The sequence below is a fragment of the Benincasa hispida genome, chromosome 2 (genome assembly GCF_027475165.1).
Source record: "Benincasa hispida cultivar pf3 chromosome 2, pf3_genome.v1.1, whole genome shotgun sequence".
Lineage (NCBI taxonomy): Eukaryota > Viridiplantae > Streptophyta > Magnoliopsida > Cucurbitales > Cucurbitaceae > Benincasa > Benincasa hispida.
The window spans coordinates 32,037,115-32,109,203 of NC_143479.1; the positions used below are offsets into that span (position 1 = coordinate 32,037,115).

Sequence of the window (72,089 nt, forward strand, 5' to 3'; positions counted from 1 at the left end):
TATAATTACTAATTCTCTTAATTCTTATTCGAACATTTCAAATCAACTTATCACACTACTCCAAGGCTAATCCATTTACGAACTAGTAGGGAGACCTCATTGACCTACAGATCATGAGCTCCAACGATCCAAGATTAATTGGCTAAACTCTTTATACCAAATTAACCCTCATTCATTAACTATTGGGTCACTCCACTAAAGCCCATAGTTGCACTCCCTTCACTGTAAATATATTATGTCCACTCAATATAACCATGATGAGTAAGTTAACCCTTCACAAGTTGTTCGTAATAACGGCTGGGTCAAATGTCTATTTTACCCCCGAGATTACCTCTTGTTCCTTAAGTCCCACTGATCCTATAATAAACAATTGATTTGTGATCCGATCAACAAACTGAGTCCCTCTTGGGCCAATGAGAGGGTGGGGCCCCTTGTTTAAGACCCAGAGTTAGCACTTAAGGGAACAACCTCTCTACTATCCCTAAAAACGGGTAGGAGTGAATTCCATCTTGCACTCTATGTCCCCAACTATGTACCCGGTCTTACCCTTGAAATAGAGGTTTATTGAGCCAGCGTTGTTAAGTCAACCCTCATCTATGCAAATCTAAGGATAATCCCGTATAAACAAGAGTTCATAGTTAGCTCAGGATTATGGTCAAGTTATGTAGGTCATCACTTTGTAATAGTCAATCTTAAACAGTAAACAGTGTTAGAAAGTAAGAATGACTGATTTCGCGGTCCAATCTTGTACAAACCCATAGCACAGGACGAATTTAGGATCACATCGTCTGTTGAACTTTACAACTTGTTGTAACAACTACAGAGTGGGCCGCATCCAATAGTGTTATCAGAATAAGGCACCCAACCTCATTCATATACTATAGATTATTTTGATTATTTACTCGAACCTCATCCATTTTTATGTCTCCACATAAAGTTCAAGTACTCATGTAATAGTTATGGATCTTTTTAGTTTATTGGATTTATTTCTAAAACGAAATAAGCAAAGTATTTTCAATAACAACTTATTGAATTTTTAGAAATAAGTTTTATTGTTTACTAACCACGAGTTTTAGGACATAGAACCCAACAAAGATTCTCATACTTAAACGTTTCCTTCTTCACTTCCTTATCCTTAAACATACTTAAGTGAGGTAATTAAAATTCGGGTTTTACATTGAGAATCTTCAAAGGTAAAAATGGTTCTCTCTTAGTTTTCCTTCTCCAAAGCATGTTATTTCATATGTTTATCCTTCACATGTTTTGTTTTAGAACACTTTTTTTGTTTCTTCAAAAATTTATTTTCAAGATGCAAGGCATTCACATGCTTCTACTCGGGATTCGATCCCAACATAAAGAAATTAAAGGCTAAAAAGAAGTAGAGATTAGGAGATATGATGCTTGATTTTGTGGAATAATCCATGGATTTTAAGTTCTGATGGGGGTTAGTTATGTTTAGTTTGAAGTTGATGTTTTAATAATTGAAGATAAAATACTTGAAGGAATTATATTATCAGGGATGTTTAGTTGTGGTATAGAAGTAAGATAGAAAGAGTGGAAGAGAAAAGGTTGATGAAGATGAACATTGATGGTAGAAAAAAAATATTATTAAGTGGTAAAATTACAATCAAACTTAATAAAGAGAGAAGAAAGCATTATGAAAATGGGAAAATGTTGGATTTTGGAAGTGAGTTGGAGATAGAATGAAGCTTACTTAATTGAATCAAGGACAAGGTTTATAGATTTAAAGAGAGTTTATAACTGACTTTTGGGGAATATTTTTATAATTTGATTCAAGTGGTTATTGGAATATCAGGATGAATGAAGTTGGAACTGTGAATGAGTCGAAGCATGGCCGATAATAATTAGGTGAGTGGTGTATTTTCAAAAATTTTGAGCTATGATCTATATATACGTGGTATTATAGGTAGTATGATTGTCGAAACCCTGGCATGATCTGTTTTATGTATGGCTTATGCAAGTTTGAACTGCTTGATTTTGATAAATATGTTTTATCTATGGTTTACAAAGAAACATGTTTTGTGATAGATTTTATTCATTGTTTCTATATGATTTCTATGAACATGACCTATTTTTATTGAAATCTCTAAGCTTTGGTTTTGATTATGAAAAATCATATTTAAGGTGGTTTTGGTGAAAATAAGGTCTTGTGATTGATGGAAATAGATTTCAAACCACTAAATTATGTACCCGAAAAATGTTAGCATGCCTCGTGTGTGTCTGACGAAAAATGTCGTCATGTGCACATAAGATAGGATATCTTAACGTTGTGCACATCTATACCAGTGAGGTAATGGGGTACAAGGTTTGGTGTGGCTTTCTGGAGTATATATGCATGTTCATAGGGATTGGTTAGAGTTTATGGAACTTGGAGGTAATCTATGTACTTTTTAGTTTTGGATATATTTGAGGAAACTATGATCATTCATTCCATTGTTTTTATATGTTGTTTGGTTGGAGAATCGATGTTGTTGATTTGACTCCAAACTGAAATAAAATAAAATTTGTATACACTGAACTACTTCTATTACTACTGAAACGCAGTGACAGTGGTAAGTGCGGGGTCGAACCACAGAGAAACGAAGAATTAATTTCTTTTAAATTAAATTTGACTTTGGGAAAAACAGTAAAAATGGGATGTTGGTTTTTAGTTGAGAATGTAAAAATGCAAGAAAGATAAATTACAAAGGATAAATGAAACAGTAATTGGTTCATCTATTTCTCGGATCAAGTAGCCATTCAATTTAATTTAAATCATCTATTTTCACCAATGAATCATGTCATTGAATTATGCGCGCATAGCTATCCAATTGATGTGAATTAACTAATCTCTACTGAGGCCGACAATCAATTATTTCGAAACCAATCAAGCATTCTAATTAATGATTAAGGTTGGAAAGATCGTGCCCTAACTAATCTACATGCTTCTAAATTCAATTGGGTTCTTAGCGGCCATAAAGAACTAGAAACACAAGCATTAAATTTTATGATTCAACTATGTCGATTAACTGTCAGGAAAAGTCATGTTCAATTAACTAAATATTCTTCAAATCTAAATTAAACATACAATGCAAAGATTCAAGGCCAGCCTATAAACCTAAACATTCACATTTAATCGATGCTATCGGGGTAAACTCAAAGCATGGACAAACTACTAGGATACGTGCAAGCTCGAATTAACTAGTGATAGAATTGCAATCATTATAGGGGCGTTGATGCGTAGTTAATGCGATGAAATAATGGTGTAGAATGTGATGGTGGAAAATGCGTTGTTCATGCAAGTTTTCTTAGCAAGATCCAAGTATAACCCCTACTAAGTTGCCTGGTAAGCCCAGGGTCGAACAAAGGGACTAAGGAAACAGTATGTGACGGTGATTTCTAATAACTTTGCAATGATAAATAAATCAATGTGTTGGTTGGTATGTTTGTTTAATGTATAGATTCTATTCGGCGGAATTGAGAAAAGAGTCAATAACACGAAAGTATAATGAGTATGCAAGGGAACGGGTTGAGAAGGTTTTTAGCTAACACTTCCTAAGATTGTGTTCATGTTATGCGATCATGCTACACACATACAACAACAAGTCATCTCTCAATGCAAATGTTATAGCTCTAGTTTTAGAACGCATGTGATGTATACGATGATGTCTATAGGACTTATGTCTAAGCCTCTATTCTTGTCTATGCGATGATGAATGACACATACATACACAAGGCGATCGCATACTATCATAACCTATTTCTAGGGTGCATGCGATGCATGTTAGCAAACAGAGCTTATCTCTAAGTCTCTATCTCTTGCTTATGCAGATCTAATCTTGTTTTCTCAAGTCTAGATTCTAACCTAGCTCTTTCAAGTCTTAGGTTCTTTCTTTAGACTCTCTCTCGAGTAGCTCTAAAGGGGTGATGGATGCAACATAAGACAAGATGATTGCATGCAATGAAGATCTTAGGTCATGCTAGCTAAGTGCTTCTCAACCCATTCAAAAGTTTAGTTACTCATGCATACTGTACAGAGAGTGAACAGATGTAGAAATGCAAGTTCCATTCTATAAATGAAATCAAAAGACAGAATGACAATGGGAAATAAAGATAGAGAGCCTGGTAGCAATTTCTTGCTTCCCAAGGCTTTTACATTGTTTTCTCTACTCTGCTCAAAGAATAATCTTACTTTCATAAGATTTGGCCCTCTCTCTGTTTTCCACGCTCCCTGGCACTCTCTCGAGCTGACCAGGACGATCTTTCAGTGTATTCTCCCTTCGCTCACCTCCGCCTCCTAAGTATATAAAATTACAGACTAAAGCTATTTAAGTATATGGTAAAGAAGACTCTAAATTCTAAATAGTGGAACCGAACTCCTTTAACGAAGGTGGCCTTCGGTATTTATAGAGCTTCAGGGTGAAGAGCTTTTTCTCTCAAATGATTGCACTGATGAGATGTCATAAATTCTCTATTTGATGCGCCGATAATTGTCATCGAAAAGTTGAGTGTACTTGCTACAGTATGTCGTTAACGGCTTGTCAACTAAATTTGGATTCGACCATCATCAGCTTTCTGTCCCATCAAAATTTATTAAGCTTTCACCTTGATGCGTCGGCTCTATGCGGCTACCTTCTTGAGCAGATCTTCGCGAACGCATATGATCGCATATTCTTGCGGTCTCAATTTCTTAATGTGCTCAGATGCTAAATTCCTTGGATCGCAGTTCCGCCTTGCGCGAACGCATTTTCTGCACAAAATATATAAGTTAGCTGCTTTAATGCGATGGACGCATGCGCTCGCAATATTATAAACTTAATGCTTTTGGACGCAATTTTATATATTTTTATCGTCGCAATCCTTCATTGTTTTATATCTTTGCACTATAATGACATGTATTTCTGCCCGTTATCAGGCATCAATCCAACGCACAAAGACAATTCAAAATCAAGCAAGATTCAAAGAAAACACAATTCTGAATTAAAGCACAAAGTTGGGTAGAAAACTCAATAATTTACATGAATGCTCGATCCAATAACTAAATAAAAGAATTACCTCATTGATTCATAGACAAACCAATGAGGTATAATCCAATACACGTTCATCATACAAAATTAAACTAAAAACTATCCTAATGATACTGAAAATAAAGAGAGCAAGGAAGAAAATGGGGCCTCTCCTCAGCCTCCATCGAAATTCAGCCTATCCTTATTAATTTTTGGCATCCGTTCTAACCTAAATTAGAAGAATATATTTATAGAAAAAGGGACAGCGTCGCAAAGCTATATGGAGCATTGCAACGTTGATATGGCTAGTCTCAAGCATCAGGTACAAAAGTCTAATGCTAGGCTGACGCTCATTTCCGCGCGCATGAGGGTTTCTTCATTTTCAACATCATGGCATTGCAACACTGTGGGTGAGTGTTGCAACACTACCCATTCTGTCTTACAACATTGGGCAAGCGTCAAGCCAATACAAATCATGAGCGTTGCGACGCTGAAATAAGGGCATTTTGGTCTTTTTGACTCCTTTGAAGCCCGAATGCTCAAATCATCTCCAAATTGCTTCAAATTAACCTTGTTCAACTCCAACTCACCAATCCTACCTCTTGGTTGCTTAGTATCTACAAAAATAGGAAAATAAACACAAAAAGTCTAATAACGGGCCCGAATTAAGCTAGAAATAATAGCTCTTTTTTAGAGTTATCAAACACACTCAATTTAATTCTTGCTCATCCTGAGCAAGACAGAAACACACAATAAAACAAAACATAAGACAATCAAAGATATGCTAGCTCTAGATGCAAAGTTGTTACTCCAGTCTCAACAGTCAATTAGAATGAAATTTGTAATCAAGAATGAAAATCAATTATGATCAATCAATGAAGTACAAAGTTAAGAATAGTTCTTAATCTATTCATGCGTGAGTGGGCCTAGAGTTTTGCTAGTTAAGCTTGCATAGCCTGAAAAAGTTTTAAAGGGTCCTCATCCCATTTTCCCCCTACTCTGGTTCAGTTATCAACCTCAGACATACCACACTTGCAAAAAAGAAGGCAACACTTAGACAAGGGTGCCTAAACACACAAAAAAAAAACATAAAGGGCATTTATTTTACCTAGAGGGCTAGCTTTCACACCCAACTTTCGGGAACCTATCCACTCTTTTCTCGCGAGGCCCTAACTAGACACAGCGAGGGTAGCACTTTTCACCTTTATCCATGCACACACAGACACACACACTATTTTTTTCAGGCATGTCAACAAATGCATCTTTTTTTCCTTCTTCTTTTTATTTATTTATTTATTTTTATTTTTTTCAACCGACTTTCTCTTTTTTTTTTTTTTTTTTCTTTATTCATCATAGGTTCTATTTTATCCATTTTGTCTAGCTTTGCTCTAAAACAAGTGTAGTTACTTCTAAGTCAAAGGTGGACCTTTCGGGGTGACAATAAAAGTATAAACCAGGTAACCCAATTCTAAGCATGCAAGACATTAATTTCGCAAAAACAATGACTTAAAGATGCAATATCACCCACATGTACAGGTACTACATCGCAAAGAACCTCATCCTTATATCTTCCCAAAGTAAAAGAAATAAGAACTTGGGAGTTTACCTTCAATTCTTCTTTGTTTGTCAACCATTGAAGTTTATATGGTTTTAGACGTGGATGAGTAGGGAGTTGAAGTCTTTTTACAAGAAAAATACTTACTATATATGTGCAACTTCCACTATCAATCACCAAGCTACGTGGTATTCCTTGAATCAAGCATCTTGTGTGAAACAAGTTCTCCCTTTGATCTTCGACTTTCTCTTCTTTGATTTTTCACATTAAGTACTCGTCTCACAAGTAAGGATATGGAGTGACCTTCTTCAATGTACTCATCATCATATGCTTCGGATTCTTCCTCAAGTTGGGCATCTTATTTATCACATCCATTTTCTTAATCAAGAATTTCATTTCTTATGACCATGACTTTTTTATTGACACAATCTTTGCTCATGTGTCCAAATCCTTTACACTTCCAACATTGAATAGAACTAGATTTCTCTCTTACTTCCTTTAAAGCTTCTTTTTTTTTAGTATTGGTGCTCTTGGCCTCCACTCTTTTGGGAGCCACAAACTTCCCTTTTGCTTCACTCTTGTTCACAAAACCATCATTGCTCCGAACACTAGAATTTGAAAATGTATTATCTTTAGAAGTATACCTCTTGGAATGTTCCTTTTCTTCTTTCAATTGTTCTTTAATTTTGATTGCATAATGATACATATCTTCCAAGTAAAGATGTAGATACCTATCAACAGGATCAACAATTTCTCGATTCAAACCTCTAAGGAATCTAGACGTGGTGTCTTCTTCTTCTTCTTGAATGTTTGTTATTTCCATCAAAGTTTCCATCTCTTGATAATATTCAGACACGTTAACAATTTCCCACGGTACAATCCCAGTTTCCAATGCAAATAACAACAAGTAAAATAACAAGAACCAATAAAATCCAAAAAACACATTTCCCGATCATGCCAATTTTCCAAATTTTATACACATATATATAATAACACACACACACACATATATATATATATATATGAAACATACGAAAATAATTGAAACCCACTCACAATCCTCTTGGTAACTCCTCAAGAATTCTCCTAGAACAGCTCCTGATCCGGATTCCTTGAATTTCACTTCTTTTCAAAGAAATCCAAAATTAGTCAAAAGTTCCTCCATTAATTCCATTTTAGTCTTAAAAAAATCTTAAATTAGAATAACCAGCTTACCCCATTCAAAATACCCAAAAATAGGTTAAAAAAACACAGCTTTTGAGGTTATTTGGGCAATTTAGTGGGTGTGGGCAGCTATCTGTGCAATAGGTTGGGCGTTGCAGCGTACAGATGGCATTGTTGGGCATTAGGTCTCACACAGGGTGGGTGTGACACGGCGTTGGGCGTGGCACGGTGTTGGGCGATTACGCGCACGAGGGTTGGGCAGTGGGATGCTAGGGCACTCAGTCGCACGGTTGTGCTTGCTGACGAGCGTCCGCACGTCTGGCGTTGGACATCTGTGCGTGCCTAGCATTGGGCGTCTGCGTACACCTGACATTAGGTGTCTGCGTGCGCCTGGCCTATGCGATCAGCTGGGCCTCCTATCTTCTAACACAAATTCCTCCCTCCTCACAACTCCAAACTTAATGGCAACCCAGGGTCTTTCTGTACACTCAATTTTTAACATTCTCACACTTATTTCTCCTGATCTGCTTGAATGAATTGTGAGAACTATCAGCCCCAAGTTTCCCTATTTATAGGCATTCAAAGGCCACCAAATCTTGACACATTACCTTCTTTGCATGTCTAGATGCCCTCAGCCCGCCTATGCCAACACCTCATTCTCGATACTACCTCATTGCATGCATTTGAAGTGTTCTCATCTCCTTAAACCAATGAATAGACTCTTTTTACATGTTCTGAGGTGCACCCATCTCATCCTTACTTCAACTTAGACTTCACCAATATCAACCACTTGTCCCAACTTGTTGTCATCTTGAACTTGCTCCCCAAGCCACTCTTTGTCAATGCATAACCCATCTTAAAGTCACATATCCCACTCGATCGCATGGCCTCTTCATCGCATGCCAACATAATCCAATGCCAAGTCTCCTCACCTAGGTCATCCTTGTCGCATGCGTCCATAAGGCTTCCCCAACCTCAAGATGGCTTAGTGATAACTTGTAGAAATACAAGTTATTTATACCGTTTTATTTAGATTATGTGGCAAAAAGAAGAAAAAGTTGCGTCGACAGTATAGAAAATCACTTAGAAACGCAAAAATTGTAAAGTGTCGCAAGCACACCCGCTAATCCCATTGCGATGGCAAAAATGAAATGTCCAAGTCTTTGTTTTGTAGGAAACAGGTCACCGGATACGACAATCGCTCCAAGCACAAAAAAAACAATGCAATTGCAACGCATGCGACGATCGATCATGGACTCAAACGATCAACACATTTCCATCGCATGCGGCAGTTGATAAGAGATCAAAACAATTACACTGCATGCGGTGATCGATCGAAGATATGAAGAGCAACGCATTCGCAAGGACTTCTAACATTGTACAGCTTTTCTGTTGTACGATTCTGACAAATTGAACGTGGAGCAGAGCGGACGTTTCCACTATGCCATGGCAGGAATTATCAGAGCAGAACCACTAATGTAGAAGGAGCCAAGGTCTATAAATAGCTTCATCAAATTCAAAGAAAGGAGGCTGGTCTGAAGTTATAATTTAGAGAAAATCCGGGAGAAAGATGAGACAAGACCGAGAGGTAAGTCTCTAGAGCAAACAATCATTTCCATTCCCAAAGAAGAAGCTCTGTGCAAGAGGTCACTTCTACCTGGAAATCAAGCCTGAAAGGGAAGCTTTCCACTCCATTTCTACCACACACTGGTAAACAAATTGTCTCCGATCGGGATCCGTGTCAAGACATGACACTCTTTCCGTATTTGTTCTTATTTTTCTATTCATCTACTGTGTTCATCTCTAATCTTTCATTCACTATCCGTAACAAACGCTTATCTTTAGATTTCAATGGCATTATCGTATTCATCATCATTTCTTTGTTCTTCACCATACATTCATCATCCATTTCTTTCACCATGTGTAACTCATGCCCTAGGGTAAAAGGGAAGGATTAACCGAGTAAGTTAATCTTTGCTAAGGAAATCGGCTAAGTTTGGCTAAAGCATGCTCAACGGCATCTTCACCTATGAGAGCAGAAGTGAAGATGTTATTCCGCCTCTCGAAAGAAGGTTGGAAGAATGCGTTAACTAAAGCGAGAAGTATTTTCAGAAATGGAAACAACCTTGCGTTCATCACGTTCATCCCTGTTTCACCATAGACATATGGGAACGCAGCCGATCACTGAAAGGTGTAAGCCAAGGGAAAGCAGAACCTTAGTTGCGTCCTCAACAAGATTGACGAACTTGCGATGTCCTTTCTCTCAACCCATTCTTTTTTTATTCATTTCACAAGACTTGCCACCGCATTCATCCGATACTCGTGCATAACTTCACAGCCAGTCCTCAACTTGTATATTTAATTGTTTATTCATTTACTTTATTACCGCAACTTTACTTATTACCGCAATTTATTTCACCACATTTTATTTACTATCGCATTTTATTCTTTACCGCATTTTACGTTTCTGCAAACCCAATTCATTATTCTTTATTTTAATCGGTTGCATATACCACATTAGTATCGCATTAATCATAACAATCCCCGTGTTCGACCTCAGTTCACTCTGAGAAACTTGCGTGGGAATTATACTTGGTTCCAGCGTAAGAAAACTTGTGACACGCACTACACGAACACATACTACGAAGCATATCATTATCATCGCATATACTTAGAACGTAGTATCACATATTTACCATTATCGCAAAGCAACTTGAGTGCATAGAGCATCAACATAGATCAATCAACATCTATTCATTCATTTTAAATCATTACACTTAGCCAATGCATATCTTTCCACCAATGCATGAAAAGCTATTGGCCATCGCACATCAATCAAGCTAGCGCTCGTGTCAACGCCTAAGACACCCTTTCAACTCATGTGCCTTTGCCATCGCTTAGCCATGCCCACGCCTAGCTTAAGGCCAATGCCTCATAGCCCATTGCCTAAGGCCTTGCCTTGCAGCATGCACAATCTAGCCCAACTAACCTCTTATGATCTTTGACTAGTGCATCATCCATGCTAACACATGACACCCTACTCGGCCAACACTTAGTCTAACAATCAAGTTTTTTTTCCACTCCTACATGTGATCTACTAACCTCCATTGAGCATGGCTTCTGCCTACAAAGCCCTATGCACCAACGCATCAAGATCCTAACACATGACCACTTTGGCTTCAACACTTAGCCAATTTTCTTTCACCAAGTGCTTCCTAACCCAACTTAACCACAACTTATGTTTTAGCCCTTAAAGTTTAGTTTTCAACACTTAGTATTTTCCTCCTCTTTTATTCTTTTTCAAGCTTCCTTATTAACCAAGTTCTAACCTAATTCACTAAGGTGAAATTTCGGGGTTTACAACAGTTATTCAAATTTTTAAATTAAAAAAAAAACTAAAAGAAAATTGATTATAAATCTATTTTAGTTATTATATCTAAAATAAGATGTTTTTTGTATTTATTTACCAAATGCTCTCACCTACTTTTTCAAAGTTTAATCTAAATTTTACCAAACACTATTCACAGCTGATTTTTCTAAAAGCGTAGTTGCAAACGATAATTTTAAAAGTCACAGTAATCCCAAACAAACCTTTAGGAAGCCTAAGAATGAAGTGCGGATTTATAAATCTTGAGTTTGGGAAATATTTTCTTGTAATTAATCAATAGTTAGATTTTAGACTAGTTCAAACTTGTCATCTTAATTATTTTAACCTAATTAGGTTTAAGATGAACTAAAAAAATTAGAAGAATATTTGTTTTTTTTTAAAAAAAAATGAAATAGAGATGTGACTAAATTTATAATTTTATTTAATTTATTGTTTTAGTAATTTGGTATTTTTATTTTACTGGGTTTTGATATAACACTTCATAAACTCTTGTCACTTAAACTAATTTGAAAATGATAGTTTTTTTTTTTTTTTTTTACTGTAATATGCTAACTTCAAATTGAAATAGAATAGTATTTTAGTCTTAAATTGAATTATTGAATAATTACATATATATAATCAAATTACATTTGAGGAAAAAAATCAGAAAGTTGAGTTTTACATTTTTATTTGGCACTAAGTTGTTACCAACATTTTAATTCTTTAAGTTTAAAAAATAATCATAAATCTTCGCGCTAGTTAAATTGACCTACAAAAAAAATGTTAAATTAAATTATGGCTTTCTATATGTAAACCTCGAACCCTAGTTTCCCTACTTAAATGTGATAATTAGTATGTAAAGTAAGATTATGAGTAAGTTAATATTATGTATTTGAGGAAAAAGTTCGATAATGAGTGGAAAGGAAGAAAATTCTAAGTGTTGGAAGACTTGTACTCGGGTAGCTTGGTGGTAGGCAAACGAAGAAAAATAATGGCTAAATGTTGGAAAAATGTGTGGAAGCCATGGGTGTTAATGAGGGATGTCTTCTTAGGCGATGGACCATGTCATGGGCATTGATAAGCAAGCTATGGTGTTGGTCTTGTCTTTAGAGGTTAGGCGAGTCCAATTGATGGCTAAGTGTTGGTTGTGAGATGATGCTAGGTGATGTCATGACAATAGGCAATGGAGATGTGCAAGGCAAGGTGATAATGTTGGACGCATGAGGACACCATATGTTGATAAGGGGTGTTGAGGTTAGTAAACTTGCGGCCAATGGTGTTCTATGCGATGACAAAGCGGGCGATGCTAGGAAAGGCGTGGCTTGAGGCGTTGGCATGGACACTATCTAGTTGATGGGCAATGGCCAAGAGCATGTCATGCAATGGTGAGGGACATGCGTTGATTAAGCCTTGCAAGGTCAGAAAACTAAGTTGATGCGATGGTAAGGCAACGCCTTTGGCAATAGGCATGTTGAAGCGTTTGTCACACCCCCTCTCAAACTACTCTCTGAGCCTTAGCAGTTATCAACCCTTTTGCTAACACTTACTGCCTAATAACTCTAGCGGAAATAATCTGATATCAACATGCAATCTCATATGCAGCGGCTGCCTCTATGGCTAAACAACATTAAGTATTAAACACAAAATATTTACAGAGATTACATTACAATTTTCATAAGTTCCAACACCCAAAACCTTAGTCCCTATATGAACAACTATAACATGTGAAAAATATTTACAGTAACCACCTAGCAAACGGGTTACAATAACTTTTGTCTTTGTGTGGCAAGCTACCTCCTGAGGATTTAACCGCTACCTAGGGGAAAGAAAAACATTTGAAAACGGGGTGAGCTTGCTAGCCCCATGAATGACTTAAGAAAGAAAACTGATTCTCATCCATAAGTCTCAATATAGAGATCATACTGAAATTATAAATCTCTACAGTAACCTTGTACTACAATATAAACATTTTCCAGGCATGAAACATGTAAAGATGTTTTCATCATAAAACATTAATCTGTTATTTAGTTGAGAAAATCTTGTTGTGGTTAAATCCCAACATCAACTGCTTAGTCAAGAGAGAACCCTTTTGTTCAATCTCTGACTTAGTCAAGAGAGAACCCTTTTGCTCAATCTCTGACTTTAACTACCTACGTACACGTGGTTAAAATTAAGTACCATCATACCTTGGGTACTCCTGCTCAGATACCTTCTCAAATGTCCCTCAGTATCAAGCTGCTCGGATACCTTCTCAAATGTCCCTCAGTATCGAGCTTCAAGTAAAACTAGTCACACTATGACTTTCTCTTTAAAGCATGTAAAGCAATACACATGGCAAACATGTCTTTAAAGATACTATCACTAAGCACCCTCTCTCTGTACTGTTCGCCTATCAGCTCACCTCCATTCGTCTTTAGAGCTTAAGGAGAATAGCTCAAGCTATAAGATTCAGCTGCCTGATATTTGAAAAAAACTTCCAATCCCGGGAACGGGGAAGGTAAGTGGTACCAGCATACTTCTCCTCTATCTTGCCCATCTTTCTTTAATTAGATTGAGAGACTCGACTCCTTAGGATAGTCTGAGGTCATGAGTTGTGCCTAATCCACTAATCTAATAGGTAATCTTTTCCAGTAGGCATCAGTTATTGGTGCAGTTGAGCATATGCTAGAAAAGGACCCGCCCTCGGAAAAAAGAGCATTTCATGATTCTTGCCCCTTATCTAATTACCTGTACCATAGTTCTTTCTTTAAAACAACTTTCAACAACACAGGTTACTCGTACCGTAGCATTTCATGATTCTTCCTACGCATGCTTTGTGTATTTAAACACACTTAAATAGTTTTTCAATAAACTTTCATACATGGCATGCGTTTAAAACATAACTCATGGTTTTCTTGGAAATTACTTTGTAAAACTAGCTAGCATGAGAATAATCTTTCTTAAAACATAGTTTCTTTTAAACATTGTAAATATTTAGTCACTCACAACTTTTAGAATTACTCCTCAAAGGTCAATATGCTTCTAACACTGGTGTCAATCCTATGGACACAAAATCATATATTTTAGCTACTAAAATTGGTCTCCCTTTTGAGATTAACCCTTAAGTAAGCCTTGCATTTAGCCTTCCTCTAGAAGACTTTCACTCAATACATACCTTGTTGTAGGTTTAGCACTTGGGAATTTCTTTGAGACTTTGGCTCATGCAATATTTCCAACCACTCCTCACAAACACTTCCCACTTGTGCAACCAACACTTTGCTCTAAGTGTTCTTTCAGGTGCACATGGTCATCCTCAAGGCTACTTATGCATCCAAGACTTCAATGTAAGCTCTCCTCAGCTCACACAATAGGTCCAACACATAGAAAAACTCAGCCCTTGGTTTGTCCGAGCGTTTTACTTCGAGCTGTCAGCTTACTCAACCCAAGCAGCTGCTTGCTTGTTCATGAAATTCCAGATTCAACTTACGAAATTGATAACTCGAATTCTAGAGCTCATCCCAAGAAATTTCCTTCTACAAACCTGTTTAAAATTATCCCAGGAAGCTTACCTTAAAATTTCAGCTTCAAAATTCTTGTGATTCATCCTAGAGACTCAATTATTTATTGACGGCTCGGATTCACCCGAGAATAGAACCTCTGGTCCCTTTTTCCCTTCTCCAGCCTTATTCTATTAAGACCTTCTTTAAACAGCATCACCTCTAAAAGTAGACTCTTAGAACTTTCCAACGACACTAAGATCTCTCAATTTGCATGGAGGAAATGATCAAACTGATAGTTTGAAGTTCAGTTTCCCCTTTTTATACTGCTTTCCACCGCTTCCCATTAAAGTTCAGCACGACACCTTCAGCTTTCATGGAGTTAAATCCGGTGCTTAGGATAGTTGTTGCCCTTAATCGGTGGTTAAGACTGATCAACGCATGCTTAATAGTTTAGCTCACTGCCCCATCACGCAGCTCATCGTTCAGTGATCTCTCGCTGATACTTATCACCTAACAATCTCACTTTCGCTCATCGTGTAGCACATAGCCTATCGCATAGCTCTTGTTGTCGCTTATCGTGTAGCTCTCGCTAACGTTCATCGTGTAGCATTGAGGCCTATTGTCTAATGCATCACGCCCATCGTCTAGCACCCATGCCCATCGTGTAGCGCTATCACCCAGCGTCATCATCTAGCGTAATGCTGATCGTGTAGTGCCATCGCCTCATCGTTTAACGCTATCGTCTAGCGCACCACTTTTCATCGTCTAGTGCCGCACATAGCTACACGATTTTCTACCACATCACTTAGCGTCACTCATAGCTACATGATTGTCTACCGCATCGCTTAGTGTCGCTCATAGCTACACGATCGTTCGCGCGCGTAACTCCAATGCCCAACGCCCACGCTCGCACACACCTGAAGCTGCCGCATGCATGCTAACCTCTAAAGACTTTACTACCCATGCCTTGTCCATGCATAGCTTTTCCTCTCAGCCACACTTTGGCTTCCTTAAATGCCCAAATAACCTCTCAAATGAGTAAGGCCAATGCCCTTGACTCAATTCCAACGCCTAGCACAAGGCCAACGCATATGCAAACACTTAGTCAATTTTTTAGCTTCATCCAAGAGTCAAGCTTTCTAACTCAAACTTTTCTTCTAACTTTTTACCCTTTTCTCTACAATTAACATTAATTCTTACATCAAACCTAAAGGAATCGATCTGGAGATTGAAGAATTTGCAGAAAGGAATTTCTAAGTGTTGGACGCATATCCAAGACTTAAACCTTAATGGAATTTCTAAGTGTTGGACGCATGAAAGGTATGCGTTGAGATAAAAGTACCCTATTTTTTACTAAATGTTGAGCTTAAGTATGAAATATAGTTTCAAAAGGGAGACTATTGCTAATAGTTAAAATATATTGTTATGTCAATAGGGTTGACACCAATAGGAGAAACTTATCAACCCATGAAGGATTGCCAAGGCAGTGAGTGACTATAAATGTTTCTAAATGTTTTAATTAAAAGTTTATTCTTATGCTAGCTTATTCTAAAACAAGTTTTCCAAGCAAACCAAGTCTAGAAAAATGTTAACTCATGCTAGTTCTTAAAAGAGAGTTTCTAAAATATGATTAAAGTAATGATGTATTTAGTTATATGAAGCATGCGTTAGTAGCGATGTTTTATGACACCATGGTTTTAGTAAGCCTTTCTATGAAAGTATTTCCTTACAATGTATGAATAGCTCAATACTGGAGTATTCGGAGAAGGTATCTGAGCTTAGTTTTAGTTATGATCCTTGACGTCAGGATCTAGGTTACCTATACGTGCACGTATGACAAGTGTAAAGGTTTAGGATGGAGGGTTGAGCAAAAGGGTCTCTCCCTCAAAAGAAGATCAGCATGGAAGACTAAGCAAAAGGGTCTCTCCCTCACATGAAGATTAGTTGTAAGGTGATGGCAAAAGAGTCCACACCTTAACCTAGGTTATGGTTGGGAATTGAGCAAAAAGGCCTCTCTCTGAACTAAGAATTTGTTTAAATATGTTTTCAGATATGATATGTTTAAAAGGTTTTATGTAAAGCCCAGGTTTACGGTTGGGAATTGAACAAAAGGGTTCTCTCAACTGAGGATCAGATCAGCTATGTTTTATAAAATGTTATGTTTTTTAAGTTATACATACATGTTTGCTTGGCTAATATTCAGTTTTCAGTTACAAGTTTCTAGTTTCTAGTTTAAGCATGAGATTTAAGCTATGTTTAAATTTAGTCACTCATTGGGCTAGTAGCTCACTTCCATTTTTTTTAAATGTTTACCCTCCCCATGTAGCGTTCATCTCCCCAGAAGATAACTACGCTGCTACTTTGCCACTCAAAGACTCCGACTAGAAGTAAACTATAGGTGTTGGTTCTATTAATGTCTATATACATGTTTTGGTCATATAGAGACTAGTTTAGTATGTTGAGGCCCACTGAAACTTGGGTTTGTATATGGTTGTACATATGTTGTAATTGTAAAACCCTATTGATGTTAAAAGTGTTAAAAGTTTTAGTTGCTTAATAAATGTATGATTGTATCCAAGGTTTCCTAAACAGGTTGAGTAGGTTAGTTAGGCAGTAAGTGCTTCAAAAGAGTTGGTAACTACTACTGTCACGTTCTTTTCCAGGATAAAAGGGTAATCTGAGAGGGGGTGTGACATATTGGCATTAGAGCATAACGTTTTTGGAGAAAGAGAGAGTTCATGCATGAGTCTACATCCCTATAGAGAGTCCCTAGCATGTGTACAACATAATTAAGTAAGATGCCGGAAAGAAGTGGCAGGCGGAGCAAGCAGATGACAGATAGAGACCTTGACCTTACCGCTAGAGATCCCAAGGTACAAGGGGATAAAGTTCCAAATAAGAGGACATAAAGAAATCCAGTAGTCCAAGAAACGACTTCGGAAGGTGAGTTGAGTATTCCGTAGGTGGAAGTAGATCCTCAGTTAGAGGATAAAGCATTTGGTAGGATCACCCATAGGTTGGTGACATGTAAGGTCCATACATGTGGATCCAAAGAAGAAGTATGGTATTGAGAGACTCAAAGCCTGAGGCGTAATAATGACTGAAGGTGCCATATATCTAGCAGACGTTGAGGTCTTAGACATTAGAAGGAATAGTTCAAAAGTTATAACCTGGCTAGAGTTCAGAAAAGTCTTTAAAGAAAAGTATTATCCTATTTTATTCAGAAAATTAAGAGAGATGAATTTCTCAAGTTTATAGCGGTTAATGATATAAGAGTAATAATAAAGTAGTAGTTTAAAGAACCAGAGAAGAAAGGATAACATTAGTGTAGGTGGAGGAAAATACCTTTAGTAAGGGTATTATAAAGGAAACATGGAACTGAGGAAGCTAAGTGGAACACTGTAAAAGGAACGAGGAGTAGAAACTCCCATTTATTCAGTTGTTGGACTTGAAATAGAAGATCACTGAGTTGTCAGAGTATGCTCTTCCGATCGTAGCAGAAGAAAAAGATAGATGCAGAAGGTTTTAAAAAAAAGGATTGAGGAAGAAGGAACTAGAGGAACTTAAAGGTTCATTTGTGGACAAGTTGATAAGTTAATATCAGGGTAACATAGTGATAGAAAAGGTTATGAAGTTTTATGGAAAGATTACTATGGAACCTTAACCCGGAGTAGGTTCGGACAAATTTTGAGGACGAAATTTTATAAGGGGGAAGTAATTGTAAACCTCGAACCCTAGTTTCCCTACTTAAGTGTGATAATTAGTAAGTAAAGTAAGATTATGAGTAAGTTAATATTATGTATGTAAGGAAAAAATTTGATAATGAGTGGAAAGGAAGAAAATTCTAAATGTTGGAAGACTTGTACTCGGGCAGCTTGGTGGTAGGCAAAATAAGAAAGATAATGGCTAAGTATTGGAAATATGCATGGAGGCCATAGGTGTTAATGAGGGATGTCTTCTTAGGCGATGGACCTAGTCATGGGCGTTGATAAGGGAGCCATGGGCATTAGTCTTGTCTTTATAGGTTATGCGAGTCCAATTGATGGCTAAGTGTTGGCCGTGAGATGACACTAGGTGATGTCATGACAATAGGTGATGGAGATGTGCAAGCTAAGGTGATAATGTTGAATGCATGAGGACACCATGCATTGATAAGGGGTGTTGAGGTTAGTAAACTTGCGGCCAATGATGTTCTATGCAATGACAAAGCAGGCGATGCTAGGCAAGGCGTGGCTTGAGGCATTGGCATGGGCACTATCTAGTTGATGGGCAACGGCCAAGAGCTTGCCATGCGATGGTGAGGGACATGCATTGAACTATTCACACCCCCTCCTAGATTACCTTTTTAACCTGAACGAGAGTGTGACGACAATAGTTACCAATCCTTTATGTGGCACTTACTGCCTAGCTGACCTATTTAGGAACCCAAACAACATAAATAACATTCAAGAACTAACGAAACTTCGAACATTAAAACAACCTTAGGGTACCATACATAGCAACTTATAATATGTACATACAACAACAAGATTTAATGGGTCCCATACACTCAGAATCAATCCCTAGTATGCAACACATGTGTACAAATAATTACAGAGTAACCACCTAAGTTTCCTTCAACTAAGCTATAAGTGGCAGAGCAGCAACACAGTTAACCTCTGGGAGATGACTACTACCTAGAAAGAAAACATTTAAAAATAGGTGAGCTACTAGCCCAATGAGTGACTTAATTAAAACATAAATCTCATGCTTAACCTGGAAACTGGTAAGTGAAAATTGAAAACTGAATATTGGCCCAAGCAAACATGTATGCATAACTTAAAAACATAACATTTTTTAAAACATAGCTGATCTGATCCTCAGTTGAGAGAGAACCCTTCTGTTCAATTCCCAATCGTAAATTTGGATTTGCAGAAAACTTTTAAACATATCATTTCTGAAAACATATTTAAATAAATCCTTAGTTTTGAGGTTAGAAAACTAAGTTGATGTGATGGCAAGGAAACAACTTTGGCAATAGGCATGTTGAGGCATTGGTCTTGTGGCAAGGTGATGGACAAGGACATGCAACTAAAGGAGTGGGCGATGGTGCAAGCGTCGGTCTTGAGGCATGCGACAATTGGATGGCATGCGTTGATGGGGTTGTCATGCATTGAAGATTGTTGAAGGCAAGAGCTTGCATTGATGGGCAAGGGAAGACGATCAACTTAAACCACCAATTATGTGGCTAGCTGTCATGATTAGGTTTAATAATTCCAAGTAGAGTTTGAGGTGGTAGCCTAGTAATAAAGGTTTAGCATGCAGATTTTAGTATAAATAAAGAGGCTGAATTCAGAATGATGGTTTGAGCAATCTACTCATGCAATTGAAGTGATTCCAAAGCCATCTAAAAGCTGAGTAAGTGTAGTTGTTCAGATAGGGCTGCTGGAAGGAAATCCCAAAGGAATCAAACTAGATATTGAAGAATTTGCAGAAAGGTCGAGTTTTTCGAGTAAGTCTGGGCCAGTGTTGAAGATTTGAAGTTTTTAGCCAAACCATGAAGAAACTTGAGCTCAAATTTTAAGGTATTAAGACAATTCTAAACATGTTTGTAGAATAAAATTTTTTGAGAAAAGGTCTAGAAAATGAGTTATTTGAATTATAAATTGAATTTGGAATTTTGAACAAGCAGGCACCTGTTTAGGTTAAGCAAGCAAGCAGCTTGAATGGCTAGATGGTGACGTTGGTGAATGCGTGTGCGGAGAGCTAAATTGCGTGCAAGGGATGCATTGGGCTAGACGCAAGGATGCATTGGACCATGCAACACATGCTAAGCCATAAGCACAAGAGAGCGCTAAGTGGGCGTTGGACTATGCGATGGAGCGTGTGGAGTTATGCAGGCAAGCACGTGAGGTGCTAGGCGCAGGGTTGCGTTGGAATGTGTTGGCACGCGGCTAGACGAGCGCACAAGGCATATGTTGAGCAAAGCGTTAGGCTGTGTGGGCTTGTGTTGAAGGCTTGGACGTATAAGGCATGCGATGGGCGCGTAGGGTGAGCGTTGGTGATGCAAGATTGTCGCATATCCAAGACTTAAACCTTAAAGGAATTTCTAAGTGTTGGACGCATGGAAGTATGCGTTGAGATGAAAGTACCTTATTTTTGACTAAATGTTGAGCTTAAGTATGAAAGACAGTCTCAAAAGGGAGACCATTGCTAGTAGCTAAAATATGTTGTTATGTCCACAGGGTTGACACTAATAAGAGAAGCTTATCAACCCTAGAAGGATTACCAAGGTAGTGAGTGACTATAAATGTTTCTAAATGTTTTAGTTAAAAGTTTATTTTCATGCTAGCTTATTCTAAAGCAAGTTTTCCAAGCAAACCAAGTCTAGAAAAGATGTTAACATATACTAGTTTTTAAAAGAGAGTTTCTAAAATATGGTTAAAGTAGTGATGTACATAGTTATCTGAAGCATGCGTTAGTAGTGATGTTTTATGATACCATGTTTTCAGTAAGCCTTTCTATGAAAGTATTTCCTTATAATGTGTGAACAACTCAATACTAAAGTACTAGGAGAAGATATCTGAGCTTACTTTTAGTTATGATCCTTGACGTTAGGATCCAAGTTAGTTATACGTGCACGAATGACAAGTGTAAAAGTTTAGGATGGAGGGCTAAACAAAAGGGTCTCACCCTCAAAAGAAGATCAACATGGAGGGCTGAGCAAAATGGTCTCTCCCTCATATGAAGATTAGTTGTAAAGTGATGGCAAAAAGGTCCACACCTTAACCTAGGTTATGGTTAGGAATTAAGCAAAAGGGTCTCTCTCTCAACTAAGAATTTTTTTAAATATATTTTCAGATATGATATGCTTAAAAGGTTTTATGTAAGGCGGGTTTAAGGTTGGGAATTGAACAAAAGGGTTCTCTCTCAACTGAGGATCAAATTAGTTATATTTTAAAAAATGTTATGTTTTTAAGTTATACATACATGTTTGCTTGGCTAGTATTCAATTTTCAGTTACAGTTTTCAGTTTAAGCATGAGTTTATGCTATGTTTAAATTTAGTCACTCACCAGGCTAGTAACTCACCCCATTTTTTTCAAAATGTTTTCCCTGTTAGACTAAGAAAACATGCAACGGAAGTATCAAGAATCCATAAGCATTCAAATTCACTAATTTTGGCAGAAACTAAAGCATGCTTATCTAAATAAGAGGGTTTTAGATCATACCTTTGTAGAACTCTTCAAGAACTTGATTAATCAACAACAGTCTTCATCAAAGATCACCGTGAACCACCTCAAGATCTTTTCCACTATCCTCTTGGAGCTTTAGACCGAGTTGTGGGACTCAAGAACAGCTTGAAGCGATGAAAAACAGAGAAAAGCACACAGTAGCACACTTCCAAAGAACCCTTCTTCCAGCTGAAATTTTCTCTCAAAATTTCTGTGTAATGCATGTCTTCAATTCACTCCAATCTTCTTTATTTATTGCAGATGAACATGCAAAGAAGATATATGCATGGCTTGCAGCTCATGCTTGGAGCTTTAATGAAGAAGAGGAAGTGGGCTTTGTGTGAGCATGAAGAAGATGATAATGGAAAACCAAGTATTTCCATTTTGTGCATGCAAACTGATTTTCCAATTTTTGTTTAAACCCAAAATTTGATTTCAAAATCTATTTTGATTTTTAAAACTGAAAAATTAATTTCATAAATTAATTTAAAATATTAATTAATTTAATATCAAATATTAAATTAATTTTTACATAATAATCATCTTCATATATTTAAATCATATTTAAATATATATTATCCTAATCTGTTTAATTTGAACGTTTCAAATGAATTTCTCAAGTTACTCTAAAGCTTAACTATTTACGAGCTAGTAGGGGGACCTCGCGGACCTACATATCATGGGCTCCAACGATTCGAGATTAATCGGCTAAACTCATTTGACTGATCTAACCCCCATTCGTTAACTAATGAGACACTTCACTATAGCCCATAGTTGAACTCCCCTCACTGTAGATATATTATGCCCACTTTATAACCATAATTAGTAAGTCGTCCTTCACAGGTTATTCGTAATCACAGCTAGGTCAAAATTATCGTTTTACCCCTGTAAATACATTTTGTTCCTTAAGTTCCTACGGACCCTCTAATGAATAATTCTGATTCATAATCTCTATGAATCAAATCCTTTCTCTATCATGAGAAGGCGGGATTCTGATTGTTCAAGACTTGAAACCAGTACTTAAGAGAACAACCTATTTGCTAATCCTAAATCGAGTAGAAGTGAATTCCATCTTGCAAGGCTATGTCCCCAGCTATTCATCCAGTCTTATCCCCAAAATGGGAAGCTTATTGGGCAATGTTGTTAGACTACTCTCACCGTTTGTAGATTAAAGGATAATCTCGAACAAATAGGAGTTCATAGCTAGCTCAGGATTAAAATCGAGTTAACCTAGGTTATTTGATAAATGAAATAATTAGTTTTAACAGTAAACAGTCGTTATAAAGAAAAGTGACTATTTTCGTGGTCCAGTCTATATGCAAACTCATTACATTGGATGCCCCCACTCACATGTCTCAACATGAATGATTTATGGGTCACATCGTTTGTAGCACTTTACAACTTCTTGTAACAACTACAAAGTGGGTCACATCTAATAGTGTTACCAGGATGAGATACCCAATTTTATCCATATACTTATTAGACCATTTAGGCTATATACTGTCAACTTGATCTTGTTTATGTCACTACATAAAGTTACTGTATTTAGACTATAACCAAGGATATGTTTATTGGATTTTCATAATAAGATGAAAAATCAACAAATCATTATTATTGATAAATAGAATGTTTAACACGAACTGCGAGTTCTAGGACATTTCCAACAATCTCCCACTTGGACTAAAACTTCAGTGAGAACAAATATATACAATATAATGTTGAGAAACATAATGGAAAAACTACAATAAACTAGGGCATCTCTAATACCATATACATTCTCTCACTTGCCCTATATTACACTATTCAGAGTCCTAGTCTAACTAGGTGGCCCTCGAATACTTTAGCCGAGAGGGCTTTTGTGAATGGATCAACAAGGTTGTCTTTAGAGGCAATCTTTATTACGATCACATCTTCTCTGTGCACTATCTCTCGGATAAGATGGTACTTTTTTTCAATGTGTTTTCCATGTTTGTGACTCCTGGGTTCCTTTGAGTTGACAACAACACCACTATCATCACAATATAGTGTGATAGGCAAGTGCATATCTGGAACGACTTCCAAGTTAGCCAAGAATTTGCTTCTTTAGCAGCTTCGCATGCAGCCACGTATTCTGCTTCCATTGTGGAGTCAGCAATACAACTTTGCTTGATGCTTCTCCAAACTATAGCTCCTCCGTTAAGAGTGAAAACTGATCCTGAGGTAGATTTCCTGGAATCTACGTTAGTCTGAAAATCAGAATCAGTGTATCCTGTAAGGATCAAATCCTTAGGTCCATACATAAGCATATAGTTCTTCGTTCTCCTTAGATACTTGAGGATATTTTTTACAGCGGTCCAATGACTGTGTCTTGGATTGAATTGGAACCTGCTGACGATTCCAACTGCAAAACATATGTCAGGGCGTGTACACAACATAGCGTAGATCAAACTCCCAACTGCAGATGCATTGGAATTTTGTTCATCTCCTCAACTTCTTGAGGTGTCTTAGAACATTGTTCCATTGACAAATGAATTCCATGCCTAAAAGGTAATAAACCTTTCTTGGAATTTTGCATATTATACCTTGACAACATCTTGTCAATATAAGATACCTGAGATAGTGCCAATGTTCTATTCTTTCGGTTATGAAAGATCTGTATTTCTAGAACATACTGAGCATCACCCAAATCTTTCATTTGGAACTCTGTTGCTAACCATCTCTTTATGTCAGCAAGAAAACTTGTCTCATTTCCAATAAGCAAGATATCATCAATATATAGAACTAAGAATTCTACAGTTTTGTTAACTATCTTCTTGTATACACAAAGTTCGTCAAATTTTATGTTCTGTATATGAGTACTTTGTAGAGAATTTATTATGTTTTGAGAATGGAAAAAAATTGGAAGTTTTTTTGTTTTTATCTTAGAAAAGTCAAAAAAATATGTGTATAGTTAAAAATTAAAATCAATAATAGCAAAAAAGAAAAAAGACAAAATCAATTTCATTTACAAAAACAGTACCAGATATCCCAACCCAACTCTCCATCCAAACAGAGACAATAATTACCAACTCAACTCAACTCAACTCTGCACACCAAACACAGACAGACAATATAACTTTCCAGATAATTTAACTCTTCGAATAATAATTATAAGTCAACTCAATTCAATACTCCATTTTTATTGGTATCAAATGCCCCTAAATAAAGTGGTTTAGCCCGCCGAATGGCATTTTTGAAAATAATATTACAACTCTCTCTTTCATCTTCTTCTCAAAATCCCAGAACTCGCCTTTTCTTCTCATCCCCACTCTCTCCGCCATTTTCAGTCCCTCTCCACCGCCATCTCTCTCTCTCTCTTGCTCTCGCCGCTTCTCTTCCGTTCATCTTTACCTATCTCTCTCTCTCTCCTTCGATCTCCGGTCTGCTGCCGTTCGTCTTTCACTTAAGGCTTCTTCTTCGTCCGCCCTTCTCCTGCAAAACCCTAACATCCCCATACCTGGCTGAAGAGGGTAAATCTTAAAACTACAACAAAATGAGGATTATGATAAAAGGTGGTGTGTGGAAGAACACGGAAGATGAGATCCTTAAAGCTGCGGTTATGAAATATGGCAAAAACCAATGGGCTCGAATTTCGTCGCTTCTTGTTAGGAAATCTGCTAAGCAGTGCAAGGCTCGCTGGTATGAGTGGCTTGACCCCTCTATTAAAAAGGTACTTTTCCTTCTTCATTTTACGTGTTTTTCTTATAGATTGGTGTGATACTCGGGTTTCTTTTCAGATTAGTTGGATTTATCTTTTGAAGCTTGGTATGGTTTGATTATAATCGAATTGTTTAGGTCTTATGTTTTTGTTCTTTCATTTTCCTAGTTTTGCAATGTGGAAAGTCACCTCAATTTCTTTGTTGTGGTAGGTCGTTTGGACTGACCATTTGATTTCCATGATTACTTTAGACTGAGTGGACAAGAGAGGAGGATGAGAAACTACTCCATCTTGCTAAGCTCATGCCGACCCAGTGGAGAACTATTGCACCAATTGTCGGGCGTACTCCATCTCAGTGCCTCGAGCGGTATGAGAAGCTTCTTGATGCTGCTTGTGTTAAGGATGACAATTACGAACCAGGTGATGATCCAAGAAAATTGCGCCCTGGAGAAATTGACCCGAACCCAGAGTCAAAGCCTGCACGTCCCGATCCTGTTGATATGGATGAAGATGAAAAGGAAATGCTTTCTGAAGCACGAGCGAGGTTAGCAAATACTAGGGGAAAGAAGGCAAAAAGGAAAGCCCGAGAGAAACAACTTGAGGAGGCTAGAAGGCTTGCTTCGCTACAAAAAAGGAGAGAGCTAAAAGCTGCAGGGATTGATACTCGACAACGGAAGAGAAAGAGAAAAGGAATAGATTACAATGCTGAAATTCCGTTTGAGAAAAGGCCTCCTCCAGGATTTTTTGATGTTGGTGAGGAAGATAGACCAGTGGAACAGCCCAAGTTTCCAACAACAATTGAAGAACTTGAAGGCAAAAGAAGGATTGATGTAGAAGCTCAATTAAGAAAGCAAGATATTGCAAAGAATAAAATTGCTCAGAGACAAGATGCTCCATCAGCTGTACTGCAAGCAAATAAACTGAATGACCCAGAAATGGTGAGGAAAAGATCTAAGCTTATGCTGCCTGCACCTCAAATTTCAGACCATGAATTGGAGGAAATTGCAAAGATGGGATATGCAAGTGATCTTCTAGCTGGTAATGAAGAGCTTGCAGAGGGAAGTGGTGCTACACGAGCTCTGCTTGCAAATTATGCACAGACACCACGACAAGGAATGACACCTTTTCGAACTCCCCAAAGGACGCCGGCTGGGAAGGGTGATGCTATAATGATGGAGGCAGAAAACCTTGCTAGGCTGAGAGAATCTCAGACTCCATTATTGGGAGGAGAGAATCCGGAGCTGCATCCTTCAGATTTTTCAGGGGTCACCCCAAGGAAAAAGGAGATTCAAACACCAAATCCCATGTTAACACCCTCAGCAACTCCTGGTGGTGTTGGTCTCACACCTCGAAGTGGCATGACACCAGCTAGGGATGCTTACTCTTTTGGAATGACTCCAAAAGGGACACCTATTAGAGATGAGTTACATATCAATGAAGATATGGACGCACATGATAGTGCAAAACTTGAATCTCAAAGACAAGCTGATTTGAGAAGGAATCTTAGCCTAGGATTAGGCAATCTTCCACAGCCTAAGAATGAGTACCAGGTAGTTATGCAACCAATACCAGAGGACAAAGAAGAACCCGAGGAGATGATTGAAGAAGACATGTCTGATAGGATTGCTAGAGAACGAGCTGAGGAAGAAGCAAGGCAGCAGGCTTTGCTTAGGAAAAGATCAAAAGTGCTACAGAGGGAGCTTCCTCGGCCTCCTATTGCTTCTTTGGAACTTATTAGAAATTCTTTGATGAGAGCTGATGGAGACAAGAGTTCATTTGTTCCACCTACCCCTATCGAGCAGGCTGATGAAATGATAAGAAAGGAACTTCTTGCTTTGTTAGAGCATGATAATGCAAAGTACCCAATTGATGAAAAGGTCAACAAGGAGAAAAAGAAAGGTTCCAAGCGCATTGGAAATGGACCTACTGCAGCCATCCCCACAATAGATGATTTTGAAGAAACTGAGATGGAAGAGGTAAACTTTTCCCAACCTTTGTTTGATGTTTAATTTGCAATCTTGTTGCCATCATATCTTCGTTTAGAGCAACCAGTTGTGTCATTCTTTGTTTTGTTTTTGAGGAGCTTGCGTGATTGGAGTTGTTTTCTTTGAGATTCTAAAATTTGATCTGTTATGCACATATACAATTGAATTTATTTATTTTTTCTTTTCTTGTTAACAAACCTGTAGAAGGCCAAATAAAATATATTAATAATTGAGCATAGCTCCCTTAAGAATAAATCCCTATTATTCATGCTCATGTCATTAGATTAGTTACTTCTAATATTGGATTCTGGTTATTGGGCGTAGCCACTAGTGGTAGCTGATGGTCTTAGCTCTTCTTTCAGTATTTTTGCCCAAGTATATCTAATAGTGCTATGAAGAGCGGTAGTTTTAGAAGGTTTGGATGGTAGGGTGTTGTTGATGGCAATTCGTGGAGGAAGCTGAGATATGTGAGTACAAATTTGTTGTGTCAGTGTTGGCTCTAGTGATGGTGGTACTGTGGTCGTTACCAGTTACAGCTTTTGGGTGTTTAAACTGTCAGCGTTGGTGTATTAAATAGTACAGTGATGTGCAATACAACCCATTTCTAGCCTGTTTGTATCTTGCGCTCTGTTCTATAGGTTCTAAAAATTTATATTCGAATAGGCTGGAGAATTACTAGTAGGGAGTTAAAATGTTTCTGTTTTTCTTCATTGTTCATGGAAGTAAAGTTTATATAATTGAAGAAAAACTATCACACAGTCGATGCCAAATTAGTTGTTTAATTTTTTTGTCCGAGGGGTGAATAATTGTTTAATATTAATTAGAGTTCAGTATATATTTTTAGTATCAATTTTGAGTTTTTAGACTATAATTAAGTTCTTTTTAACTTTAATTAATCGATCAAGTAGGCCTTGAGAATTGTTCAACTTCCTTAACTCCTTGACCAAGAGGTCAGAGGTCATTTCACTTTTATTTGGTTAATTTCCTCTTTTAGTTCCCCAACACACGGGCTTGGGGAGATTCAAGCCTCTAATCTTTAGATCGAGAGCAAAACTATTAACCAGCGAACTATTCTAGATCAACTTGCTAAAGTTAATAAAAACTTGAAGTTGATACTAAAATGTATACTGAAGTCTAATTAAATTTAACTAGCATGAATTTATTTTTAACTAAGTAAAATAGGTTAAATTACATGTTTAGTCCTTGAACTTTGAGGTTTGTATCTATTTGGTCCTTAAACTTTCAAAATTGTCCAATAGATCCTTGAACTTTCAATTTTTTGTCTAATAGGTACCTGACAAATTCAAAATTTCTAAAGATTAATTTATCTATTAGATATTAATTAGAATTTTATCTTATGGAACTCTAAGCATTCAATTTTGTGTCTGATTTGTGAACTTTAAAAAATTTGGAAGTTTATGGAACAAATTTGATTTTGAAAGTTCAGGGACCAAATAGACACATCTCAAAGTTTAGGCCTATGCTAAGAATAAATTAACTTATAAAAAAGTGTGGGTAACGAATACTAATATGATGTATTAATAAGAGGTAGTCATAAAAATTAGTTTGTACTGTACACTATATTTGCTTGATTAATTTGTTAAATAAAACCAATATCTAGGGTTCAGTTTGATAACCATTTATTTGTTGGTTTTTGGTGTTTGAAAATTAGACTTAGTAACACTAGTTATTGTGAAAACTAAAATATGTAGCTTTTAGAAACTTGTTTTTGTTTTTGAAATTCGGCAAAGGATCCTAATGTTTACTTAGCAAATATGAAAGGTATGGTAATGAAATTGTGAAAAAACAATAACAGGTTTTTAAAACAAAAGATCAAATGGTTATCAAATTGGGTTTAAGTGATAGATTCTTTTTTGTTCACTATTGTTCATCCCGTAGGAACAAAAATTCTATGTGTAGGGTAATATGAAACCTTAATATTTTCTTTAAAATGTACCTTGAATAATTATAACCTGCGTTTGGAAGCTAAAGGTTGTCAAAATTATTAAAAGCTGACTTAATTAATATCATTCTAAAATCTAAATGATGTCTTACATAAAAGGAAATTTATAGTGAAGAATGCTTATGCTTTTAAAAGCTATAATATGAAGTTCGCTTTTCTGCACTCTCAAAATTTGTTGTTTGTCCCTGATATTTTCTTTCTGTTTCCATCAATATTTTCAAATTTATAGTGAATATGCTTCTTTTCTTCTCTTTGCTTCTCTCTTCCCTTTGTTTCTTTTATTCTTTTTTTGTTTTACGTTTTTTTGTTGATGGCTCAAATCTGACCAAACCCGACCAGTCAATTGTATGGATGGTCGATTGGCGATACCAACTCTTAAAAAACATTCTAAACTGACCGACTGATCTGATATGTTGACACTCGGTGCCGATTTTAGCCCAAAGTCGACTTCAACCAACCGATGATCACCTCTAGTTTGTAAGAGTTTGGAGAGATTGATGAGAAACTTTTTGTGGGAAAGGGTTGAGGGGGGTGGTGGTTCACATTTAGTTAAATGGAACGTGGCTCTTAAGCTTGTTACCCGGGTCAATTTGGTATTGGGAGTTTGAGATTACATAATGAGGCTTTTATGGCCAAATAGTTGTGGCATTCTGTCTCTGAGTCTAATGTGACGTGGTTTAGAGTGATAGTGTGTAGGTTTAGCCCTCACCCTTTTAAGTTCTCTTTGAGTGGGGAGTCGAGGAGCCTCCAAAAATCCCTCTTAAATGCCATTTCTTTGGGTTTTCCCTCCTTTTCTCAATTGACCACTTGTTTTCTGGGGGATGGCTTAGACACTTCTTTTTAGGAGGATGAGGATCGGTGGGTGGGAGACAAACCTTTGTGTGACTTACTTCCTCGTTTCTACTTTCTTTCGGATAAGAAATTGCATCAGATCTACTTCAATTTCTTTGGGCTTTCATTGGCTTTTGTCCAATAGAGAGGCAATTGAGGTGGCATATATATATATATATATTGATAAGAAACAAATTTCATTGATCTATGAAATTTACAAGAAAGAACGAAAAAGCCAAAGGAGTTATATAAGAGATCTCCAATTGGGCAAGAGGGAAGAAAAAGGTGTATGATTTAAAGAAGATACTAGGGGTGTTCAAAAAACCCGGTAACCCGACCAACCCGGACTACCCAACCCAAACCGCAAGGGTTGGGTCGAGTTAGATTTTATTTTGGGTTAGGTTGGGTTAAAAAATATTAAATTCGGGTTGGGTCTCGGGTTACCCCGTTTCAGGGTTGACCCGACCCGACCCGAACATATATATAAATAAAAGTTAAAAAAAAGTCAATTTTTTTTTTTTTTTAAAAAAAAGAACCGGTGACCCAACCTGGCTCAACCCGGAAATTTTGGGTTGGGTTGGGTTGACCCTCCAAAAAAGAACTAATAGGGTTCATTATTAGCCAACCCGAATTTTTGGGTTGGTCCACAAAAATCTTCCAACCCGGCCCAACCCGGACTATGTACACCCCTAGAAGATACATTTGCACCAACTCATAGCATGAAAGATAATGAGTTCTCAGAAAAAGCAAACAAAAGAGCTTTCCTTGTCATTGAAAAGATGGTTGTTCCTGGCCTTCCAAGTGAGTGAAATCAGAGGGAGAGAGGAAATGTGAGAGAAATTGAGTAAAACCAATTTAATTTTTACATTTATGAGAGTTTGAGGTTTAATTCTAACATCTATCATAGTTTCAGAGTTTGATTCTTAAATTTCTCATAGTTTTGGGGTTTAATTCTTACCCTTGAAAGTTTAAGGGTACAACTTTTATACTTTTGGAAGTTTAAGGGTTTAACTTTTACAATTGAAAGTTTAGAGGTACAATTGTTACCACCACCCCAATTGTTATCACCACCATCCTTGGGGTGTGGTTTTTGCAATTTGCCCTTTTTAAAAGTTTAAGTTGGCTGCACTTGAGGTTTTAGTTTTCTCTTCTTCTGGAAGATAAAAATTCCATAAAATGTCAGATTTTTGCTCGGCGGGTTCTTATAGGGAGAGTCAATACTTGGGATTGTGTCTAAAGCCATTCCTCTTTCGTCGTGCTTTGCAATGGTGCATTCGTTGTACCGCATGCTGAGGATCTGAATCATTTGGTGGGAGCATAATAGTAGAATTTTTAGGGATATGGAGAAATTTAGAGAGGAGATTTTTGGACTTGGTAAGGTTTAATCAGTATTTTCAAAGCGCAAGGTGCACCTCAAGGCGACACGTCCCTTGATTGCCTCAAGGCGAGAGGCGACAAAAATGCGACGCCCGAACAAAGCGAGGTGCAATTAATAAATAAATAAATATATAATATATATAGAAGAAGAACATAAGTTTATATACAAATGTTAAAGCCTCAAAGATTAATAATAGTAATCTAATAAATAAAAATGAACAAAATTCTAAAAGTAAAAGTTCAAGACATGATCAAACGTCAAATTCAATATCATCCCCATCTAAATCTAAGGTTTCATCCATTGCTCCCCCTTGGCCATTGTCCTCAATGTCTAATTCCTCTTCATCGTCGCATCATCTTCATCACTAAACACTTGTATAGTTGGTGTTTGCTTTCGAACTCTAAAAGTGGAGGTAGAGGCAGCTGACTTTCCTTTTGATGGGTTCTGTAACTAGCACGAGCTACATCTCCCCATGTGAGGTCGCCATCATAAAAAACTAGCTCATTGTCAACTTCAGCTTCATTATTTTCTTCATCCAATGTTCCGACCAACCATTCATTACTCACGTCTATGTGATCTAAGGAGATTGGATCAAGTTGATCCTTTAAATCAAAACACTCTTTAAGTGCTTGATTATACTTTATATAAAGCGCTTCTGTTCCAACTTGTTCCTCTTTTTCTTATGAATCTACAAATTATTAACCATTATGGAATTAGAAGTTTGTTTTAAAATTTAAATTAATAATGTAGAAAACAAAATGATCACTTACATGTTCAAAAATACTCCAATTGCACTCACACCCAGAAGTGTTGCACGTTAGGTTAAGGACTCTCATGGCTAACTTTTGTAAAATTGGAGTACTACCACCATAAAGAGCCCACCATGATGCTGTTCGCACGTTTGACATGATTTAGAAGAAATAACATACTTATATACACATACACTATTAACGTAGTAGGGAATGTGAGTCCTTACCTGACGTCTTAACTTTTCTTGTGTTGATTGCTAAGTCAATGCCGAACATGCTTTTAGCTTCAGAATATAACTCTAATTCCACCGTGCATCGATTTTGATCACTAGTAGATGGTATCAATCTTTGTACAACTTTAAGAAGACCACTCATGACTTCAACATCTTGAGTAATTCTATCTTTGTGGTCATAAAAAAGTGATGGATCCAAATAATAACCAACAGTATGTAATGGTCGATGAAGTTGACAATCACATCTTCTATCAATGATTTCCCAAATTGGCATGTACTTCATCTCATTATCATTAAACCCACTCTTAATGGCCTCTTTTGCCCTATCCATCGCCTCATAGATATATCCCATTGCAGGTTTATTACCATCAACAAGTCTAAGTACTCGAACTAATGGTCTGGATGCCTTTAAAGTGTAGACCACTGAGTTCCAAAAGGATGACATCAAACGGTGTCGGCTGCTCTCTTTCCCCTTAGATCTTTTGTCCATTTGGAAGTCGTCCATTTCTTAGGAATAAACATCTTTCTCAAGTTCACTTTATTCCTATGGATACTTGGGAGGGTCAAACATACTTTTTCCAAGAGTTCAAATACTTTTTCTCCAGTTTTGATGCATGAAGATGCATCAATCGATTCCAAAAACAATGTCCCCGCAGCAGAATGCACTAAAAAATTTATCAAGGTTCGATCTCTTCTATCAGTCAACCCATCAGACATCAAAGAACAACCATTTTTTTTCCATTCAACCTCATGGTTGCTCATTAAATTTTTTGTATGTTCTACTTCCTTTTTTAAGCATATCACTCTAGCCTTGTGATAAAAAGGAGGTACCAACCTAGGTCCAAATTGTCCTATGGCTTCAATCATTATTTGAAAACTTTTCAACCGAATTGTATTCAAGGGAATACCTGCTTGATAAATCCAACGTTTAATAAATTGAACTGTAGCATCTCTCCCTTCTTTGTTGTATTTTTTGGTGATGGTTGATTGCTTTAGCTTCTTTAATCTATTTCGCTCATCAACTACCTTGGCTGGATTTGGATATACAAATGTATCCATTGCTCCTTTAGTTTGTGGTGGATGTGCTTGCAGTTGTGATTGTGATTGAATTGCTCGTTTTTTAGATGTTCCGGTACTTGATCCACATCCACCAACTTTCATCTCATCCTCCATCTCATCTCTATCAATTATATTCAAATCATAAGCACCACCATAGTTGGGGGGGGGGGCATTGCTTTCCTCCCTCTTTGCTTTTGTCTTCATTTGGTACTCTTTCAATTCCTCTATTACATTGGTAGGGCACTTCAAGCATGCTTTAACATTTCGGTTTCCATCCACTAAGTGTTGTGTTGCCCGACAAATGCCACCCTTTGTGATTTTTCCACAAAACATACATTTACATGTGTTCGTATCTTTTTTGTTTTCTAAGATGACATATTGCCAATCGGGGTGTTTTCGTTTTTTCTCTCCTTCTCCCATCCTATTATAAAACAATGAAAATAAACCAAAAAACTTAAAAAAAAGGAAGATGCCTATTTTATAAATGTTTCCACTCAAAATTGAATAAAAACTTAAAAGTATACCGAAAAAAGAAAAAAAAGACTAATCTTTTTAAAAACAAGTTGAATATGAAAAACAAGTAGTATACTGAAACAACAAAAATGAAAAAATCGGAAAAAAAACAAGTTGGAAAAAAAAAGTATATTGAAAAAAACTGATCTCGTTCAAAAGAAAGTTAAATATGAAAATAAAAAAAAACAGAAGAAAAAGCATACAAAACAGCATACTGAAAGTCTGGAAAAAAAAATAGTATACTGAGAAAACGAAAATGAAAAAATCGAAAAAAAACAAGTTGAAAAAAAAAAGAAAGTTGAATATGAAAAACAAAAAAGAAAAAAAAGCATACGAAAACTGAAAAAACAAGTCTGGAAAAAAAAAACTTAAACATGAAAAACTACACTACAATAGAAAGAAAAAAGAACTAAAGAGCCTTTACTTTTTTTTTTTTTTTAAGTGAAACTACTCGGAATCTGCTGAGAAGATCTACAGTGGAGAAAAAAAAAACTAACCTTTTTTATTGCTTTTTGCTTTTTCTACCCTTCAAAATTGCAGCCGAAGAACATGAATGGAAAAGTTGTTGAAAACGTTTCCCTTTTTTTGGAAGAATCTCAGAATATTAGGATAAGGAGAACTTTAAACTTGGAAGATTAAAAAATCAAACCAAACGTGGAGAATAGGAAGAGACAATCACGTTTTTCTATATTGATTTTTGCTTTTTCGTATATAGCTGGCTGTATATTTTAATATTAGGTTGCATGGATTTGGTGGGCCTCTTTTACGTGGGCTTACGTTTATAATTAAAAAAAAAAAAAAGAAAGAAGAATTTCACCCAGGCACATGCCTTGGCCAAGGTTCAAGGCGAGCACCTCCTTCAATCTGCACGCCTCAGTGCCACATGAGGCGTAGAGGGCTCCGGTTGCCTTGCCTCTCGCCTCAGGCACGCGCCCGGAGTCGCCTCAATAACACTGGGTTTAATGCTTTCATTTGGGTGCTGTCAAGTTCTTTATGTAGTTAGTTTTGGACTTTGGTCTTTTGAGGACTTGTTTTTTTGTTTGCCTTTTGAATCCTTTCAATTTTTCTCTATGAATGCTCAGTTTCTTATCCCCCCACCCCAAAAAGAAGAGGGAAAAGAAAAGAAAAATAAAGTTCCATAAAATCCCTCATGTGTGGTTTTTGCTGTGTGATATGCACCTTTGTGCCAGCAGCTTAAAAGATTTCCTGATTTTTACTCGTCGACTCTAAATTTTGAGAAGTAGCCTGATTGATCCTACTCTTGTCGTTTATGTGGTTTTGAAAGAGTTAAGTCTTATTTATTTGTATTTTTTTTTTGTGTGTGTGTGTGTTGGGGGGGGGTAATGAAGGGGGAATCACTGGTTGTAATTGACCATTTCTATGAAAATCTTGTGATTGCATTTCATTGATTCTTAATTTTCTAATATAGTGAAGTAGTTTCCTTCTATCTATCTGATGTTTGTTTTTCCCTCTATTTATTTGTACACGAGCATTTAGTAAGTATGTTCTTTGAAACAGGCCGATTATTTGATAAAGGAAGAGGCCCGGTATCTGTGTGCTGCAATGGGGCATGAAAATGAATCCTTAGATGAATTTGTGGAAGCGCACAAAACCTGCTTGAATGATCTTATGTACTTCCCCACTAGGAATGCTTATGGACTTTCAAGCGTTGCTGGAAACCATGAGAAATTAGCCGCCTTGCAGGATGAATTTGAGTATGTTAAGAAGAAAATGGATGATGATACTGAGAAGGCTGTCCGGTTGGAGAAGAAGGTTAAAGTTCTCACACATGGCTATGAGGTATGGATGTTGGAATTCTCACGTTTATGGTATCATACTTTATCTGTTTTGTTTGGTTTAATTTAATTCTTTATCTTGTTCACTATTTATTATTAATTTTTTGTCCTTGCTGGAAAATATTTTCCGGTCCAATTGGCACATATGTTTATCAAGTCTAATATTTCTTGGCCATTTGTTTTATTTTCATAATCTGAATTGTGTAGCCAGATACTTTGTGCTGGAATATGCATTGCCTTGAGTTAAATTACAAATTTAGTTTCTATAGTTTAGAAAAAGTTAAATTCAGTCTCTATGATTTACAATTAGAATTTGGTTCCTCTGATTTGATAAAATTCTCCAAAATAGTTGCTATGGTAGGGACTATTTATGAAAGGTTTATCAAACCAGGGACTATTTATGAGGTTTTATCAAACAAGGACTATTTATGAGGTTTTATCAAACAAGGACTAAATTCTAACTTTTAAATAGGGGCTAAATTCTAACCTTTTCCAAACCATAGGGACCAAATTTGTAATTTAACCATTTCTCATAAGAGAACGTTAATGTTTTTGAGTTATCTTGCAATTACTCTTTCTTTTGTAAATATATCGATGTCATGCCTCGATATATTCTAAATCTCATATTATTATGCTTTATAAAATGTTTATAGAACCATTTTTTATTTCTATCAAACATTGTGGGAACTGGTAATAGTCTATAAATAGCCAAAAAGGGAGTAGGTTCTGAATCCTTCATCGAGAAACCATGGGGGAATAGAGAAAAACTCAATTTTGTAAAATAAAAATGGAATACTCTTTGACGGAGGTCCAGATGAATGCAAAAGAATGATTTTATTTCCAAATGCTTTGATATTTCTATTTTTGCCTTTTATTCTCTTCTTTCATAGGGCTTCCATCCAGATCTCCCTTTAAGTTGGTAAAAAATGATATACAGCCCAAAGCGATCCTGTTTAGAAGTAGTGAAATATGAGAGAAGCCTTCTCACAATAGAAAGTCTACACTTTGTTGACTTCGAATTCTTGTTCTCATTTTTAGCTTTTCCATCTTTTATAAAAAGTTTGTTTCTTGATTCTTTTAGTAGAACATAATATTTCATTGGAAAAAAAAAAGAAAAAGAAAGAATGCACGGACATCCAATTTGTTATTTGTTTTCAACACCTTATGAAACTCGGAAGTGTAATTTGTTATTTGTTTACATTTCAGACACGGTCAAAACAAAGCCTTTGGCCGCAAATTGAGGCCACTTTCAAGCAGATAGACACTGCAGCAACAGAGCTGGAGTGCTTTCAAGCTCTTCAAAAGCAAGAGATATCAGCTGCTTCACACAGGATTAGTGGTATCTGGGAGGAGGTTCAAAAACAAAAAGATCTGGAGAGAACTTTGCAGCTACGTTATGGAAGCCTTATGGGAGACTTGGAAAAGATGCAGAAAATCATGGTTGATCGTAGGGCACAGGCACAAAAGGAAGAAGAAATTGTTGCAGAGAGTCACGCTCTTCAGTTGGCTGAGGCTGAGGCTGAGGCTGTGGCTGAGGCTGAGGCTGAGGCCGAGGCTAATCAAACTGTTGGAGAAAAGGCTGATAGATCTGAACCCATGTCTGCATCAGTAGCAGTTGATAGTGAAAATTCTGTACCTGTTACCTCAACCTCCAATGAATTAATGGGTGAACAACCGAACTCGTCCGTGGGACATGAACATGAAACTTCTAATGCCATGGATATCAACACAGAAAAAGATAGCGTAGCGATGAGCTCAGATATTGTTTTATCTGATAACAAACTACCTTCTGCAGTGGAAGAGAATGCATCACTGCCTGACAATGGCTTTGAAGATTCTAACAGAAGTCAAACCATTGATGTTCCTTCTCAAGAGCCATTGGACCCTGCTGCAAATGGCACTCCAGATGTGACCATTACGGTGGAAAATAAGATCAGTAACGATTTGGTTGATGGTGCAGCTATTGAAAATGCTAAATGTAGTACTGATATTGATGTTGTCGAGGAAGTCAAAGATGTCGAAACTCAGCAGCCTGTGATTGAAACTGAAAACTCAGATCATTCAACTAATCTGGATTCTGCTGCACCTGCATCTTCTAACGAGGATGGCCCTGTGAATGATGGTAATGGGGAACTCCCTCGTGGCGAAGGGGAAGCAACAGAATCGAATGTCTAGATAATGTAGAGATGATTCAGGTTGTTCTGCGGCTTGTTTTTCGGGTGGGATAAGAGAGAGAGAGAGAGAGAGAGAGACGATTCCATGAAATAGTGGTACAGATTTCATGTAAGAAGAGGAGGGGTTGAGATCTGAATTCCCATTTAGAAGGCGGCTTCTTCTTGGAAGTGTATCTCTAAAGGCAGAGATTGATGTGCTGGAACAACCCCTTAGGATGAGGCACAAGATTTGTATTGCTTTCTTTTTGTAGGATTTTCTTTTATGAAATATTTTATTAAAGCTTCATATGGAAGAGTATTGATGACATTTTACTTGTTAATTTCTATCATACTGTTCCTCATTCAACACATCATATGAGTTCTGTGGCTTACTAAAAAAAAGTTGAGTCTATATTATTATTGGTTTGTTTTATTTTATTTTACTTTTTCCAAGAGTTTAATTTCATGGATTATCCAAGTTTTGAAGGTATTTTTTTCTAAAATTTATGAAGAGATAAATTAGTGTCGTGTCTGTTTAAGTAGAGTTTTTAGTAAATAAGGTATCTTTACCAATTTAAACGTCAGAAAAAAGCAAACACTAATATTAATAGAAAGCCAAAGAAGAAATTAAAAAGGAAATAATATGAAAAAAGCCTCATTAATAAGTGAAAGAAGAAGCTTTTGATCCATGTATAACTGAAAATTCTATTTGAAAATGTTTCTTTATCTTCTCAATTTTCAGCCTACGTCAATATATTTTTCAGCCTCTATATATATATATATATATGAATAATCAGTTATATAGTAGTAATTACGCTATCATTGAAAAAAATAGTAAGATATCATGTGAGTCCAACTTTTTGAAATCCTAAAATGCCCTTATTGTCTCTTTTAATTGTAGTGTAATTAATTCGACATCTGCATTAATGAGATTGTAATTAATTGCTCAACTATATATCCCAACAGACTTTCAACGACAACTAACATCATTATTTCAAGCAGATAATTTTTCATAAATCTTGTGATTTAAAAGTTGTTTTGAATTTCTGTATCAAATTTAATAGTTAGTTTGAATATTCTGAAGGAACTCTTAAACAAGAGAACCAACGAGCGGAAGCAGATCATTCCAAATCTCATTATGAAAGAACATCAACATTTACAATCTAACACATAACAGTTATGCATCAAGTCTAAATTACAGCATGCTTCATGAAATTAACACTAAGAGATCGAATGAACATACCCTTGAACAACTTTTCTTCTTGTATCACTCGATCAAACTTAGCAATGCGTTCAACTGCACGAACTCAACGCGAACGAACCAGCAAACTGCACGAACTGGTAGAATCTCGAACATAATCAAGTAACACCCGACCTTCGACTCTCGACCCTCGAACAGCAACTTGACACTACCATGAGGCTTCCTTGGTATTCTTGGTGTGAGAATCCAGGAGGTGTGGGTTCTGTATGGATTTGGTAGAAGGAAGTAGGAACTAAACGATTGTGTAGACGATCGAGTAAGTGGGAGAATACTGAGGTCTATCGTATAGACTTGGGTACTCAATCGTTAAGTAGTGAGTGATTATCGTGTAGTATACTCTTTCTTTGATCGTTTTCTCTCTCAAGGCTATCGCATAACTTTTTTTTTTATGCGCGTTAGATAATGAGAAAATGACAACAATTTTCATTTTATCCATCAATTGCCAAAAACTGATTATAATTTCCCACTCATTCAGTTATTAGGAGAAAAAATCGAAAGAACAATTATCTCATAATTGATTTAATTATAAATAAATATATTAACTAATTTATCATATTATATTTATAACCTATAGTTTTAATATTACATCATATGTAATATATAAACCATAGTTCTTTTTCTCCTTTATGCCATTTAATATAAATTCCTCCAATTAATGTATCTAATACATCAAACCAATTATATCACATATAATTGAATCAATTTAATTATATCATATATAATCAAATTTCTTCAACATGAATCCATTGAGTTACCAAGGGGACCTTATGGACCTGTAGCTTGAAGCTCCAACGGTATGTGAATAACTGACTAAACTCTTTAATCACGATATCCACCATCCATTAACTTCTAGCCATTCTATTAAAGACCGACAACTGCACTCTTCGAACTATAGATATTTTTCTGTGTCCATCGAATATAACCAATCAACAGTATGATGATCCTTCATAAATCGTTCGTAAGTACAGTTGAACCAATTTACTGTTTTGCCCCTGTAGTTACATATAACTCCTTAAGTACCATTGATTCATCTAATGAATAATACGTCATAGTCCTACTATGAGTAAACCCTTCTTGGGCAAAGAGAAGGTGTGGCGCCACATTGTTCAAGCCCCAGAATCAGCTCTTAAGGAAGCAATTTATATACTTACCTGTTCTTCAGGGAAGAGTGAATTCCGTCTTGTGTAGCTGAGTTCCCAGCTCCTCAATTAGACGAATCCCCAAAGTGGTAGGTTTGAGTCGATGATCTGGCTATTTGCACCCATACAAATCAAAGGACTGCCCTCATGAGCAGGAGTTCCCAACTCACTCAGGATTAAGGTCATGTTACCTATGGTCATCCTAGTGAAATGAAGTCTCTGTCATGAACGATGTTATTTAATGAGACTAAACATTTTGTGGTCTGGTCTTATACAAACTCCTTTGTATAGAGTATCTCCGCTCGCATGTCTAATAGACGAATGGTCAGGATCAGACCATTTGTAGCACTTTACAACACTTGTAACATCTACAAAGCGGGCCACACTCGTAGCGTCACCAGGATAAGGTTTCTCTCCTTTATCCATATGCTACAGATTATTTAGGTTATCACTTAAAACACAATCCATTTGTATGTCTCCACATAAATGCTTATGTTACAACGATAACTAGGAATCTTAGTTTATTGGTTTGTGGTTAATGCAACTAAAATATCTCATATTTCATAGATAAAAGTGAATAAAATATCTCATATTATAAATCACCAAATGTTTGTTCATACAAATGTTTACAAACTACAGAACCTACGAGATTTAAGGTATCAACCCTAACATATTCAATCTTCTACAACAACTAATTTTCAAATCTTGGTTTGAAATTTAAAATATCATATTATCTTATTTTTAAATTATTTTTATGATATCTTATTTTGGATTCTTAAACCTTATATTATATTAGTTCTCCTAACTAACTTTTTATATTTATAGTAGATTTTCTCTTAATCATAATTAAACTGTTTTATAAATTATTTTTATGATTATTATTATAAATTTGTTTTAAACGTGGAATATAAAAAAAAATCATCTCATTTTTATTAATTAGTCTTTTTTTATTTTAGTTTGAATCATATTATTTTTTGTTTTAATGATTCCAATGGAAAGAATAGCAAAATAGAAATTTCATCAAATTTATAGCAAATATAGTATCACACGTATTGTCATTTTTCTTTAACCCTAAAATGTCTTCATCTCGATTTTCAATTAGACTGCAACTAATTCTGCCATTTGTGGATCTTTCATAAAATCTTGATTTTCTCCTTTATTATCTCTCTACACTTTTCGATTTTAAAAATCAAATGTAATCCTTTTTAAAAATTGAATGTAATTTTTTTTTTCAATTATCATATTTGATCTTATCTTCAATTTCAAATTTTATTTTATCTAATTTTTCAATTTTCGTCTTTTTCTTTTTGATTTTATTTTTTGTTCTTAATTGACAACAAGCTTACTTTGGAGGCTTGACTTAAACGATCAAATCCACGTGCAGGATGAAAGACTTGACTTAATCGACCACGACCGATACTTTAAGTTGCAAAGTCTCTTCTTTCCAAAGTGTTTTCTATCGAGTCACTGTAAAAATGTAGGCCAAGCATATAGATTGTGTTGGTATTAACCTGGTTGCCTTGGGGGTCTTATACCCACCTTGACCTATTCGATCAAAGAAGGATGTACCATCGTCGAACATTGTTTGTTTCTTTTCTACTCATGAGATCTCCACGATTGACATCAACGCCACATCATGATTGATTAGTAATTTCAATTGACAATTTTTAATTGTGATTTTCATCCTCCAATCTAAATCGGCTTCTTTCTTCATGAATCTAATTATTTAGACAAAGTTTTTATCAATCAAACCCTCACTTTTTAAACTAATATTTTAGTCTAGAACTAAGAAAAAGTATTATTATAGAATTTTGGGTAAGATCAAAAGCGATATAGATGATTTGGTTAGGTGGTTTTCAATTACAATGTTTTTAAGTTTATTGTATTTGTTGGGCGGAGGTTGGAAACTCATTACACTGTATTTGTAAGTCACATAAATATCTCATCTATTGCAAAAAAACTTTCAAAAGATCTTTGATGACTACAAAATCATCGTCAGAATTATAGTGTAATTAATTTTTAACTAAAAAATGCCCCCATCTAGATTTTCAGTTACACTACAACTAATTTTGGCATTTGCATATTTTTTTAGCACAAATCCTTATTTTCTCCTAAATTATCTCTCTACACTTTCGAACTTTAAAAATCGAATGTAAGCTTTTTTAAAAATGGAATATAATTTTTTTTTTTCAAATATCATGTTTGATCTTATCTTCAATTTCAAATTTTTAATTTTATCTAATTTTTCAATTTTCATCTATTTCTTACTGATTTTATTTTTTGTTCTCAATTGACGACAAGTCTAATTTAGAGGCTTGACTTAACCAATCAAATCCATTGGTGCATAGATGAAAAACTCGACTTAATCGACCAAGAGTTCAAGTCCCAAAGTATCTTCTTTCCAAAGTGATTCCTATCGAACCATTGTGAAAAGGTATGCTACGCATATGGAAGATGTTGACATTAACCAGTGTGCTTTGGAGGATTCTATTCATGATCGCACCATTGTTGGCGGAGGAACCGATTTTGGAGAGAAAAATGGCGGCAACTTGGTTGGTAAAAAGGTCAGTGCAGTGCTAGAGTATAACCAATTGATAGTATGTAGATGTTTGTTTTGATTACAATGTAATTACAAATATTTCTTAATAAGTCTTTTGCAATTTTATTTGTATGGCTGGGTAGCTTAGACTTTTATAAATTCGTTTATATTTTATTTTAAAGTTCTTTTGCTATTTTTATGAATGAAATGATGATTTGCTATTTTTACAAATGAAAAGTTAAAAGTCTCTTATTCTTCTCGTTAATCTTTTTTTTATGTGTTATCTTATACTAGAATTACTACTATATTACAAATGAATGTTAAAAGTTGATTTCTAGACTTATATTTTTTATATGTTATCATTACTTTTTGCAAACCACTTTCATTTATGACAAGTTATCCAATAACATAGACGAAACTCAAAACACAATATAAATTGCAGAGAGGACAAAACAAGTAGAAGTTTATGTCTCACGTAATATTAGTTTTGCAATATTTGGATCTTTAATCCGGTTCATACAAAAATACAATTGCTCATGTAAATGTGTTCTAGATTATAGATGAAAAATCTTTGATTAAAAAGTATCAAAAGAGAACTCTCAAGCCTAAATCAAGAACTTGATGGGCTGAAGATAGACATGCTTGTTGGTGTCAATCATGAACAAATTATGAACTTAATGAAGAAAATCGGAAACGAGATTTCCATAGCAGCGGAAGAAAGATTATTCCAAATTACAATCATGAATGAACAATATATTTACAGTCGACTTCAAACATAAACGGTTATACAATTCATACATAAATTATAGCATGAAAAACTACAAATGCTCAAAGAGAACTATACAAATATTTGCAGATGCGTCTCTACGCTCCATTGCATGACCGCTCGAACAACAGCAACCTCGAACGCTCGATCTACACGACCACAACACAACACATACTCTTCGCACTCATCCTCAACGATCACTTCGGTCACGAACTCCTCCGCAACACGAACAACCTCTACAACACAACGAATGGCCTCCAGAAAACCTCGACGGTGTCGAGTTGAGTTTGACACCACCAACAAGGCTACCTTGGTATTCTCGGTGTGAGAATCCAGAGGGTGGGCTCTGTTCGGATTTGGAATGAAGTAGACAAAGGAGGAAACACCGATCGCGTACACGATTGGGCAAGTGGGAGATGGCAGAGACCTATCGTATAGGTCGATGCTCAATCATTTAGATAAAGCTAAGCGATCGTCTAGCAAAAGCTATGCGATCATTTAGCTCATCACTTTGATCGGTCTCGCCTACAGACTCTACATGATTGTTTATTTTGGGCAAGCGCTCGTCTAGCAAAACTATGCGATCGTTTAGTAAATACTGCACGATCGTTTAGCTCGCCACTGCACGATCGTGTAACTTGCCCAATCGTCGTTTAGTAAATTCGTATTTACTTGACGACTACGTGAATTTCTTTTTTGTCGAGAGAGAAAACTCAAAATCCTTTTCAATCGTTTTGTTAAAAACTTCTTAAAATTAGGAAAACCATTTTCCTTTTAAACTCACGTTTACCATGAATCCAACAACCACCCACTAACTTGGTTATTAAAGAAAAAGAATTAATTATCCAATAATTAATATATTATAAATATAAATGATAACCAACTTATCATACTATATTTATAACCTATAGTTTTAGTATTTCATCTCATGAAACATATAAACCATAGTTCTTTTTCTATTCCATGGTACTTAATGTAAATCTCATTTATATCAATCCTCCACTAGATGTATCTCATATCAAACCGATCATATCATATATAATCAAAATACTTTATGACAATTCGAACATTTCAAATCAACACCAAGAATTGATCCTCAACTGAATCCATTGAGCTACCAAAGGGACCTCATGGACCTGTAGCTCGAAGCTCTAACGGTACGTGAATAACTGACTGAACTCTTTAGTCACGAGATCTACCATTCGTTAGCTGCCAGACACTCCACTAAAGATCGATAACTGAACTCTTCTTACTACAGATATATTATATGTCCATCTTAACCAATCAGCAGTGTGACAACCCTTCAGAGATCGCTCGTAAGTACAGCTGGGCTAATAACCATTATGCCCCTGTAGTTACATCTGTCTCCTTAAGTACCACTGATCCCTCTAATGAACATAAATCATAGTCTTACTATCTTCCAAAGAGAAGCTGTGACCACTATGTTTAAGCCTCGGAATCAGCCCTTAAGGGAGCAATCTCTCTACTTATCCCTGCTTCGGGAAATGAGTGAATTCCATCTTGTGGATTGAGTTTCTAGCTCCCAGATCAGACAAGTCCCCAAAAAGGTAGGCATGTTGATTTGGTAATCTGGCTACTCTCACCGATACTAATCAAAGAACCACCCTTAAAGGCAGAAGTTCTCAAAATACTTAGGATTGAGGTCGTGTCACCTATGATTGTTTAGGTGAGATGTAAGTCTCTAGTATCAACGACGTTATATATAGAGTCTAGTCATCTCGTGGTCCAGGTCTTATACAAACTCTTTGTATAGGACACCCCCGCTCCACGTGTCCACATAAATAGTCAGGATCTACCATTTGTAGTAGTTTACAACACTTGCAAAATTCTATAAAGGGACCGTTTCCGTAGTATCACCAGGATCAGGTATCCCACCTTAATCCTTATACTACAGACCTATTTAGGTTATCACTTAATGCATGATCCATTTGTATATCACATATACATGCTTAAATTCACATAAGATAACCAAGGAGCTTTGTTTATTGGATATGAGTAAATGCCAGAATTAAATAACACTTATTTTATTCATTGAACAATGTGTATCTTTACAGAACAATGAGACTCTGGGAGAAATAGGACACCAATCCCAATACTTAAGACAACAGGTTTCTTTTAGTTCCTCCTATCTCACTAAAACATGTAGACTAGGGGTAGAATCGATTTGGTTTGGTTGGGTTTGGAGGTCAAACCGAACAGAATCAAAATCATTTATATGTAGAACCAAATCGCACTGTTTGTGTGGTTCGAACCGAACCAAACCGAACCGGTTCCATTTGGTTCGGTTCGATTTCGCGAATTGGTTTCTTTTTTTTTTCCCTATTTTTAAACATTTTTTTGTTTCTTCTACTTTTTATTTTCCTTCTTCCTTCCCCATTGTAGACAAACTTAAAATTTTTATTTCGGTAAAACCTTTCTTCTAGTACTTAATACTAATAGACTTCTAAAGTAAGCTTTGACAATATAGTTTTATCTTTGGAATGATCTTTTTTTTTTTTTTGGTAGGCTGACATAGCTAAATCCTTCAATCATATTGAACTTTGCAAGTACATATTGAACTTTGCAAGTACATATTGAATCATGTTCAAGCGTTAGAAAGTATCCAAGGAATTTAGCTTTAAATACTCACCAAGGGCTGTCTTTTATGAGAAAATTCTATTTTAGGTTATTTTCTTTTCTTCACTACTATTTTATATGATTGTGATTTTTGCTAAATATCTTTCTTTCTAAAGTCTTGAAGAATGGTGTTGGATAATTTAGATAATCTTGAGTTTTTATCTTGTGTCTCAAAGCCACGTTAAATGAAGTTTATTCTTTTAGTTTGAGAAATCTATAGATTATATATATTTGTTTGGTGGGATTTTTTTAAAAATAAAAAATATTTAAAAATATTTATATTTTATATAAAAAAGTTCAAAAAATACATAACACTTTTAGAACTTTTGCTATAAAGTATAAATATTTTTGAAAATTTTCTATTGATAAGAATTTCCCTTTATTGTTTGGCATAATATGCTGTAGTGAGAATTATTTAAAAATAGATTACGGGTACTTCTAGGTTCATCAAGTTACTAAGCATTTTACATGCAAACGGATTGACATCATTTATTATCATTTTTGTAGTTTGAATTTGTACCATTTGTTTATAAGTACAAAAACTATTTTGAACTTATGATTTATAGTGATCTATAATGCTTTTAGAAGTTTATTTCATTTAAATATCTCATATTATTTCTTACACTCTTTAGAAAATTTGTTCCCCAAATTTCAATTTCATGTATTTTGAGTGGGTTATATATATATATAACTTTGGAATTTGTATTTACAATTAAGTGAGCAAGAATCTGATATGATAAAGACAACCTATTTTGTCGGATGGATATCCAAGTTGTCAAGTCCAAAATGCAAGCCCAGGTTCTCCCTTCTTATTCCTCCTAGTATATCTATTATAAAATTTTTTAGGTAGCTAATCAAACTTCTGACTTCAAAGTCGATAATATAAGTACTATGTCATTTGAGCTACGCTCAAGTTGGCACCTTTAATAAAAATTTCCCATCAATCTCTAGATTTCTTTAATTTTGACCCATTAGAAATTCAAATATCAACTCAAACTTTTCCATGTCCTTTCGGTCTATTTCACAAAGTTCGATAATCTGTTTTTGTTTTTGTTTTCTTTAGGAACATTTGGGTAAGTTTTAGAATGCTTGGATTGTGAGAAAAAAGATGTTATAGCTATTAAGTGAATTAACGAGCACCACTGCTAAGTAAGTAAAAAGAGGTCTCTTTCTTATTTTTTATTTGTTATAATGTTGCTCTATATTAAGTTTTTGTGATGAAAAGAAAGTAAAATCAATAAATTTCTACAATTTACTTCACCTTTTCCTTCCCATCACAAAATTTGGTGGAGTGTCACTTAATATTTAGACAATAGAAAGGAAATAGTTAGTATTAGTAGGCTTTAGATTTCTATTTATAGTTGTTTTTCACTTCATTACTGTACAAATATGCTAAGACCATTGTAGTTGGAAGTTTTTAAATGACAGTTTTTTCTATTTATGGGGTTCTCTTTTTTCCATTTTTTTCCTTCTGATATTTTTATTTGGTATATATAATGGTATGCAAGTGTAAGAGAGAAAGCAGTTAATGTGTTTTACATTGTTGTGCTTTGCAAAGTTGGTGCAATAGGTTCAAATATTTAGGATGTTCTTAATAAAAGTATATTTCTTTTAGTATTGAATTTGGAAGTTGGCTACAATTATTTTAGAACATATTTGGATTGACTTTCTAAGTACTTAAGAATACTTTCTTTGGACTTTGAATAAGCAGTTAGAAAGTCAGTCCACATAACGCCTTAATTTATGAGTAGAAATGTGCATAATTCATTATTTATAGCCTATAACACTTCTAGATCACCTCATGGTTTCTCGAATTTGTCTTCCGTATTAGTTCTCAATGTTAAAGTAAAGTTTATGTCCCAAACTCCTATTTCCGACCTTCATATCTTAGTTAGATGTTGGATTTTTGCAAGACTTGCATTCGGTCAAGGAGGAACGCTAAGCTTCAATGGAGATGCACATATCACTCAAATATTTGTGTAAGTTTAATTTTGTATTCGTTTTTATTCTTAATGTTGGAAATTCTTAATTTTGCATTTAGATTTGTAAATTGTTCACTTGACCAAATGTCTAGTGCTAAAGGCTGACTACAAGAATTTTGGCCTATAATATCGGTTAGAAAAAGTGAAACTGGAGATACAATGTCGGTTTTTTTAAAAAAAAACACGGATCTTTAATGTCGGTTTAAAACTGACATTAAAATTCTGATTTATTATTTATTTTTCTCACTTTAATGAAAAAGCCCTAATTTTTCTATTTCCATTCTCACGCCGCTAAAACATTTCATTTCTCTCTTACCCTAAGCCTTGGTCATGCGAAAGGCTGTCCGTCGTCCAAGTTTGACTGTGCAATCAGGTTGCCCGTCGTCCGTCTGTGGTTGTCCGCCGTCCGTCTGTGGTTGTCCGCCGTCCGTCCGTGGTCGTTCGTTCATGGTGCCATCCGCCCGTGGTCGTCCAGTTGTGGTGCCGTCCATCCGTGGTCTGTTTGTAGCAGAAGCACGTTATTTTTTATATTCATAAACCATCTGAAGATCATCCACTGCGGGTGGTGTTCATCCGCTACAGCTGTCGTTCGGTCGTGTTGTCCACCACCGCTGCCACTGAGGTCGTCAACTGTTGCCGGTTGAAACGTAAGTTTACTCTTAGATTTCTTTTTTTTTTTTTTTTCCTTTTTTAATTTAAAAAACTGGGTTACATATGACTTTGTTGACTTGTTGAGAATGTTTGGTTGTGCATATGATTATGTTGGAGGCATGTTGTTACTTTATGTGTTTTGATATGAGATATGGTTTAGGATTATATGGTAGAAATCATGCATTGGTGAGATTTTGTGAGAAGGGGGTTGAGAACCTTGTGAACAAGAAAATGTCTCAATGTTAGAGGTATGTTGTTACCTTATGTGTTTTGGCATGAAATTTTTGTTCTTATGTTTACACCTCTCAACTGTTTGTGTAAATGTATCAATGAAAGCCAGCTATGGTTTCACTCCAATATGTCTCTCTGCTCTTAGATTTTGGCCTTTTTATGTGTCTATGGCCTTTGAAATTCGATTTGATTAATAGTTTTGTTGTATATGATACATTTGTTGAATTATTTGAAGTTCTAGTGCATAATTACTTGCTACCTTTTGTGATAACATCCTTAAGAAAGGTAGGAGTGAGAAGCTGAGTGATGAAACAATTAAGGAGACACTTGAGAAGGTAATTTTTACTGTGGTTTGGTGTATCTCATTTGGATGTGTTTTTACTGGAAGATTGCTGCTGTATTTGGGAGAAATCTAGCAATTTGGATGTGGGTAGTTGTTAGCCTAAGCACACTCGAAAATAATAAGTGTTATCTCCTGGACTGTGGTGCTGAAATATTTGTTTGGGTTGGAAGAGTGACGCAAGTAGAGGAGCGAAAAACAACAATTCAAGTAGTTGAGGTAACCTTCTGTGCCAAAATTTCAAGTAATTAAAGTTATGGACATGATTTATCAAACAATACTTTATATTCAGGAATTTATTTATCAAACAATACTTTATACTGCACTGCAAAAGATGGCGGCTTTGGCCACTGAAGCCATAGGAGGAAAGTCACCATCTTTAAAATTGGGCATTCTTATACCTTCAAGAACTGAATTATATTGTAACATTTTTACTTTTGAGGAAAATGGACCTTCTACTGATGAGTTATTCTGTAAGAAATTGGTCCCCTACAGTGGTGAGGTAGGGAAAATTTCTGTCAACGGTATGAAATGTGGAGAAGTGGTCCATTGACTTTGCCAAACAATCACAAAAGCAGTTTTGTTATGAAGGTATTGAGATGGTCGTTCAATGATGTGATACACGCATGTGCACATACTAGGAACTGTGGTCTTGCAAAGCAGCTAATGCAACAGGATTTGTTTCGTTCCTTTGAGATCATTTTTATTTAATGATATAGCCAATTGGTACAAAAAATCTTGAGTTAAGATAATATTTTTCAAAATGACATCTCTTAATACCAAAAAATTTTGTTCTATAAACATTTTTTTTTATTAAATAATGGGTTTCAAATGCTTTAAATAGTTGCCACTTTAAGTTATTCGGATTTTCATGTTCTTGAAATAATGTGTTATTTTATGCATTATACCTTGTTCATATTTTTACCCTTCATTTAGTTTAGTGTTTCATGTGTACTGACGGCACTAGGAACCATGTCTTTGAAGATGTATGAACTCGGAGTGCAACCTTCACGCCACACATTTGATGGTTTTGTTAGATCAGTTGTTTCAGAGAGAGGTTTCAGCAACGACATGAAAATAGTAAGTTATTTTGGCTTTGATTAGATCTTGATTATCATTACAAGCTAATCTTTTGCGTTTATTTCTTATTTATTTTATTTTTTAATGAGTTTTTGATTTTCATTCTAAAGCCAAATATGTATTAATTCCCTAAATAAAAAATCCCCTCTTTTCCAGTTGAAAATAATGCAACAGAGGGAATTGAAACCATATGATTCAACTGTTGCTGCTGTTTCAATAAGTTGTAGCAAGGCGCTAGAACTTGACTTGGCTGAAGCCCTGCTCGAATGAATTTCAGCTTGTCCTTACCCACACCCCTTCAATGCATTTCTTTCTGCGTGTGACACGATGGTAAGTTGACAATTTTTTTAAAGTAAGAAGTCAAGCTGTAATGGAAAGAAGTGAAAGAATGTTCCAGGGCATACAAAAAATATGTCTACTAAAGGAGTCTTCAACTACAAGAAAAGACTTCATCAAAAGAATGATATCAAGCTCATAAGGGGGTGTTAACCTAGTTGAGAGGGTGCGCCTATTAATCCTTAGGTTTTATGCTTTATGCTCTCTGTACATATCTCTTGTACTTTGAGCATTAGTCTCTTTTAATTATATTAATAAAGATTTTTGTTTATTAATATAATTAATAAACAAACAGCTCTAGATGAGTTTTTTATTCTCTAATTAATAATAGCCAGTTGGATCAGTGACTACAGGTGCTGAGGAAGGAAGAGGAAAGTAGCTGGTAGTTACCACATCTAATTAATAAAATGAGTTTTTTTTTTTTTTATTCTGCTTGCTTTAATTATTATTCAAAATGGTACTCTTTTTGTAAACAGCTCTATTGAAGCAACGAGGTCTCGATCTCAAGGGATTAACAAAAAGTGCACTAGTGAATGAGGAAGTTCCACAGCTGCTGGAGGGAGGCGAGAAAATGAGGTTTAGATGATACCAGTTTTGGTTGTTTGAAATGGTTAGATTAGTTTTGATTGTTTAATCGGGGTCCTGATGGTTTTCATTCTCTAGGTATGGCAAATCAATGGCAGTACCAAAACTCCAATGCTTGTAGAGGATATTGGTAAATTTTATAGTGGAGACTGCTACATCATTCTTTACACCTACCACTCTGGTGAGAGGAAAGAAGATTATTTCTTGTGCTCTTAGTTTGGAAAGGATAACATCGAGGTTAGTTAGCATTTAGGGTTTATTTTGAGAAAATCTAACTATTGTAAGTTACATACTTAAACTTGGAATGTGGTAGTACACTTGCCAATTTAGTTGAATAATTAGTGCTGATTCTCTAAGAAAAGGAATAATGGAAGATGGTTTCCTTGATCTAATGAAAGTACTCTTGATTCTTGTAAAGAATAATTGCTTGTAAACAAGCGTAGGGATGTTTTCTCATTCCTTACATTTTCATATCATGACATATTTAAGTGCATTTGTATATAAACATCTGTGTTTATTGCCGTTAAACCATTTTCTATTATTTCAAACCTCAGGAAGATCAAGAGATAGCTACATGATTGATTAATACAATTTCTAACTCGCTGAAAGGGTTATGAAAATTACAAGATCAAAAGATGGCACACAAGTAAAAAAAATAATGTTATAAAATTTTCATTGGGTCATGTTTCATGTTTATACTGAAATCCTATACTAATTTCAGCCATTGCAAGTCTTATGGTAACGTCTCAACTTATGATTATCTAGGTTGCAACCTCACTGAACTTTACTAAGTGTTTTGTCCTGCAATCCGGCTTTTCTATTTTCTTTTGGCATGGAAACCAAAGTACATTCGAGCAGCAACAGTTAGCTGGCAAAAGTTTCAGAGTTTCTAAGGGTAAGGTCTCAAACATTTTATCAATTTTTTATATATATATATATATATATATTTGAATGGATACAATCTTTCGTTGCATGTGTTACGCTTACGCCCAAACGTTTATTGTTTGTGATCCTTTGAACAACAATGGTCAGATAAAGATGCCTATAACCAGACACTGTTGAAGCTAGGGGGTCTGTTATCCTTGTTTTTAATGAAAGTGCATATGAGCTCCTACAATTAAAAAATTATGTTGTGCTATATTGCTTCTTTGCTTTTGATCCTTTTCTTTGGTCATGTTGGTATCTACTTTTCTGTGATCCTGTCAAAGTTAATTAAATTATTATCATGTGATTTAATGAAAATTATGTTGCTTGTAAATTTACAAGAAGAAGGTAGATGGGGATGGTTAACTGTTGTTGCAGCAACAGCAACAACAACAACAACAACAACAACAACAACAACAACAACAGATGTTTCCATTACAAGATACTTACATGCAGAGCAGAGCTGAAGCTCTTCAAAATGTTGAATCCACCATTCATGAATTGAGCAATAACTTCAACCAGCTGGCAACTCTGGTTTCTGAACAAGGAGAGATTGCTATCAGGTTCTACCCTTATGCACCTATTTCAGAATTGCTGATAATATAATTACTTTTCTGTTACAAACAAAGCATGAAAGGTATATGTTTACAGTATGTCCATTACATTCAGGTTGATCTTGAACCTTAAAGAGTTTAATGTACTACACAAGATTGAATGGGTCTAATATAGCCTTCATTAAAACTGGATAAGTAGTTAATCAGTCATAGCTTCTAGATGTATTGGGTTTATTTATCATATATTTTTTCAGAAACGTATGATTCGATGGTTGTTGTGATTGTGAAACTTGGTTCCATCTGATGATGATTTTTCCAAGGGGTTTCCCCCAAGCATGCTTTTATTAGAAAATTGGCTTGTGAGATTTCACTTCTGTTATTAACTTGCTATGGTTTAAATTTTCCATTTTTGTTGTGTATATGCGTTTGTGTTTTTCTTTTATAAGAAATGAGAGATGTCATTGAAAGAATACTCAAACAAAGAGAGATATCATTGACAGAGGACTCAAAGAAAGAAAAATCTGTAGGCTTTGGGGATGAGGAATCGTGAATCCCCAAGCCTAAAAAGAGGAGTAAAACAAGTTCTTCAACCTAAATTATTGATTTTTGTAAAAGAAAAAAATCTATTTTAAAAAAAGTCAATTAAATAGACAAAAGAGAGTAGCCTGACAAAGATATTACACTTCTTGTGCTTAGTAATAAATGGGAGGAACAAGCTCCGACGTTACTTATATATTTTGATGCGGAGAAATAGGATAAAAATGTTGGATATTCTTGCTACTTTTTGTTCATTTTTGTTTATGATTGTTAAAACTGGAGCACAAGAGGTGAGGCTTTATTAGTTGTATATTTCTGATGAATGATTTGGTAATCTGCTGGTATGGTGTATCAGAATAACCGATGGATCTAGAAACTGGAAAGTACATATAGGCATTTCCATCTTAAAACTGAAATTGAAACTTTAAATTTGATTGATGAAAATTATAAGCGAGAGAGAAATAATGTTCTAACATTGTCATTGGGTCATGTTTCATGTTTATGCTGAAAACCTGTACTAATTTCAGCCATTGCAAGTCTTATGGTAACGTCTCAACTTATGATTATCTAGGTTGCAACCTCACTGAACTTTACTGAGTGTTTTGTCCTGCAATCCAGCTCTTCTATTTTCTCTTGGCATGGAAACCAAAGTACATTCGAGCAGCAACAGTTAGCTGGCAAAAGTTTCAGAGTTTCTAAGGGTAAGGTCTCAAACATTTTATCCATTTATATCTATATATATATATTTGAGTGGATACAATCTTCCGTTGCATATGTTACGCTTACGCCTAAACCTTTATTGTTTGTGATCCTTTGAACAACAGTGGTCAGACAAAGATGCCTATAACCAGACACTGCTGAAGCTGGGAGTCTGTTCAAGAAGAATTATGAAGGGATCTATACTTACCAAGTGGAGAGGGACAGTAAACTCATAATGTTTGTAAAATCATAATCTTTGTATTACTTGTAATTTGTGTTTTCAAGGCCTGAATTATTGACGTCTTTTAAATTATAATTCTATAGCAGAATTTGTGGATTAAATGTAATAGATTTAATACATAAATGAATAATATGTCATAGCCATAACGTTAGATGATGATGTGTCATGTTATACTTTTTTACCGCAAAAATGAATTTGGCAAGGGAACTTTAAAAAACGGACAATAATTGATAAAACGAACAGACTCGGGCTTCAATGTCGGTTAAGAATTAAAAAAAAAAAGAAGACAGACTTTAATGTCGGTTACAACCAATAGGCTTTAATCACTAAAGACCTTTAATGTCGGTTGCAACCGACATTGAAGGAGGCTGTGTTATTGGTGTTATTGAAGCCCTTTAATGTCTGTTTAAAATTGATATTAAAGGCAACCAACATTAAAGGGATTTAATAACACTATCTTTAATGTCGGTTGCCAACTGACATTAAAGCCCTTTAATGTCAGTTTAAAACTGACATAAAAGCCCGAATTTCTTCTAGTGGCTTTGACTTTTCTTTAGGTATTGATCTATGTTTTCAAGAATACATCTTTAAAGTAAGTGTTTGCTTCAATCTTCTTGTTTATGTCAAATAACTATGCAAACCTTTGATATTATAGGTTTCTTGAAATGAAGGTAAAGGTTGTGATTTCTCTATTTTTGAACTTTGGTATATGGTCTCTTTAGTTGTATGCCGTATTTTTTCCCCTCATATTTATGTTCTATAATTTTAATTTTATATCATATTCAATACTCTATGGTAGAAAAATAGTCACATTTGATGAATGAGTTTTGAGTTTGATGGTAAGTATATGTTATTTTTGTAACAAGGATAAGAGACTTATCAAAATTTTTTATGTTTTTACTCATGGATGTACCATTCTGAAAAGGTGGAGACTAAAGGATACTTACGCTTTTTGAGGAAACTCGAGGTGAGGTTGCATTGTTTTTTTCTTTATCTTAATGTAATTTGTACAATATATCGACCCCATAAAAAATATGATTATTTTTATGGAATGTTGTATTGATTGAAGCATCTCATTATGAGCGATATTTATACTATTGAAAACTTATTTTGATGTAAATGTACTTGCATACAATATTAAAGATTTATATGATTACAGTTGATCTTACAACTTCATTTGTAATATTTGTTACTAGTATAAAGTGTTATGTTTACTATATACAATTTGATCAAAATCAACTATCAAGGCAAGATTCAACTATAATATGGTTTTTTAGCAATTTTTTTACGATTGTAAAAACTATAATCAAAAGTCAATTATAGCATTTTTTTAATGCTATGAAAACTTTCCAGAACATTAAAATTATGTAATAGAAAATGAATATTTTATAACATTGAAAAAACGCTATGGAAAGTTAGAGACTTTCTAATAAGCTACAACATCATTCCTAGAATGCTATAGAAAGTCTTTTATAGCGTTTTTTATCGCTATAAAAAACGCTACAGAAAGTCATTGATAGAGTTTTTTTTATCGTTATAAAAAATGCTATAAAAGACCTTCTACAACGATTTTTGCGAATGGTATGAAATCGTTTTCGTAACATTAAATATGTGCTATCAAAAGTTGATTTTTTATAGTATTTTTATAGAGTTAAAAAAATGCTATGAAAAGTTGTGGACTTCAACAACATGGGCTAAAAACGCTATCCCAATCCTCAACTAGATGCGAAAACGGTCCAATTTAGTTTAGTAGTTAAACCGGACCGTACCAAAAATTTTGGAAAAAATTATGATAGAAACCGGACCGAACCACAAAAAGCGATTTGGTTCGATTTTGTTTATCATTTGTTTTTGTTTTCTTGTGGCTATAGGTTTAAAGCACCTTTTTTTGTAGTTTTTTTCACTCTTTTTTTTTTTACAATTTTTTGTAACTATCATTTAAATACCAATCCAATCAAACAATCCATTTAAATTATATTATGCAAAAAAATATTTTTCCAACCATCAATTTTAAAATTCCAAGACACAGTTAAAAAAAATCTTAAGTAAAAGAATAGCAATGATCAAATAGTACTAGTTCACAATAAACTTAGAAATTCCAAACCACAATAAAATGTTTTAACTAATAACAAATAGCATGCAACCAACTACCAAGCACTATAAAGTAAAAATTCTACATTAAAAACATAGAAATTCCAAACAACCACCTTCAAAGATCTGAGTTACATAAAAGCAAGTAGTAAGCCAAGCACTACAAATTTTGTTAATTTGTTTACTCAAATTCTCAATGTTTTCATTTGTCTTTCACATCATTCTCCTTCTCATTGTTATCCTTCTTTCTCATTGCCACCTCCGCTAAACCTGCTTTGAAGTCTAAAAAAACATAAATTTGTTAACATAATAAATATATAAATGAATAGTAGAAAATATATAAATAAGTATGCTTTAAAGTTTAAAGATACAAACCTTCCTCATTATGTACAATTTCCTCCAAATATTGTTGAAAATCAATACTTTCTTTTTCTAAATGCAATCAATTTTGTATACATACAAGTGTTTCAATTGTGATTGAAGCTAATGAGGTACGAGAAGGACAAATTACTCTTCCACTAGTACTGAATAAGTCAAAAGCAATTGTGGATACCGAAATTGCTAAAAGATCACTGATATTTTGTTAAGAACCTCATATTTAGAAGAATTTCCCTTCTACCAATCCAATATACCAAAGTTCACCTCACGTTTAATATGAGGCTCCAGTAAGTAATCAACTTTAGTACCCATATTATAGTTATCCTCTTGTTCCATATCTTCAAAGTCAAAACGAAAAGCTTGTCAAGTAGTTGTACTAGTGGTAATAATAGTAGATGTAGAGCTAGTATCATATTGACTCATACTCGGACGATTCTTTGGCATGTGAGATGATGAAGATCAACCATTCTTACTAACTGGTAATGACAAACAATATTCATTGAACAATTTTCTCAAAACACCTTGCATTTTATTTCCTACCTATTCTGCCACATCAACAACAAATAACTGATTGAGACAATACGTACGAAATTTCATCTTATAATGAGAGTCCAAAATGAAAGCAATATACAAAAATATTTTTATTTTCTCATTTTCCCCCGTACTTATCAAACTTCTCTTGCATTCTCATTGTCATTTCATGCAAAATCATTAGGACTAATTACACTTGGTATTTTCTTATACAATTCTAAACATATTAATCTCATGGAAGATCAGGAAGTAGCATAAAGAGACCATGAAAGTTTAACAGTTACTTCATAAAACATAAACAAGAATTTTCTTTCCAATCTTTTGTGGTTGGTTTACTCTCCTCGTCCTCATTCATGTAGACTATGTCGTGGTCTTCTATCCGCTCAAATGCCTCTTCAAACTTTATAGCTGCATCAAGCATCAAGTATGTGGAATTCCATCTAGTTCAAACATTAAGACAGAACATACTATTACTAGATATGTTCTCCTCTTTAATACACTTCTTAAATTTAGCAAGTCGAACAGGAGAAGATCTAACAAACGACATGATATTTCGAATTCAAATAATTGAATCATTGAAATCTTTCAAGCCATCACATACAATCAAATCAATATATGTGCATAACATCTAACATGCAAGAAATCACCATCCAATACTAGCTCATATTTAAAACGCTTCTTTAAGTAAGCAATGACAGTATCATTTGACGAAGCATTATCTACAGTCAATATCATAAACCTTTCAATATCCCACTCTTTTAAACATTTCTCAACCTCTTTTCCTATTGTCTCCCCTATATGGTTCTCAATTTTAGTGAAATTAATTAAGAATCTACTTCTATAACTTTCAATTTCTATCATTAAAGTGTGTAGTCAAAACCAAATAATTCATATTTTGGATTAATGTCCAAGCACAGTTGTAAATGAGACTCTATATCTTTGATCCAGAACATGTTTTTCTTTGTATCTTTCATGCTAGTATAGATTCCCAAAATATCCTTAACAATTGTTTTTCTAGAAGGAAAGAGCAAATTTTGGTTCTACTAACATCAAAGTTCCTCCCACAAAACTTTTAAATCCCTCGTTCTCCACAAATTTAAATGATAACCCATCAATTATTATCATATCGGTAATTAGTTTTCGAGCACTCTCAATAGTAAACATCTTATAGTTGATGGGTGCAGATGAACTATCTCTCATACTCTCTTTCTTCTTAAATATCAACTTGCTTTTGTTACACCCAACTTATTCTTCTTGATCGGAGATCTGATAAGTTTTTTTTTTTTTTTTTTTTTTTTTTTGACAGTAATGTTCAATATGCTTTTTCATAGTTGAAATTCCATTTTTTCTAAGATTACATGCATACACCATATCACAATAATTATAATTAGCTATGTAAATCATCATCACTATATTAAGAGCATTTAGTAAAGTGATCCTATACCATAGACAAATTTTTCCTCTTTTCCATTTGAAACAGTCTCACTTCGAACTTGTGGTGGTAGTGGAGGCATCTCAACAACATCATCATTAAAATTGTTATTATTGTTGTCGCTCATGGTGATGGGGCCTATAATATATAAAACATAGGTTTGGTCATATTAAAAAGAAATGACAAGTATACTTCTTAAATTAAAATTTAACACACAAAAATAATTAATAAAATGATCAATATTATAATGAGTTAAAACTAATAGATACATTTTTTCCAAACATGTATTCTCAATTTTGGATCATGTTGGTTAAAATTTTCTATGTCATGTTTAAAATAAATAGTGACATATACAAATGCTCAAAATCAACTCTAACATACATGCATAAACACACTCTACAATTTGACATAAGATGCCAAAAGACTATCATTATTTTTGTATATAATCCATTCATATATTGCACTAACGCCAAATTATATTCTCATTTTGTTTTTCGTATAGAACATTAGTATTTTATCTCTCAAATATGACAGTTACAAGCGTAAATTTATAAAATAAATGTTAAAATAAATGTGAAGTTTTTAAGTTGACATTTCAAATGAGTGTTGAGTTTTTGAAAAAATATGTTTTACTTGGAATTGAATAATTGACAAAAAAAAATTGAGTACACAAAAATAGTCAACAGAAAATCAAATTTCTTTAGGGTACGAATCATATACAACTGACTTAGTAACTCAATTTTGCATCTCAGACATAATTTTTTCAGCTCAATTCACTTCTAGACCCAAAATATAGATTTATTAACTCTACAGAAATCTTTTACCAACTCAACTCGATTCACCAAATGCACCTGGGTAAAGTATACACAAAGTTTTAAGGTCATGCTTCTAGTCTTTTTATCCCTTTTCCATCCTTTCATGAACTTATCAATTGTTCTTTTAGATAATATGAATTTATTAAAATCAAAGCACTAGCTTTTGTCCTTCCCGAATCCATCAAAAGAGAGTCCAAGTTTTTGTTTTTATTTTTTTTAAAAAAACGTTATTAGTTCAGAAATTATAATTATAATTTTCACTTGGTCCTAAATTTCAAAACGTTATCTTTTTACACCTATAAGTCTTGAGTAAGTTTTGTTTTGTTCTAAATTTCAAAGTGTTAAAATTTTATTTTTAAATTTTGAGTTTATTTTTCTTTGTGCGTAGATTTATAGATTTTACATGTAACTATGGATCATTGCTTTTGGTCATTGATGCTACTTTTCAATTAAATAGTTTAAAACACTCGTGATATTAATTTTTCAATTAGTTTTAGTAGTGACAAAAAATTAATGAAATTTATTTGTTTTTAAAATTAAAAAAATAGAGAATGAACATAAATAACTAATTAAAAGTAGCTATTAATGTGAATTAAATAGAAACTAAACTTGAAATTTAATGCTAAAATATATTATTTGGAAGCCTAGAGGAATCAAATAAAATCTAAACTTAAAACCTACATATGAAAGTGTAACATTGAGATGGAATGAAAATCATGCTTAAAAATCAAAATGGTATATTACTTTTTTTTTTAATAATATTTGAGTGCAACATCTCCATGCATTCCTTCAATAAAAAAGAGAGAAGAAATAAAAAAATATATATTAAAGAGGAAAAATTTTCACAGATAGAAAAATGTCAAACTATTTACAAAAATAATAAAAAGAAAAAAAATACTGATAGACTTCTATGAGCATTTATCACATAGTATCTATGATAGACTTCTATCAGTTTCTATCACCGATAGACTTCTTTCACCCTCTATCAAAGAAGATTAAGTTTTGCTATTTTGTGTAAATAATTTTCTTATTTTTCTATTTTTGAAAATTTTCATTTTAAAAAGCAAAATCACGTGACGTAGCACCTTGAGCCGACAACACATAGATAGGTATAATTGAAATGCATCGAAATATTTTTATTTTTTATATTTTCACTTTAATAACTTGGTGGAGAAATTTCATTGAATTTTCTAGGAGAAACCCTTTATTCCTCTCCCAATTCCTCAGGGAATTTTCTTCTATATATACAAACACTCTTTCTTTATTATATGTTTGTTTCTTTCCTAAAGATTATTTGGTATGGGCCACCAATTCTTCAATATATTTCTTTTGTTAGAATCCGAATTTGCCTTTTAATTTAGCCTTTCCCAAAGAATGAAGACAATCATTTCGTATCTTTTTCATTGGAATCCAATCATTTTCCACTTATAAGTTCTAAATAAGCTTTGATTATTATTCCTTCTCATGAAGTCTTAGTCACATGAATCAAATCAACTTTATATTAAATTGAATCTTTATACACTTTCTTCTTAACCATTAACTCTTGAATCATCATTTTTGTCGTCCATATTTATTTGTCACGGATATAAAACGTCAATGAAAATATATAGATGACATATTTTAGTCGTCAATTAAATCGAAAAAAAGTTAATATTGTTTAATAGTTGTCATGGACATTGTTGACGGCTAAAATGTGTCAATTATCACTGCAGTTGACGTTTTTTAAGGATCAACCAGATCCACCATAATCAAATCAAATAAATCGATAAAAAAAATGAACCGGCATATATAATTGTTGTGATGATCAATTTTGTTGGTTAGGGAATAGAGAAGCTAAAAAAACCAAAAAAAAAAAAAAGCATTTTTTTTGGGAAAAAAGTCCTCCAAATACTTCCACAACAAAAATAAACAAAAAAATTAACCAAAAAAAACCCCACAATTCACTAGAAAGAAATTCTAGTTTGGAAAAGATTATCAAATAAAATTTTATCAGCACTTTCTTGGATTTTTCTCACGTGAAATTGCTCTCTTCTAAAATTTGGTCAAAATTTTACAATTACAACGACCACATAAAATAATAATTTTTTTTTCAAATGAAACCTACTTTAAACTAGATTTTAACTAGATATTTGGTAAAGCACCAAGGACCAATTATTCAAAACTCTATTTTTATAAACTCTCATTTTTTTTTCTTCTTTTTGGATCGAAATAATGATGATGATCATTCTTGAGGTTCTTTGATAGATTGAACCAAACAAAAATGGACAAAAATGTAATTTGATTTTCAAAACAAAGCTTTATAATCTTTTTAAATTTCCTTTAAAAAATATTTCCTTTTCTTTCTTTCTCTTATAAATCTCATTCTATTTCTCTCTAAATCTCTCTTCCTCTCTATAGATCCCATATATATATTTCACCTCCGACACGAACAATGCTCTCTTGTGTATTTTGTCTCTAGCAATGACAACAACGACAATGAGCGAAATTATTTAATTCCTTTTAATTTTGGCAATGTGCAACAACCATAAACAACAAATGAGAACAATATTATTTGAGAGAATATTTTCAGAAATTACATCAAAATGGCGCCTCTAGGTTTAGAGAGTTTATATAGCGCACTACTCTAAACTCTAGGGTCATAATCGTAAAAAATTGCAAATAAACAAAATATGTTGAATACGAATTCTGAATAGGTTTCAACCTGATCAGCGAGACCCCCGTACTTAGTTGTTCGAAACGCTAACAAATAAATTCAAGGTATTTCAACAGTACGTTTGAGTAAGATTTTTCAAAGAATTAGAATAACCTTAACCTTATACGATAACTTGTGGATATAAAATTTTGACGAACAAAAAAAAAAATTAAGGTTATTATTAAGACTCACCATGGACATCTTTTGAAACATCGAATTCGATACTTTTTTAAAATAATAATAATAATAATTAGAGCATTTCTTTAGATAAATTAAAAATACATTCTCTCATACCATATATATTTTTTTTTTTTTTTGTTTAAATGTAGTTCTTAGTGTTATAAGTGATGGGATAAGATAACAAGCAACGAAAACAAACAGAATCAATAAACACTCTAATTATATTTAATTTGAGTTCTAAAAGCATGCTTAAACAAAAATTTAAGGAGAAGGTTTCTCAACAACATACTTTTGATGAATTCTCCTAATTCTAAGCCGCTCTTCATGTAATCCCAGCTCTAATTCAACAGTGAACAACCAAGAGATCTTCTCTACTATTTTCAACCTTGAATTTGGGTGGTGAAACTCCAAATTGAAGTGAATCTGGTGAAGGGAAAGGGATGAGTTTTTAGGTGAATGAGAAGAACTTAGCTCGAACTTTTTCCTCTAATTCTTCCAACTTTCCTTTTTTGATCATCAGAAATTGAAGTGTTTTATCCACTCTTTTCATGCAGGTACTGAAGGAGACATCTCAAGGCCACCTCAATTGCATGTATATGGGAGGAACACCTCAATTTGGTGAAAATGTGGGAAGATCCCACTCAAATCAAAATTCCAATTTTTTGTATTTTTAAATTCAAATTTTAATTAATTAAAAAATTAACTAAAATTTAATTTATTTAATTCATAATTAATTCAATTTAAAACATCAAAATTCAATTTCTTAAATAGAATTGAAATTGAAAATTAATTTGATTTTTAATTAATTAAACATATTTAATTAATTAAATAACAATTTAATATCAAAATATTAAATTAATCACACGCCTAATTTTAAACATGAATCCTATTCATGTAATTAATATTCAAATCAATATTTCAATATTATAAACTCTCCAATTTTGTTTAATTTCGATATATTAAACGTTTAATATATCAAATATAATTATACAAACCCTAATTTGAATTTGAACTTATTCAAATTCAACAAATTCAAACCCTAATTTCAATTTGAGCATTTCAATATGAAATTCAATTTGAACACTTCAAATTGATATCATTCCAAATTCACTCAATTTATTAATTCAAGATGTTCATGTTTTATGAGCTAGTAAAGGGACCTTATGAACCTACAGATCATGAGCTCCAACGATTTAAGATTAATTGGCTAAAACAGTTTAAACCAAATTAATCAGTATTCGTTAACTATTAAGTCAAACCACTATAGCTCGATAGTTGCACTTTCCTCACCGTAGATATATTTATGTCCACTTGTTTAACCATATTCAGTAAGTCGACCATTCACAAGTTGTTTGTAATAACGGCTGGGTCAATATGCTGTTTTACCCCAATATTACATCTTGCTCCTTAAGTTCCACTGATCCTCTAATGAACAATTGGTTTGTGATCCAATCACTTAACCGGATCCCTCTGGGGCCAATGAGAGGGTGGGACCCGTTGTTTAAGACCTGGATTCAGTACTTAAGAGAACAACCTTTCTCCTATCCCTAAATCGGGTAGGCATGAATTTCTTATTACACCTTCTGTCCTCAACTATCTACCTAGTCTTACCCCTGCAATGGGAGGTTTATTGAGCCAGCGCTGTTGAGCCCACCCTCACCTATACAAATCTAAGGATAATCCTGAATAAATAGAAGTTCATAGTTAGCTTAGGACTAAGATCGAGCTACCTAGGTCATCTAAGTGAAATAATTAGTCTTAAATAGTAAACAACGTTATAAAGTAAAAATGACTTATTTCTTTGTCCGATCTTATGCAAACTCATTGCATAAGACACCCTCATTCCTTATGTCAATACATGAACGAAACATGATCACTTCATTTGTAGCACCTTACAATAAATTGTAACAACTACAGAGTGGACCGCATCTGATAGTATTACCAGAATAAGGTACCCAACCTTATTCGTATACTATAGATCATTTTGACTATTTACTCGAACTTGATCCACTTTTATGTCTCCACATAAAGTTCAAGTATACATATAATAGCCATGGTTCTTAGTTTATTGGATTTATACTTTATAAGTGCAATTTATAGATTCAATAACAACTTTATTGAAGTAATGTCAAATAACATCTTTATTGATTGAATATGTTTAACTTTACAAACTTCGAATTTTAGTTTGCAACTGCTCCACGTTATCACAATACAGGGTGACTGGCAGGTGCATATTTGGAACCATTTCCAAATTAGATAAGAATTTTCTGAGTCATACTACTTCTTTTGCTGTTTCACTTACAGCTACATACTCAACTTACATTGTGGAGTCACCAATACAGCTTTGCTTGATACTCCTCCACACTTAACTCCTCTATTCAGAGTGAATATTGACCCCGAAGTTGATTTCCTTGAATCAATATCGGTCTGGAAGTCAGAATCAGTGTATCCAGTAAGGATTAGATTCTTAGAACCATATACGAGTATATAATTCCTCGTTCTCCCAAGATATTTGAGGGTGTTTTTAACGACAGTCCAATAATCATATCTTGGATCGGACTGAAATCTAGTGAATGTTCCGACTGCATAACATATGTCGGGAAGAGTACACAACATGGCATACATTAAGCTCCCTACTGCTCATGCATATGGAATTCGTTTCATAACCTCAACATCTTAAGGTGTCTTAGGACTTTGTTCCTTAGACAGATGAATTCCATGTCTGAAAGGCAACATTCCTTTCTTGGAGTTTTTCATTTTATATCTAGACAACATCTTGTCTACATAAGATGCCTGAGATAATGCTAAAGTTCTATTATTTCGGTTCCGAATTATTTGGATCCCAAGAACATATTGCGTTTCACCCAAATCTTTCATTTGGAATTGCGTAGCAAGCCATCTCTTGACGTCAGCCGGAAATTCTACTTCATTTCCTATGAGTAGAATATATCAACATATAGAACCAGAAAAGTGACAGTTTGTTAACGATTTTCTTGTAAACACGAGGTTCATCAACATTTTGGTCAAAGCCATAAGATTTGATCGTAGTTTCAAATCTTATATTCGATTGAGATACTTGTTTCAATCCATAAATGGATCGATTAAGCTTGCTAACCTTTTGCTCTTGATCCCGTTCAATAAATTCTTCTGGTTGAGACATATAAATACTCTCCTCAAGATAGCCATTCAGGAAGGCTGTCTTGACATCCATTTGCTAGATTTCATAATCATAAAATGCAGCTATGGACAAGAGTATTCTAATTGACTTTATCATAGCAACCGGAGAGAAGGTTTCTTCATAGTCGACCCCTTCTCTTTGGGTAAACCTTTTTGCCACAAGCCTAGCTTTGTAGGTCTGTACCTTTTTAGGTTGGTCTCATTTTCTTTTGTAGATCCACTTACAATAGATGGGTTTTATCCTTTTTGGTTGATCTATAAGATCCCAAACTGAACTGAAGTACATTGTCTCCATTTCAAGATCCATGGCTTTAACCCACTGTTCTTTGTCCACATCTTTCATTACTTGTTTGGAAGTTAATGGATCCTCTAAGCCATCATCAGGTATGATGACTTGAGTTTCAGTTAGACCCATGTACTGGTCAGGCTGTTGCACAATCCTCCCACTACGTTGAGGCACTCTCAACTCTTGAGAAGGACGTGGAGTACCAGTTTCATCAACAACTCTTGTTGATGGACCTATGCGATCTACAACTCTTGTTGATGCATTTTTCGTTTCTCTGGTCATTTCATCTATTACTAGCCTACTGTGAGGTTAGCGATTCTTGATGTGGTCTTTCTCTAGGAAAGTTGCATTTATCGATACAAATACTTTATCTTTCTGAAGATCATAAAAGAAACCACATTTTGTCTCTTTAGGGTAACCTACAAATAGGCGTACATTTGAACGATGTTCCAGTTTCTTAGGATTTTGCACCAACACGTGTGCTGGGCATCCCTAGATTCTGAAGTGATGTAAATTGCCTTTACGCCCTCTCCAGAGCTCGTAAAGTGTTTCAGAAACACTTTTTGAGGGAACTACGTTCAAAATATATATTGCAGTCTGAACTGCATAACCCTAAAAAAATCTTGATAACTGAACATAACTCATCATAGAACGAACCATGTCTAACAAGGTTCTATTTCTCCTTTTCGCCACACCATTTTGTGGATGTGTGCCAGGTGCTGTGAGTTGTTACTGGATTCCGTGTTCTATCAAATAATCCTAGAATTTCAAGTCCATATACTCACCACCTCGATCTGATCTATGTGTTTTAAGCCTTTTACCTAATTAGTTCTCAACCTCAGCCTTATATTCCTTGAACTTTTCAAGTGTTTTTGATTTATGATGCATTAGGTAAATATGGCCATACCTTGAATAGTCATCAACAAAGCTGATGAATTATTCATATCCTCCTCTAGCTCTAACATTCATAGGACCACAAAGGTCTGAATGTACCAACTCTAAGGGTTCTTTGGCTCTAAGACCTTTTCCAGAAAAAGATATTTTAGTCATTTTTTCCTTAAGACAAGATTCACACGGTGGTAATGAACTGTCTTTTAACTAATTTAGATGACCATTTTTAACCAATCTCTCAATTTTGTTGAGATTTATGTGACCAAGTTTCAAGTGCCAAAGATAGGCATTTGGAGAAACATTCCTTTTCTTATTTTGAGTTTCAGTTGTTTTAAAAATCTCTATGTTCAAAACGGCTTTTACCTCATTCGATTTTAACATGTACAAGTTATTTTCTAATTTTGCGAAACAAATATTAGTGTCTTTTGAAGTAATGAGCACTTCATTATTTTCAAAAGAAACTTTGTAATTTCGATCCAGCAAACATGAGACGGATATTAAATTCCTTTTCATAGAAGAAATATAATAAACATTTTGAAGTAAAATGTACCCATCTCCTATAAATAACTTCATATCTCTCATTGCTTTAGCTGAAACAACCTCCCCGATTCCTACCATAAAGGTTTCTTTGCCTTCTATAAGTTGTCTCTAGGAACTAGTTTCCTGAGAGAAAAAATAGATATGACTAGCGGCACCTGAATCTATTGTCCAGGTCTTTTTATCATTCTTCACTAAGCATGTTTCGATGACTAGTAAATCACATTTACTCTATTGTTCGAATTTTTCATTCTCATCTATATTGTTCAAAACTTTAGATGAGTTGGGAGGTAAGGACAGTCCTTTATTAAAACTTATTTTGAATCATCGTTTGCTGTAATTTGCATGTTGAATTGTTATTATCGTTAATTAAAGAGGAAGTGAGTATTTTAGAAGAATTCGTTATTTAATGTACCCATAATCATTATTTATTTGGAACGATTCTATAGTGATCAAAATAAGTGCTACCGAGGGGGCAGCCAAATACTCCTTGACTAAAGCAAGACATTCTTAACTAAATACTATCTCCTGAATAACTCATATTCCGATAGTCATTTAGCTACCATTTTCTGTTAGATATTACTAACACTTTAGTAATTTTGTAAGTGTAACCCTCAATTTTTAGACCTCAGAGGTCAGTCCCAACGATGTTACCGAATTGGAAAGTCAAGGTTGGAAAACGGCCTAAGAAATCTTATTCATTTCTGGAGTTTAAGTTATTCCGAATCCCATGTTACAACCCATCGAGGGAATAGCCGTCATTAATGACTAGCAAGGCCGACTTAAAGACGACAAGCAGGTGCAACATAGAAATCTTACGGTTCAAACAAACAGAAGAGACCGCAGGATGTGTTGACACATATCCTTCACCCACTTACTATGAGCTACTTCCCCCGTTCACCTTGATCTTGACTCTATGCAAAAACTTTCCGAATGGAGCAGTCGAGGTTCATAATCGACACAAAGTGTTGCACGGATCTCATGGTGTGAACTTTCTAGGGACGTGAGAGTTGAAATAAATATGTCGTATAATTGATTTTACATTGAACATCTTCATTTCATTCACCTTGATCTTGATCCCATTCAAACTCTTTCCGAATGAAGCAATCGAGGTTCATAATTGACACGAAGCATTGCACGAATCCCATGGTGTGAACATCCTAAGACGTGAGATTTAAAATTAAAACATCACTTTTGATTTTACTATGAACAACTTCTCCTATTCACTTGATCTTGATTCATGCCAACACTTTCGAATGAAGCAGTTGAGGTTCATAAGACACGAAGCGAAACATGAATCTCGATGTGGACTCTTAGGGATGCGAGAGCTAAAAATAACATATCATATATATTATTACTCTCTCACTGAAGCATTCTAATAAATTCCCACTGATGTGTTCTAATAGCATATCATATATGTTATTAAACTCTCACTAAAGTGTCCTAACATTTGTTTTGGGTATATCTTCACTTAGAAATGTCCTAACCAATTAAACAACCTAAGTCTAGATTTTAAGTATAATATTTATATTTGGATTTAACCTACGATCTAGGTGATAAACAAGTTTTAAAACCTCACACCACTCACGTATTGCTCATAAAATTGATTAACAATGCTAAATTATTCGGCCATAATCCCCAGGTAGGAGGTGTTCCGTAGACTGTCAACTTAAGAACCCACAGCCTTAGACAAGATTATATACTGGTTGAGTTTGTAACCATATTTTACAAGATATCAACCTATTTTAACTATTAAAACAGGTGATTAACCTATATGAGCATGTAACTTATCTTTATTATGAATTTTAAATGTCTTTACAAAATTTTAGACATGCTAAGCATCCATAACATATATCAAAGGCATTCAACATTTAATATAACATTTATATTAAAACATTTGACACCCTATACATGCATACTATATATTATAACATTTTATAACATACTTTCAATGCATGTAACATGCTTCTAGTGGTGGGATTTTAAATCTACATGGCATACTTTATGCACATACAAGATTTATTTAATTATAACATATGCCACATGCATAAATAATCAAACATAGACTAATATGGTTTTAGTTTTAGCATTATCAAACAAACAAAACCCTAATTATTACAAAATTTAGCAAAAATCGGCTCTAAAATGCTTATGGATCGCTCGAACCGCCTTGAACCGGACCCAAACCTCTCGAACCGGACCACCAATGCTCAAAATTGCGCTGAATCGGGCAAAAACCATTGAGTACCATCAATCATCGAGTATGCCATCAAGCATCGAGTATGCCCTTAAGCATCAAATATGCCATTGTACATCGAGTATTTCACTAAATATCATCGAGTATTCCATTGAGTGCCATTGAGTGCCATTGATTATGGCACATGCATCAAGTATTTCACAAAATACGATAGAGTATAAGCATCAAGTACCATCGAGTATGGCATCGTGCATTGAGTATTTCACAAAATACCATTGAGTATGAGCATCGAGTACCATCGAGTATGACATCGTGCATCGAGTATCTCACAAAATACCATCGAGTATGAGCATCAAGTACCATCGAGTATGGCATCGTGCATCGAGTATTTCACAAAATACCATTGAGTATGAGCATCGAGTACCATCGAGTATGGCATTGTGCATCGAGTATTTCACTGAATATCATCGAGTATGGGGCACCGAGTATCGAGTATTGGGCAGTGGCTGAAAATTCAGTTTTTGCTGCTCGACCTTATTCACTTCTTTCTTCAATTACATCCTAATTGCAACTCTAATGACTCCAATCAGTTTATAGACACTTAAACACATATTAAGGCCCATCAAACAAGAGCCAATTACAAGTACAATATATTGAAGAGAAAACAATGCTAAAACTCAGAAAATCCATATAAGTTCATCATTTTCATATAACTTATGAAAAACACCCACCAAAACTCAAATTAACGCTAATCGAGTACTTAAATCACACTCTGATACCAATTAATGAGATAAGATAACAAGCAAAGGAAGCAAACAGAATCAATAAGCACTCTAATTACATTTGATTTGAGTTCTAAAAGCATGCTTAACAACATACCTTTGATTAGTTCTCCCAATTCCAAGATACTCTTCACGTGATCCTAGCTCTAATTCAACAGTGAACAACCAAGAGATCTTCTCTACTATTCTCAGCCTTGAATTTGAGTGGTGGAACTCCAAATTGAAGTCAATTTGGTGAAGAGAAAGAGATGAGTTTTCAGGTGAAGGAGAAGAACTCAGCTGGAACTTTTCCCTGTAATTCTTCCAACTTCCCCTTTTTCGATCCTCACAAATCGAAGTGTTTTATCCACCCTTTTCTTGCAGGCACTGAAGGAGAAATATCAAGGACACCTCAATTGGATGTATGAAAATGAGATTTGTGTCATAAGGGAGGAACATCTCAATTTGGTGAAAATGTGGAAAGATCCCACTCAAATCAAATTTCCAATTTTTTGTATTTTTAATTTCAAATTTTAATTAATTAAAAAAATTAACTAAAATTTGATTTAATTAATTCATAGTTAATAAATTTAAAACATCAAATTCAATTTCTCAAATTGAATTGAAATTGAAAATTAATTTGATTTTTTAATTAATTAAACATATTTAATTAATTAAATAACAATTCAATATCAAAATATTAAATTAATCACACCCCTAATTTTAAATATGAATTCTATTCATGTAATATATTTAAATATTATAAACTCTCCAATTTTATTTAATTTTGATAAATTAAATGTTTAATTATATCAAATATAATTATACAAACCCTAATTTGAATTTAAACTTATTCAAATTTAAACCCTAATTTCCATTTGAACATTTCAATATGAAATTCAACTTGAACATATCAAATTGATATCATTCAAATTCACGCAATTTATTAATTCAAGGTGTTCATGTTTTACAAGCTAGTAGAGAGACCTTATGGACCTACAGATCATGAGCTCCAACGAATTAAGATTAATTGGCTAAAAATCTTTAGATCAACTTAATCAGTATTCGTTAACTATCAAGTTACACCACTATAGTTTGATAGTTGCACTATCCTCACTGTAGATATATTTGTGTCCATTTGATTTAACCATAATCAGTAAGTCCGCCCTTCACAGGTTGTTCGTAATAACGGCTGGGTCAATATGTTGTTTTACCCTTCGATATTACATCTTGCTCTTTAAGTTCCACTGATCCTCTAATGAACAATTGGTTTGTGATCCAATCACTAAACTGGATCCCTCTCGGGCCAATGAGAGGGTGGGCTCCCTTGTTTAAGACCTGGATTCAATACTTGAAAGAACAACCTTTCTCCTATCCCTAAATCGAGTAGGCATGAATTTCTTATTGCACCCTATGTCCCCAGCTATCTATCTGGTCTTACTCTTGAAATGGGAGGCTTATTGAACCAGCGTTGTTGAGCCAACCCTTACCTATGCAAA

General features: G+C 34.6%; 1 protein-coding gene across 1 annotated transcript; it reads left to right on the plus strand.

Annotated features, from left to right (window-relative positions):
• Positions 1 to 24,997: 24,997 nt before the first annotated feature.
• Positions 24,998 to 38,489, plus strand: CDC5 (cell division cycle 5). The gene is made up of 4 exons (XM_039021144.2): positions 24,998 to 25,472; positions 25,712 to 27,436; positions 35,690 to 35,971; positions 37,174 to 38,489. The coding sequence occupies exons 1-4, from the start codon at positions 25,296 to 25,298 to the stop codon at positions 38,140 to 38,142; spliced, it is 3,153 nt and encodes a 1,050-aa protein (XP_038877072.1). The 5' UTR covers positions 24,998 to 25,295; the 3' UTR covers positions 38,143 to 38,489.
• The last annotated feature ends 33,600 nt before the right edge of the window (positions 38,490 to 72,089 follow it).

Excerpts from the sequence above, each read along its gene's own strand:
- CDC5 (XM_039021144.2), top strand. The coding sequence starts at position 25,296 with ATGAGGATTATGATAAAAGGTGGTGTGTGGAAGAACACGGAAGATGAG. Across the intron at positions 27,437-35,689 it reads AAGAAACTGAGATGGAAGAG|GCCGATTATTTGATAAAGGA; the intron begins GTAAACTTTTCC and ends TCTTTGAAACAG. Across the intron at positions 35,972-37,173 it reads TTCTCACACATGGCTATGAG|ACACGGTCAAAACAAAGCCT; the intron begins GTATGGATGTTG and ends TTTACATTTCAG.